This window comes from Cinclus cinclus, chromosome 2 (assembly GCF_963662255.1).
Source record: "Cinclus cinclus chromosome 2, bCinCin1.1, whole genome shotgun sequence".
Taxonomy (NCBI): Eukaryota; Metazoa; Chordata; class Aves; order Passeriformes; family Cinclidae; genus Cinclus; species Cinclus cinclus.
In genome coordinates this window covers 89,618,616-89,690,704 of record NC_085047.1, presented here as the reverse complement: position 1 = coordinate 89,690,704, position 72,089 = coordinate 89,618,616, and the positions used below count along the sequence as shown (strand labels likewise).

The window sequence follows — 72,089 nt, the reverse complement described above, 5'->3', positions numbered from 1 at the left end:
TAAATGCAACCAGTAAAATAATGTTGTGGAAACAGACCCCCATAACCTGTCTTTGCTTTTACCCACCACTTGTCAGACATGATCATAACAATAGCAAATTAACTTTAGGGGAAAAAAGACCTTGACAGGGCAAAGATACTTGGGCAATATTCAAATGAACCACTTAACCTTTTGGAACTAAAAGCTTCCTGCAGTAATGACACATTAGTCATTAACTCAATATGTGCTTTGTTAAATATTAGACAAGAGCTCACATTCAATTTAGCTCTCACATATACTCAGTGACAAAGAGCCATCTGTGTCGACTACAATCTCCAGGATGGGAAATGTGCTGTGAATGGCACTCCAGCCTAGTAAAACTCTGGTGTACAGGGAGAAAATACACAGCAGCCAGTATAGTAGGGGAAAAGGTGACCCAGAAAGGAGAATAATCCTCTTCTTGAGGCTATTCTCCCTCTTCAGCGCTACCGATCCTGCACAAGCACAAAGGAAAACTGAAATAAAGGAGCTGCACGTAGCTCCTGGCAAGCAGGGAAAAAGCTCTGCTCAAAGCAGGGCATTGCCTGTGGTGCCCCCAGGGCTTCACCAACAGGCTACACCATCTCATTCCTTAAACTGCCAGCTGCCATTCACCAGGACACTGGATGGCACAAGCATCATACCAGAGGCAGTGCTTGCATGTGGCCCTGAAGCACTGACCTTCCCTGATGCTGGGGGAAAAACAGGGGAAGAGACTGATGACTTTAAAATATTTGTCCGGTTAAGTATGTGGACACAAAGGCTGAATGAATGGGACTTATATAAAAAGAGTTTTGAGTTCCTCCCCAAGTAAAGGAAAAAAAGAAAGAGTAGCTTCACTGTCTGTCAAAAACTAATTTTTGTCTTCTTGTGTTCAGTGCAGAAAATTGCTGTGTACCCCCTTACCCACCAGCTTTCACTTTCTTAGCCCTTCCTTGGCCCTTCCAAGCCCAACACCTTGACTGACGTGCAGTTGTCACTTAGTAGATAATATCAGCTAGGCTCCATATCTTCTCCTATGTTTGATATGAGGTAAAAAACATCCTGACAGACCTCTGCTGGTCACATAATGTTAGCCCAAAGCATATTAGTAAGTCCTCAAACAAAAGTCCTGCAAATTACCTAGGTCTGAATTTCATTTACTGCATGATAAAAAAATTTTCAGCATGAGCTGCTAAGCTATAAAACACCCAATTTATTTGTTTTAAACATGCATACATATATATGTAATTATTATTGTTATTTATTATTATTTATTACTATTATTACTGGTGTTCAAATAAGAAACATTAGTTTTCTGTTATCACGTGTGTTTCAACTGCCTGAATTTTTCTTCTTGTTCCACAAGAACTCAGGAAGTTCTTTAGACAGCTCCTGACCAAGACACAGTACAAGTGTTATCTTGTTTAGCTTTAATGATCTTGCTTTGGGCAAGGTCAGATATTTCATACTGCTCTGCCAAGAAGAGAAAACATATAAGCAATAAGATCTGAAAGGTTTCAGGTCTCCTGGGAATCATCCCTGTAGAGATCACTACAGCAGAGTCTCAACAGGAACAATGACAAAAATACATAGCAAGAGAAACAAAGTTCTACAGCACAAATTTATATAATCAATTGTTTCTTGAATGAAATTCAAGAAATTCAAATTTCTTTATGACTTTAGAGCCAGAGAAATGTTTTTACAATTCCTACTAATCTGTCTCTAGAAGGCTTCTCAACAGCACTTGAAAATCCAGAGGATTCTTCAACTTTACAAGTTCCTGATTTGTGACAAATGTCCAAAGAAATTCTTATTCAAACAGCTCAGTTAAGTTTCTAGAAGTGAACTAAGTTCACTTAGATTTACAGCTAAATCCCTCTACTCTGAGCCATGATTTCTGTATATTTAGGGTTTCTGTGTGAGTTTGTTGCTCCCATCTTTCCATGGACAGAAATAAGCTCTACTGAATCTTGGAAAGTCTACAAAAACTCTGCAGTTGCAAGCCATAGAAGTTTTCAGCTGGTGTCTTGTCCTTCTGCTGGAAGATGTCAGACAGAAACATGCACATTAAAAACAATTGAAAAACAGCAAGAGATCTGCTACAATTTGTCCTGTATTTGCTACTACAAAGATTTTTCTCAACTACTTCTCTATAATATCCTGCCAGACACAGTGAAGAACTGAGAATACATTGAATACCAAAACATAAAGCTGAACAGTTCTTGTCACAGTACATTATGATATGATGATAGTGCTTTTTCTGAATTGTTCCATTAGAAAAGCTATTCTAAGGGGAAAAAAATCCATGGTTAGCAGTCAAAATATTAGGAAGAATTCTTAGTAAATGACACCTTTAAAAGTCTACTAGAATAGCTATGGAGATTGCACACATATGGAATAAAAAAAAAACAACAAAAAACCCAAACAGTACCTGGGTTTGACTGAAAGATTCAATCTACAGGATTCAATCAAGTACTGTATAGGTGAACAGGAAAAGATAAACTTTTTAGAAATATTTATGGATTTAGACAATAATATAAAGGGATAAACGTAACTAATAGAATGACTCTGGAGCTGAGGATACATACTTATACTGAGAAATATGAGCAGGCTCCAGCCTGATAATGAGAAGCTGTGGAAACATCAATCCATCTTCAGTCATAGCCATAGTGTGGTCTACAAACAGGACCTGAGGCAAATGTTTTATTCTAGGTTACAAATGAGCACAGTGAATTTTAAAAACTCACACCACCTCATGCCCATGAGGGGTTATTTGGGTTATGGTGACTGGTTTTACAGATGCACAAGTCTCTGTTCCCTATTACCAGAGCACCTGGCATTGAATTCTGAATCACAAACACTGAAGTACAGTAGCAAAGCAAAATCAGATCCCAACAAATTTCTCTATTACCTACAGATAACCTCTTCTTTCTGGAGAAAGAAAAGCAAAACTGCAGTGTCAGGGCCAGCACGAGAGATGGTTCTTGCCTGGAGAGGTACTGCAGGGTTGGATACCAGAGAATCTACAGACACCATCCCTCTGTGTCATTAACAACCTTGCAAGCTCTCACTGAGGCTCTGCCAGGCTCAAGGTTAAGATCTGGTGAGGAGGTCTGGGATGTGAAGCACTGAGACTTGGAAACTGAGCATGGTGCTATGATGGCAGAGCACTGTCCCACCACTGTGGGATGTTGGTGGCCAGCCAGTGTGCCTGGTGCCCTGCCAGTGACCCTCTTCATCCAGGCTCTTTCAAGTGAGGGGTGTGAGCTGGAATTCTGGTTATTGCTTAAGGTCCAGATATTTTTCCCATCTAACAAACCAACACCCCGTGTATGTGTGAATTGATTATGGTATAAATGTTACTACCTCAAGTCTATAGTTAAGTCATTGTTATATTTGTAGTGAACCATACTAAATCGCTTTGTAAATGTTGAAGTAGTCAATGATTAATTGCTGCTAACCCCTTTTGAAACCTTATCTTTACATCCATATCCTGGGCACTCTTATCCCTTTTGCGTTCCTAGCTTCCATGTAAACAATTCCAAATTGCTTCTAATCATCCTATGGATGCTTTAACTTGCCTAGTAAGTAATAGAGTGAACCTTGCCATCAGACTCTGTCGTAAGTCATATTTTCACAAATTTGTATTAAACCCTGCTTTTGCCAATATATTTGACAGTGTTTCTTAAAGTGGCCAAATCACTCATTCATGACAAAAATTCACAGCAGTAAACTCAAACCGGCCCAGAGGAAGATTCCAAGCAAGGTTTCCCACAGCTTTGCAATGAATTTGTTGCTCATTTCTGAGCTGCTCTGAGGTGATAACCAGCACCAGCTGCTCCAGTGGGGACCTGCCTCCCTTCCCTGCACTGACACTTTCAGGAAACCTGGCCAGGATCACACCCAGGGAGCGTTGCTGGCCAGCTCCAAGGCCCTGGGGTTTGGTGGGGGACTCCCATAAGAGTTCACTGAAGGAAAGCAAGCTTGTCTATGTACATAACCACAAGTGGCTGGCACGGGACATTTGGAAAGGATTTTCATCTACCTTGGGACATTTCTGCTAGTCCTCAAATCTTAAAAATGTGGGTTTCAACTTTGGCTTAAATATGCACTATGTATTTTATCAATGCATGTACAACACATATATATGATTTTTTATTTGCATATATATGTATATGCACATGCACCTATATGTAAGTATAGAATTGTCATTCTATACAGATTCCTACAGAGAAGCAAACTAGGCATTGAGTGGATGTCTCATATGATTGTACAAAGTTTTTCCAGATTTGGGGAGGGGGAAAAGGGGGAGAGGAGAGGGAAGGAAGAGAGAAACTGCACAAGAACACTTTTGTTTGGGGGGATTGAAGGCATTTAAGGGACCTTTACAAAAATCACGTTTAAGAAACCTCTCGTTCATCTTGCAAATAGTACAAGAGCTCGCAGGAAATGATGATTATCTCTTACTACCACTTGCTGGTACACTATAAAATATTCTTTTAAAATATCTAATGCGTTGAGGTGTGTCAAGTAGCTTTTTCACCACATGATGTGTGATAAACAGGATATCTCTCGTAATCAGAAATCTAAAGCACGCGGGATGTAAAGTTTAAAAGAGCAGTGTTTTTCCTTAAATGAATGTAATCAATGTGCTTATTAGTTTGCTGCGGCAGAAGGAGGGAGTGGGTGGGTGTTTCAGAGTTGGCACATGTCTATTTGGCAACAGTGAATAGCCTGAGTGTTTATAGAGAGAGCTCTGTGGAATCCCTAGATTCTGCAGATTTTCTTACCAATTTTGTCTCAGATAATTAAGGATTTTAAATAATAAAAGCAAAAGTTAAAGAGGAAGTATGAGCTCCAGCTGGATCAAATAAAAAATAATAAAAAAGAAAGAAGGGTGTTTAAATTCTCAATATTGCCTTAAAACTAAAAATCAGCACTAAGGCACAATTTGGCTCTTAAAAGTAACTATGGAAAACTGGCACCTGCTTCCTCAACAGATCTCCTCCTGGGTGTATCCATAGATATATCTTCTTAAACTAGTGATTTTAAAAGGTTTCTACAGCTGTTGGACCTGCAAGACACAACCCACAAATGGGACAGGACTGAGCTAGAGATGTCCTGCTCCACACCTGGCCGAGCTTCATCACTTCACTGACACTGCAACTCCAATGTCTCAAATCCCAGCCTCTCCTACCAGTAAGGATAAAATGTTACAGCAACCCTAAAATGAAAAAACATACTTAAGTTTGCCCAAATGCAGCCGAGTTGCTCTCTGGTCATGCCTGGGAATAACTGTGGCAGACTTCCAGCTGGACAAAGCTTCTCTTTCCTGCCTGATGAGCAGGAGAGCTGAGGCTTAGACACAGCATCACCGGTGGGAGGAAACTTCTCACTGCAGCAAACTGGCCACGGTGTTAGTGCCTCTTTCATGCACACCAGAGCCAGCTCGGGCACCAGTGCTGACATCAAGGAGGAGGGGAAGACACAGGGAAAGGATATAATTCAGTTTTGAGCAATGATAGGCTGCCACCCCAAGCAGTGGTCATTCACAGTGTCTCCAGCATTGCTAATGGCAGCAGAAACAAAAGGTCAGATGTGGCCTCCTGCCCCTTTCCTCCTTTCTTGTAGCTCAACCTCTCATCCTAGAAACACAATTCTCTTTCATCTACAGTTCCAAAAAGCCTTAGGCCAGTTTTGAGCACCAGCTAAAAGCTGTGTAGCCATATAAGGTTCCACAAGTCCCAAAGGCCAGTTGAACTGAGCCCTCGGGGTTCTTGTGGCAGACTTGGAGGAGGCAAGGAGCTGGCACTGCTCTTCTCTGATAGCAGCACCTCTGGGGCCATCAGGCACAAAGTCTTAGCTCCGGACACAGCATGAGGGCTGCAGCAGAAGCTGCAGGCTGCCTGAGAGCAGCCATGAGGATGGACAGACAGGGCCAGGGTGGCTGGCATTAGCATGCTCATATATGGATCCTCTTCTGAAAGCTTGGACACTGCAACGAGAAAATAGCATCTCCTGTGCCATTGCCTCTGCTCAAGTATTGCCTGCAGCTCATGGTCAGGCAGTAAGCAATTTCTCCAGAGTCACATACAAGCTCTGGAAAGGAGCAGGAGCTGAACTATGTGCTCACCCAGCATCGTAACAGCTTCCTCACTGCAACTTTATTCTGAATTGTTCCAGTCCTTACAGCTAAGTCATAACCATAGCACAGTTATAAAATTAGCTCAAGGAACAATTTATTTATTTAAAATAGAAAGAATTATGTATCTTCCCTAGTTCTAATAGATGTGTGTAATACCTGGATTCAAACGTATGTTCGTGTATACGTGCATATAATGCACAGATCAACAATTACTCTATTACTAGGTATTAGCGTTCGGTTGACTATAACCTGTTTCCTGCTTCTACTCTGACTAAAAGAGATTGATACTCTTGGGCAATCTATTCTTTTGCCAGTTATATTGAATTAAAAGCTAAATCATACCCGCAGCATCTCAAAATGGGGAAAAACCTGCATATTGTAAAGATGTTATATCTCATGTTGTCCAGACAGGGACTAAACAAATTAGATTATATCCAATAAAACAAAATACATTTCTTAAAATGCACACCTGCTAAGTGCACTTTGACCTTTTTTCTTTTTAGAATTTAATATTCAAAAGTTACACTGAGCCACTAAACCATGTATCACCAAGGCTGTGTGTAATCTTAATTCACACATCACAGGTCTCTGCCAGCCCCCACCCAGGAGTATCCTTCTCTTGTGAAGGCAGCTCATTCTCAAACACTGGCATCCTCTTCCTTCCCCCTAAAAAGAAAGATCACATATTTTTAGACCCTCTCCAAGGGCCATGTTCATGCACTGGTATCAGACCCAATGTCCAATGTCAGTTTAAAGTAATCTTTGCTTTAAAGCCATTGCACTGAGTCCTCCCTGTCCTAGAGGCATCCTCCCACCCGGGGAAATGCTCTCAGGGATCCAGCAAGGGACCCCAAAAGGCACAGCAAGGCTTGCAGCTCTCTCAAGGCATTCAGTGTTCAATGCCACATTGAAATGGGTGGTCAAGCTTCAGAGGCTTTTCAGAGCCTCACCAGATTTTTCTGATCAACAGCTGCAGAACCTGGAGGAGAGGAGAGGAGCTTCTTGGCTCAAGACATTTCTATCTGGTGGGATGCAGAGGGAGAAGGTACAAAGCTCCACCTCATTCACTCTCCAGTGAACTGGAAAATCTGAAGGAGTGCTGCCCATAAACCACACTGTGCCACAGGCATTTACAGGAGTTTACCAGAGGGATCATAAATCCTTAAAAATGTAAGGACCTGATGTAAGGGTTTCCACTGTCTTCAGATCAGGTCCTGAGTATAGCACAGTGGGATATTATCTTTAGGCAAGTCCACAACACCACTCATCTGGAAGAGTGAGGCTGAGGAAAGAGGTGTTGCTCATCCTGAGCTCTGGGGTACATTCAAAGGCCCACCCCACATCCCTTCTCAGCACACATAGCATCTGGATTGAACATTTAAAACTGTATCCTTCAAAGCACTTTCACAACTATTCAGCTTTGGCAGTGACCATTTTCTCATGAGATTTTGATTACCCCTACCATTTCCATGACCATCTATTACAAATAATGGCCATGCACAGAACTGTGTAGGTGAAGCACATTAATTTTGACACTGCTCTGTGATGGGGGCATGCGAAACTGCTTCTTTGGAAAGATCCCTCCTCCCCTCCTATTTTGATTTTTCTGCTTCTATACTTGATGACTAGCAATAAAAATGGGTAAACAGAGATCCAAGGGAAATGAAACTACATCTGCAGAACATTCAGAGCCAAAATACACAAGGTGGATAATTTGCATGCTGCATGTAAAAAGTAGTTATGCAGCTTTCTTCCTACTCTTTACATCTCCATAAAACATAATAATAGATTTCTAATTATACATCCAAATAATAGGCAAGCTGCAAGATGCTGGGAGAAAATTAGAAAGGGGGAAAGAAACTAACCAAAGGTACAGATGTAACGAGGGTAGTGACATTTTCTATAAAGACGCTTTAATGGTTGTTAAGTAGTCATTTGAAACAGAGATTTTTTAAGTGTCCTAATAGGAGTTTTCATTTTGAAACAATTTGCTGTGCAGTTAAGTGATGTCAGACTACAAGCTGCAATCTACTACAATGACCAAAGAAGAGCTGTTTTCACACCCATCACAATATATAATTGATTCCTAAATTGACTTTCTACAAAAGAAACCAATCAGATTTACGCCAAATTCAGGCAGTGGATGAAGTCTTGACTTTTGATGTTAAACATCTGATAAACCTTATGCTAACATAACATGCTATATTAAATTATAAGTTCCTTAACATAAAAACAAGCTCACAGTGGATCATGAAACAGAGCCAGCGTCCCCTTTTTTATTGGCAAATAAAATCAGCTGCATTGCTGTACAGAAGGGGTACATCCTCTGGCCAGGCACAATGTGAGAGTTCCAGCCAGCAGTTCTTCCTTCCCACAGTGAAACCCTTCCAGATTTTGTCCTGCCATCCTGAGAGCAGCCCAGCTGCCGGGTGGGGGAGATCTGGAACTGCATCCTTCATGAATGAAGGGTGATACCCCAAATAGTTGAAGCACTAGACACCATCACTGCATCAGTCAGCGCCACAGCTTCCACACTGAACAGCAATTCACCACCGGAGATGGATCCTTTCCTAGGGCTTCCCCAGACTTCAGCAGCTGCCAGGGTTGGCCTGGGGCTCTTGGAAGTTCAGTTGCCCCGGATTCTCTGCAGCTGCTCTCAGCTGTTCTGCCTCCTGTCTGGTTTTTTTTCATACTTCAGAGCACCTTTATGGAGCAGCGATTTTGCACCTTCCTGGTCTGAGGCATGACTCTTGCAGAGGGTAATGTGTATGCTTTGCACACTCAGCCCATCAATAGCAGCTCCATCAGCACACCTGGTGCAACCAGCTATCCCTGATGAATTAAGGCGCAGATCACACAGAAACCTGGCTCTTAGAGAAACAAAGAAGCAAGTGTTTTTCTAATGAAATTTTCTAAATATAATTTTCCTTTCTCATTTTGCCTTAGTCAAATAAAATCACTAAGGGATCTTCACAACTTGAATACAAATGAGTCTTTTAGCTTTGGAAGCATGACTTAGAGAAGAAAATAATCTGCCCATTTGGTTAACCTCTGAAATTATACAGAGTTCAGAGGTAATATAGGGGGAGGAATTAGAATAGGTCACAAAGTGACTGTCTCACAGGGAAGGAAACTCTTTGAGGGAAGCTGAATGTTAAACCTGTGTCAGCTCTTGTCACAGAAGCAATAAGCTACCAGAGATATCTCAAATGAAAGAATGCAGGATGCACCCCGTGGCCTTGGCTCAAAAACATCCAAGAGATGGCAGCATGCATGTCAAGGTCTCACTAAAGAACATGCTTTTTAACTCGTAAGAATTTAACTGCAGCTGAGTGAGGAGAAAAGCAGATTCCTCACCACCTCGCAGGTGATGCAATCCGTGGGTGAACTTCTACTCAGTAACCGATCCTAGACCTCTATTACATAAGCTGGGGCTGGCCTTGCTGCAGCATTGCTGGGGTCCCTCCCCACCAGCACACTGCAGCCTCAGTGAGAGCTTTCTGAGCCTCCCTTCCCTCTCACAGCAAACACACCAACAGTGTGCCTGAACAGCAACACACCCTGCAGCAGCTGCCTGGGGCTTTCCTCAGCTGTCCCCAAAGTTTATTATGGAGAGGGTGGTGTTCAGCTCGGGTGACACCTGAGTGACACGTAGCAGAAAGATGTAAGATCCTGACAGCCCAGCTGCCCTATGGTTTTATTTGTGAGCTGAGCAAGGAGGATATTGTGCAACCATGTGCTTGTGATGTCCTTTTGCAATGAAGTTGAAGGAAGCAGATGTTTTGTCTCACACAGCACTGTCACTATTCATGTCACAGCCTTCCTGGGCATTGTTGTTCCTGCCTAAGAGCACTCAGTGAGGATCGTGCTGGCTCACCTCACACTTGCAGACATGGGCATGTCGTGCTCAGACCAAGTGTGAAAAGAATTTTATAAGGCAGAGACACAAAGTCCTTTACAAAGCAATAACCTCTTCTTTCCCTGTTATGCAGTCTGTAATAGGTAACAATATTCTTACCATTTTATTGTTGACCATGGATAGTCTATACTCATTCTTGCTTTGTAAAACATCTTCCTCTAAAACCTCAGTTGATGTTACATGAATACAAGTTTAAACAAACAAAAATATTGTTGATATCTCCACCAGTACAAAAGCATGACAACTATCACTGCCCACGTGCAATCTAGCACTCAAGGAATTAGGTATATATGGCCAAAATTTTGGTGGTGCCACCAATCCAAATCCTGCAGGGCTGCTCTGGAACTTGAAATAAGGACTGTACCAAGACATGTTGTAATTTTCAAAAATAATTTCTGCTCTGGAACTGTTAGTGCAACCACTTTTTTTTTTAGCATTATGTCAGTCACCACAGTTACTAAGGTAAAGTGTTACCAGTCAGCAGGAAAGTGTCAGGACCAGTTCTGGAACCAAGGAGAGTTTGCTTTTGTTGACCTCAGAGGCAAATCAGCACTTCCAGAAAGATTTAACCGTCTTGTATCTCCTGTTAATTATGTCTCAGTCTGAAGTTGCTTCTGTGATGTACTAGTCTGCTCAGGACATGTGGCAAGCACACACTACTCTGCTCGCATTGTTTACTATGTCAGTATCATCAGCACCTGAATGTGACATTTATTGAAATGGTGAAGACATAGCCAGGACACACCTTGAATGCCTCAGAGATTTAGTATGTTGAAATACACTGTGCTGTGAGTGGAGTACACAAGGTTTTCTTCCCTCCTTCCTTGAAAGTGAACAACTCCCCAGCAGAGCACCAGAATATCCATCACAGCTGATGGGGCTGGTACTAGGAGAGAAATGGCAGGTGGGCTGGAACTGCCCACCAGAAAGGCTTTAACATTTGGGTGTTTAATACTGAGCACTAACAGGGAAGGTGATTTCTGACACAGTGGCTGAGGGCAGATCTAAGCACCGCAAAATCTAAACCCATTACTTCCCATTTGTTTGCTTGTTTTGTTCTGCTCCCACACCGTTTATGTGGGCAGGTACATGGACAATGATCTATGCTTACTTGTTTGTCTGAACAATTAGTAAGATACCACAACTTACAGCCATGGCATTAAAAAAAATAAAGCTTCTGATTCCAGCCCATGAAATTTTATCCATATAAAATATCAGAGAATACTGGGAAAATGAATTTCAGTATTTACAAGAATTTTAGGCAACTATACAAATAAAATGTAGGTTCAATAACAGATCTCCCTCCCCTCAGCTAAAACTGACTTTTTGGCATTTTATTAAAATAATTATATTTATTATGTTACGTATGAGATTTCTAAGGGTAGGTTTAGGTTGGACATAAGGCAGGAATTCTTTACAATGAGGGTGGAACAGGAACAGGTTGCTCCAAAAAGCTATGGCTGCCCATTCCTGGAAGTGTTCAAAGCTGGGTTTGATGGGGCTTTGGTCCAGTGGAAGGTGTCCTGTTCATAGCAGGGGCAGTGGAACTAGATGATCTTTGAAGGTCCCTTCAACCTGAACCATTCCATGATTTTTGATGACTGGCACAATGTTGTAGTACCATTTCCAAGCTTCAAAGAGCAGCTAGCATTTCTTAGCATAATGCACTATTAATTCGAAGGTATTACTTACATACTGAAATTAGATTGCTGAAAACTAGCATTAACTGACACTTATTATTTCTCACTAAACCCTTTTGTCATGAGAATAATAATAAAAAAGAAGTCCTGGGAAGACAATTCGCTTATACCCATTGGAAACCCAACACATTTATTCTTATATTAACCCGTGGTTATCGAAGCAGGGCTCATGAAGAAGATTCCTCCTTGCTTTCCCAAGCATCCGCATCCCACTCCTGGCTCTGCATTCTGTTGCGAACTGCGCCACCTGGCGGCAGCGCGGCGGCACTGCCTGCACAGGGGACAGCCCCGGTTTTCCCCGCCGAGAAAGGGAGCGGGACAAGGGACAAGCACCGGAGAGCGCTGGCACAGACATCCTCCATTTGTCTCACAGGCAATTTTGGTATCCTACAGCAAAACCATCCATTTTGTGGAGAGTAACGGAAAAAAAACCAAAAAAACTCAAACAAACCAGTCTGGATGAATCACAACCTACATTGCCCAAAAAGCACAGAGGGCGTATTTCTTTCTGCCTCCATTCAGAAAATATTTTAATGTTCAGGGTATGAGCACCTGTCACAGGACACTAAATTATGAAATGTTGGTGGCAAGGTAAGTTGGTCCACATGGCAAGTGTTCAAAACTGAGACCTAAGAAGCCTGGCTTGAACACAGAAGCCAGGTGTTCAAGGCTGCTTCTCTCAATAACATTGGAAATGCAAACAGAGTAAGAGAAGGAAGTTAAAACAGATTATTCAAACTGATGAACTGATTCTTCTGCTGTGCTGCTGCCACAAATGATTAATAACCTCGACAAATTTCCTTATTGGATTCTCCCAGGATAGCTGTTCTGATGACTGCAAAAATAAGTGAAAAAATTGTATTTTCACCTTTTCAGCAGCTTTAACACTACAGATATAGTAGTCTTTCTTAATACAGCTATTTAAATTCCTGACTTATAAATGTTGACACATATTGCAGATAATTGAGAGGAACATCATACAAATGAAAAATGAAAAAACCCAGACTGTAGAATTATGTTTGTTTTTAGGGTTTTTTTTCCTTTTAAACATGTTTTTCTCTTTTGGCTTTCAGGTTTAGTTGGAAGCCTGAACCAGTAGATATTAAGCAAGTGACCTGGCTGCATAGCACTAACTAGTATTCCTAGTGGCTTTCCCAAAAAGTTGTTGTAAATTTGGAATTTTATCTCATTTTCTTTGCTCAGTTAAAACATCAAAGGCCATGGTCATACTTGTATTGGAAGGCAAAACACTAATATTCCCTTTAAAACGTTATAAAAGACTTTTCATGTCTTAGCTGCTGGTAGGCTGTTGCATTTGTAGCTTCTTGCCTAGTAATGGGGCAAGTAACATGCCCAAAGTGACCAATTCTCATTTGAGAAAATACTAAGATAAAAATTCTACTATTTCATTTTCTCCAGAATCTTCTTCAGCTAGCACTTTCAAGACCATGTAATTATGCCAATTTCAGTATGTGAGCACAACAAAAGGATCCTTAGATACCTGTACCACCATGGATGAACATTTTTATTACAAATCACAACTTCTATTGATACAGAACAGAGTTATTTTGCTACACACAAGCAATTCAGATTTAAATCAAAAGAACTGCTAGTTAAGCCTTTCAATACTTGCCTTAGTGTAGAATTTCTCACGTAAAACCCCCATGTGCTTTTCAAAGGGACAGGTGAACTGCCTCAGGTGTTGAATTGAATTTAACTGGCCACAGAATCTTCTGCATTGGAAGAGACCTCCAAATTCAGACTCTGACCATTTACCCAGTGGTGCCAAGTCCACCACTAAACCATGTCCCCAAGCTCCACATCTACATGTCTTTATTAAAGACCTTCAGAGATGGAAATTCCATCACTTCCCTGGACAGCCTAATCCAGTGCTGGACAATCCTTTAAGTGATGAGAGTTTTCCTAATAACCAATCTAAACCTTCCCTGGCACAACTTTAGGTGGTTTCCTTTCATTCCATCACTTGCTACTTTGGAAAAGAGGCCAACACCCAACTCAGTACAATGTCCTTTCAGGTAATTTTATCCTCATGTATTCTGACTGAGATGCTAACTACCTTAGCAATGAGGAATCTGCCCAACTTCACAGAGTATTCTCATGGAACAAAAGTTAAAAAGAAGCACAGGCTTTGGGGAGAGGAATCACAAACATGTCAGTCAGGTGTGCATACGCAGTTTCTGACTGCTGTTTTGCCCAGCTGATGAGGTCTATTTTTTGTTGCTCTCCTGAATGCTGCTTGGGAAAATAATGACCTGTACACATCACGAACAGTTGCTTATCACCTGTGGTGACCTGCTGGCACCTTTTGTGACCTCTGAGGTGTAGCTTTTGATATCATCTACAGCAAGTAAGAAGCTGACCAGGTACTCTAGGGCTTAAACAAATCTGGCTGGGAGAAAGAATTCCAAGTACCGAAGTGTTCTAAATTAAAAGCAAACTGCAAAGTGCCCTGTTGTTAAAACTACTGAGGTGTATTCTTCTGCTTTTCCTAGTGAGATAAACTTTATCTTTTTTTTTGCTGTAGCCCACTTCTTCCAGGACAGACAAGGATATGTTCTTCCTTGAAAGTATTTGACCTCTGTCCCCGGAAGGAAGTTTGCAATAAACCAAAACCTTAAGCTTTTGGGTGACTGCCGTAACCACTAATCTATTTTGGAAGGCTACAATTATAGACAGGAGGTGGGCAGCACTGTCATCACCTCCTGCTTCTGATTTTAAAACAGAAACGTTATGACTGTATTTGGCAAAGAGACCAATGCTATCTTTGTGCATTAGCCATATTCGGAACACGCCTCCTTGAACAGGCCCCTTGAGATTTAAGGGGTGGAGAAGAGTGTTCTAAAAGACAGCTTAATCAATCCCTCCAGCTCTTTCTGCATTTGGGGGAAGAACAGAAAAACTGACTCCTCCAGAGGATGATTCAGAGAACCTAAATTTAGGTACTTGTTCTGAATCAATCCCTACTTAACCTGGGGAAGCATCCTGGAGGCAACTGATTCCACAGGCAAAGGTTATCCTCTGTGACAGTCCCTCTCTCAACATCCCCTCAGTTGTCAGTACAATTCTCACTGGCTTCTCAACTCCACCACAGTTTAGGTAGGAAGCTGTTGCTTATTCTCAGATACCTGTGAGGCAGAAAGGGAGGCATATTGAAGATATCCAAATACCTGGTTAGGAGCTGCATAATTTCAGAATTTAAACTGCCAAATCATTAAGCAAATAGACTGATTTTTAGAAGTTATAATCCACTGACAGTTTTATAAATTGTTATTGACTTCATTGGCGCTAAGATGCAAAGTTGGCACTTGGGCGACTATTTCAGATTTAGCATTCCATCAAACTGCACCGTGGTTTTCCACAATTTTAAATATATTTAGAGTTGTTTGTTGCTTTTTAAACAGAAGACATAATAATTATAAAGGGGGAAAAAAGTCTTTATTACTAAATATATTCATACAACAGTTTAAAATCATAAATCAGCATGTTTTGAAACTATGGTAGCACTTTGTCACTCTTTAAATACTCAAGATTTATCGCTTTTTCCAGGTGAATTTCCGTCTCGGTCCCTCTTGACCAGGCTTTTTTCGTTCCTTCGCACGTGGGTCAACCGTTAGTAACCCAGCTAGAAAATACAGAAAAGCACCCATTTATTTATTGCTACTAGTTAATATTACAGGTATACTAACTGTGAGAAAATAACTTGGACTTTCACTAGCAGTATGATTTATAGCATCTAGAGAGCTAAAGGTTCAGAACCACAAAACACTGAAAGGAGCATAGTCAGATCCTCTAACATTTTAACTTCTCTTTAGTAACTGAACTTCAAATTTTCCTTTACACACCCCTAAAATAACCACCCATTGTTTTTTACCTACACGTATTGCTTAAGCCCTTAAAGCAGTGGTCCCCAAACTTATTTTGATCATACAGTCCTAACAGTCTTTTGAGCATGTACTCCCAAATATATATATATATATATATTCACTTCTGAATTATATACAGCACATTCTTATTGAATCCAAATGGATCAGTTGCACATTCGCCATTCTGAAGACTACTGTTTTAGTGGTATATTTATATATAAGTACAAATATATTTATATATATAAATATACTTAAAAGTATATTTGGCAATGTCTCAAACATGTTCAGAATTATGCTGATCTCAGTAAAGATACCAAGCTCATTACAGTGTCTATTTACAAGGGTTTTCCTAGCAAGTCATACTTGCCAGTGCTGAAAATGTACAGTCAAAGAAACTTGATGCAAAGCGTGAAGACAGCTTTGGTTTCATGGCTGGCAGTAGAGTGAAAAAAATCACAGCTGTTCTGCCACTAATACAGGCAGGTACTCTTGCTACTAGTCCAGAAAGAGCATAGTTAAAAGCTCACTGCTCAAAACTCTGCATTTGCAGAAACAGCATGGACATCTCATCACCGAGAAGCATCAAATCCTGCAGTTATCTAAACAAATTCTATCTAATCCTAGGTACCTTGTAAACACTGAATTATGCAAGAGAGGAAAGATGCTCCCTCAGTTTGGCTAGTTGCATGCAGTACATTTGTGCTGATTACTCTCTCTTCAGAGCAAACCCTCCAGCATTTATGTTGGAGAAGAAAACTCTTTTAAAATATGTACAAGACGTGACGAGCCAAGTAAAACAAACCACAATCTCGGTACCTTACAGCTCACTAATGTCTGATCCAGATTAATTTAGTAGTGAATACACATTCATGTTTTGTGATTCTATGTTGAGGCAATATAAGCTGGTTAACAGACCTAAAGGAGGTCATGAACAGATGGAAAAACGCTTGAGAAGTCATCCAAAATGTACACAAAGGATGCTAGGAAACAAGTGAAAACAGTCTATAAATAAATGCAGATCCCTTTCATACAATAGACAGGTTTCACTGGGATTATTTACTCAGATCTGATCCTTAATGATCCTTGTATTAATTCTGTTAATTACCAGAAGCACATTAAGAAACATTGAAATAATTTCAATTTCTACCTTGCCTCATGAATTCCACCTCCTTTTCTGTCACAAAACTCCTTAAGGCTTTTGCAGTGGCTAAACGTATTGCCCCGGCCTGTGCAGATCTTCCTCCACCAGAGACTGTGCAAACCATATCATGTTTTCCAATTCTTCCAAGAAACTGGAAAGGGAACAACAACTGTTCCCTAAGGGAACAAAAAATATAATAATAATAATAATAATAATAATAATAATAATAATAATAATAATAATAATATTCATGTGCATAAAGCTCCATGCTATGCACATTTCTTACCTTTGTATATACAAAAACATAGTTAACTTTTGGGCAGAGATCCAGAAAGGCATTCATATCTCGTTCTAATCATTAGGAAATTAGCAGCTAGGAGCATATTCCAACTGGCAATGGTAAGTACTTTAAGTTCAGTTTCACAATTACTTCTATTCCACTACTTCTATAAGGAAGCCAATATCCACCAGCTCTGCATATTGAAACAGAGCAACCTCTCCCTCTATTCTTGGACTTAAAAATCACAATATAAAATAAAAATCACGTTAAGAATAGAAACTTTATGTCAGCCTAATGAGAAGTCATGTCTATATCAGACTGCACACATCCTCCAAAATCTGAAGCTTTACATAAAAATCCTCACCTTTTTTTCTTCCACTATGTTACTGCATACCAGAGCAATTACACATGCATATAATTGGCCAATCTCTTGCGAAACAATTAAAGATAATGTTTAGAATTTATTTTTAAAATACATTTTAAGCCCTAAGGGGACTAAATTTGAACTATTAAAACAGTCCGTGCTCTTGGTTTTTGCATCTGTTCAGAAAAGGAGAGGCAAGAAGCACAGAGCAAGGCTTGCCTATCAGTACACTCCTGAAAATTAGGAGGAAAAGCAAGACATATTTTTATAAAACAGATAGTTACACAAAGACAAGAACAGAGAATCAACACAGTACCAGCATATAACTGTATGGCATTATTTTTGCTGGAATAATTCAAGTACAGTAAAAATACAGCATTTCATAGTGCTCTCACCTGTCCTGCAGCACTGGGAAGTAATGTAAAATGTTTATTCCATTCACTGTAATTTTTCCAGTCCCATTGTCATAAACTACTGCAGTAGCTCGTGCAGTTTTTCTTTTACCTTAAAGGAATTAAACCAAATCTTTTATGAGGATTCAATGTTCTAAAGAACTTCAAGTGCCCAAGTAGTTAAACAAATCTCAACACATTCATACAGTGCCAGCTGTTTGGTTTTACAGGCTGAGGTAACAAAAAAAATACAAACAAAGAACAACTATCTTTCAATATATTTTAATCAATGTCTATTAAGTGGGGGACAAGTGTGTGTAGGGAAACCAATCTCCTTCAGCACAAAGGAAGCAGTCATTCTGATAAAGAAATTATGAAACAAATAAGACATTCTTCTTCATTTTGGGGGTGATGGGGCACAAGCAAGACTGGTTTTGGACTTATTAAACTTGGTGGCTTTTCTTAAATCACACAGGTTGCATGCTCATCAAACTTCATTAACTACTGTTCTGAAGATACTACTGAAAACCAGTACAAATTAAATCACGGTTTGGTGCTCTCACATCTTCGTTGTCATGTAATCTTGAAGACAACTCAGGTAAAGCAGAGCTCTCTAGCCATTTTGCCTCTCAAATTATTATCATCTGCTGCCTGCTGCATAATACCCATAATCTCTAAGATTCCTCTTAAATGTATAGCATAAAGTGTGTGCACACATGCTTTGTGCAGAAAGTCATCAGCCTTTCCTATACATGCTGTTGCCATGTTATTTTTATTATGCAATCACTCATATCCTATATTATATTGTTTTCCAGCGATGTGTGTCTCTCCAATGAAAGCCTAACAGCTTGTGTTTAGAAGATACAGAGACATTCATGGCTTTTCTCTAACAACCCCTCCATCTTGGTATGAATAATCAATATCCCATTATCCATCTCTGCCCCATAATATTTAGACATTTCCTCTTCACATTTTCCTAGGCTGTTTGTAAATAGCCAAATGCCTTTCTATTAATTCTTTGCATCTTCAAAGTTCCCCTTTGTTGGACTGCCTACAAAAGTCATGATAAAGGTTACCCAGTAGTCTAAGCATGCCATTTTTACACTAAGCAACAACACTGTTTATATCCATGGAATTACTCATATGTGTTTGTGCTCCTGCAGTCCTCCAATCTTTATGTTCAGCAGTCAGCTCTGGCAAAAAATTAAAGTCTTTTTGTATCCTACAACCTGTAACACAATGCGTCCTGCTCTACAGAGGTATCACTGTATAGAAATAAATATAAAAAATGGATTATAGGAGTTTGGGTCAAAAACTTGTATTTTCTGACCAGTCCACATCTTAGCTTGGTGTTAACATCACTAACAGTTATACATGCAGTATACACATATATGAGCATATAAAAAATGAAGTAGTGACACTTTCAGCAGTGTTGTACATACCATAAAGAAAGCAGTATGAAGAGAAAAAAAGTCTGTACTGTTACAAATCAACTTAAAATTATTACCTTCCCCGGTGCTGAAGGCCACTCCTCGCTCGTCATACTGCAAGGGCTCAATAACCACCTTCTGCAACTGTGCTGGAACTTCTTTGGAAAACTTCTGTATATACTTCTCCTCGATGTCAGCACATGGCAATGCTGCCAATTTTTTTAAGAGTTGAATAAATCTTGAATACTGTAAGACAACAAGACGTTATTAAAGTATGCAAGTGTAATTGCATTTGCAAAAACTTTCTATTTTTATTTAATGGATCTTTCCTACTTCACTTTTATTGATGATTTCTGACAAGATGACACTTTTGCACCTACATGCTGATTTAAGAACAGCATGCAGTTGCATCATTTTCTGTGTGACTAAAGACATCTAGTTCTTTTCTTTCAGAAAACAGTAAAACTTTACTCCAAAGCATAACCAACCCTTTTTAAGAAAGGATTATTGTATTAGAATGAAATTCATCTCACAAAAAAAAAAAATGGGGGGGATGTCTTAATTATTTTTTATTATTGTTCTACTAAAACAGGAAAAGATTTTCACCTGCTTTTAGTAAATCAGCATATTCACTGATTTGGAAATAATTTTATTTCACTGAACTGAATCTCATCAATAATTATATTTCATAACATATACAAAAAATGCCTATCTTTGGCTGTTCAAGCTGAGTTACTTTAATGTTTATGATTTCCTTTAAAACTGAACAATCAAGGTATTTAAAAATTCAAGAGATGCTTGACTTAAAGGGCAACCTCTTGAAATAAATTATCCTTCACTACTGTGTGGTTCTCCTTCCCCCTTATACCTCCCTCCAAACTTCTTCAACATGTGATTAAAGAGTACACACCAGTGTGTTAACCCATTTGTGTCAAAAGCTGGGATGTCCTGTTACCAAGTGTTACTGGAAGGACCTCCAGACAGCTTGTCACCAGATATAAAGGTATCACACCATCAAAAATGGATTTTTCACATAAATATTAGAACCTGATTTTTGAAGGGTTTTCTTACTTACAAGCAGTTATTGCAAGTATTTATTCTTCTCTCTGTTACCAGAGTCTTCTCTAGCACAAAATTACTACTTTTCTTGCAACTTAATAATAGTCCCTGGAACTTTGACTTCACTTGAAAACTACTTGTACCTAACAATATGACACAGACTTGTGGTAAAGCCTTTGAAGAGCAGAAATATGGAAATACAAAAATATAGAAATTATAGAGACTATAGAAGTAGAAAGCTCCCAACAGTTTTCCCTTGGAGGGTGCAAAAGGGGAAAAAAAACAATAGCTCCGACTTTGTTTAATAATGTAAACACAACTGAAATTTTTGTTACGGTGGCAAAAGGTAAGAATTCGAGCAGGTAAGACTGTCAGCTTATACTGAGACATTTCAAATATATCTAAACCATGTTTTTTACTATAGTCTGAGGTTTTGTGGTCTTACATGGGAGAGGCCAGCATGGAAAAGGGTTTGGTGTGGGTTTTTGGTTGGTAGGGGATTTTTTTAAGTTTATTGTAATGTACTTCTACAGATGTAGAATATACTAAAACAAAGCAGTGAAGAACACCAAACTGTTTGGTTGTACAAGTAGACCTGGCACTTGGAGAGGAAAAATGACCATTCCAAATGCAGGAGCCAGTGAAAATACTGAAGTCTTACTGGCTCCTTCTGCAAGTAAGATAGAGAAAGTCTCCTGGATATTATCAGGATGGAGAATTTACAACTACTTCTAACTTATGCTTAGGGACACAGTCTGCTTGAGACCTTTTTATATCCCCCACAGACAAGAAGGCCACCACATGCCACTGCTCCAGATGACAACTGAGCAAAGGGCATGTTTGCAGGTGTTCCACTGTTTTTGCAAAGCTGTTGTTCACAGGACAGACAAGATTGAGGAACACTGCTTCTAGGTGATAAAACACTTGCAATGTTCACACAGAGTTACATTCTCTGGTACTGTCATATTCAAGCTTCCAAAAGCCGGCCACAGAGACTGAACCTTCTGTTACAAAATACAACACTCTTCAGGAGACTGTAGGGAAAAGCTCTGGGTGAAAAAAAGGGTATGACTATTAGGATGAATAGTCTTATCCCCAGAAATAGATGTAAAGGACAACTCCAAACATACAGAGTGATACAGTTGGCAGACACTGAGGAAACTGCAAAACTCTCCTCTCTCCCACCATAGTCACACACCAAGGAGAATGTAACAGGAGATACCTGTCAAACCACAGAACTATAGAGCTTTGTGACTAGTTTCTGTTATTTGATTTTGTAGTCCATCACTAAGAAAAAAGACTCCTAATTTCTAGTAAGCCCTCTGTGACTTCTATCATTACCGTGTCATCCTCAACATTAAATAAATTAACTCTGCACAGGTTTACTCTTGTACAAATCCATTGCATTTCCCCATGTTGAATATTTACCCTTTCTCTACAATTATTAACAGAGGTTCTAGCCCTGTTTATTTTTCATCTGTAACTACAATAAATGACCATTAATTTCTATAATAAATTCTTACATCCCATTCCTGACTACATAATTAGATAACAAGGAACAAGTGCTCTAAGTCTCACAATGCTGCCAAGAGAAAAATGAAATTATGGTAGTAACAATGGAAAGTTCTTAAGAGTTATGTATTGTGCTAGAAAAAAAATATCACCACAAGTAATTTCAAAACAACATGAATGTGCTGTGAACATTTACAGACTTCATCAGAAGACACCACATTCTGCATAATACCATTCCAGTATCCAAAAGCACACCCAGAGTTCATATTCTTAAGACACAAGCCTCCTTAAGATTGGGAAGATTAATTACTTACATCATCATCTGACACTTTTTCTAACAACATTTCTTCCAATTCAATCTTAGTCAGCCATCTGTTGCCAGCCAGGTTTCTGTTTAAAATATCACATATATTCTTCCTTTAATTAACCATGCAATTAGAGTTACATCACAAAAGACCACACATACAGTCAGCCTTCGTTCAGAAATACATTTTGCATTACAAATGTATGCAGGTCACACTCCTATAGTAAACATGAGAAAGCCTATGTTGATTTTAACAGATCTGCCTTTTGAAAGGCATGGTGACTTCATGTATTGAATTAACCACATGACCATTATGAGTATCAGCTATGCATTATTCATATTATTGAAGTCTGAGATGGAATTAGAGTAATACTGTAATAGGAAGTGATCTTCCCCCCAACCTATGACTTACTTTAAAAGCCTGCTGCCAGGAAAAATTTGGTTTACTAGCAGCAAAGAGCAAAATCAAAGGCAGAATGTTAAAATCAAATTCTTTTGCCACTGGTCTTTACTTTTCTGATCAATATAGAGAACAGCACTCACAGTAAGCATAGTCAAAGTACTAATGTAGCAATGACACCCTGTATTCTATCTACTGTGCAATCTTGAGCTGCTCAGCATAGGGAATGCACTGAAGACAGCAAAAGCAGAAATTTCCAAGAAAACAGCCTCATAAAGAGTTGCTAACACAAAGAAAAAACAGTGCTTGAAGTAAATCTTTGAAATATGTATGATATGAAGTGACCAACTAAACAGCCATCAATATACATACCAACATTATCAGCTAAATTTAATGCAAAGGTGTAACTAGCTTCTTAATTCCTCAGGTTTTTTAGAAACAGCATTTTCAGCTGCATCAAGGAAGCTGTGATTCAGTAAAACACTCCTTCTGAAAGTGTTTTTAAGGAGTACTACTTTTCAAGCATGCATTTTAATGCTTTTCAGAGTTAGGACATGAGAAAGGATTATTCAGAAACAATGCAGATTTTAACAATGATTTTAAAAAGTCTCCATTCTTGACAGACCCGAGTATATACTTACATTTACATATTGTTACTTGCTACTTCCACTGAAGCTGGAAAAATTTCTTGTATGTATGTGAAAAGCTATAAACTTGAAGTAGTTCAGATCAGGTCCTAACCCTACAGTTAATATTACAGAATGTATTCAAAATAGATTATTTTCTGGGAAAAAATCCTCAAACCAAACCCCAACAAACTCCATGCTTCTCAAAAAAAAAAAAAATTGCCTTCCCCACCAACCCTCTACCTACACTTAGGAAATAAATTATCCTATCTAGACTAATCTCAGAGGAAGTACCATAGCCAGTGTGAGAAGTAAGTCTCAAAAATCCTTTAAGTTCTCTGAGCTTTACAAACCTAACAGGGAAAAAACCTTTCATCTCTGACTAGCTTTAGGTCGTTTTTCACATCAGTAAATCCACTGGCTGAGCTCTGTAAGGAGCCAGGCTATTTTTCAGCAGCATGCAGCAAGAAACTAAATTCACTTGTTCTCTTGTCTGCTCAGAACCTAACACGAATCTATAATAAAACATTCTGTGGGTCACAGAATGCTGTTTAAATCATGAAGAAACATGAACTTCTGTTATTTAAGAAATTGAAATAATCTCAGCAAATTAATCCTTTCTATTCCTAACATAAGTAACAAATGGCTGAAATGAAGAAGTGACAAACCAACATGATGTGCTCCTGGAGCAATGCATAAATCTGGCTAGAAAACACATTGCAAGAACAAAGATAAAAACAACTTGGGACTGGGGAAAAAGCAACTATATAGAAAAGCAGTAAATGCCTAAACCAAAACTCCTTAGCTGTATCCATTTGTTTTAAACACTTGCATAACTTAATTTTCTAATATAAAATACCTGCAAGACCTCTCAAAATAAAAAAAATAAAAACAAAAAGACAACAGTCTAAGAGGAGCAAACAGCACTTCAACTTATCTTCACTGGATACACTTAGAAATCAACAACTGTAGATTTCCCACAGTTTCTGGCTGACATGGATTTTTCTGTCCAGTGGCTAACTGGACAGAGAAGATGAATAGCTTGCTGTGCATACCAGAGAAGTTAAACAGAATAAAAAGAGACACTAAGTTTAATTACTAATAGTCCTGGTGATAATTAAAGAAATCCAGCCAAATTAGCTTTTTTAAAATTACTAGGTTTTGATGATTTCTGTTCAAGGCCATTAGAAGAAAAATAGTGAAATTAAGTATTTTGAGACTCTTAAATTTAAATATTGGTAAGTTAAAATATTCAAGAACTGCAATTAAAGACTATTAAAGAGCTCAGCCTTAGGTCTTGAGATTTTTAAACCAGGAACAATGTAGTTAAGTTTTTTAAAAGCCTTTGTTTTCTTACAAAAAAATTACCGCCTTTTTTCAAAATGCTTTAATAAAAGATAACTTTAAAAACTCATACAGAATATACGTTTTATACATATATAAAACATTCATATATGAATATACATATCTTTCATACAGAAACACAGAATACTGGATATTTTCTGTTTTATTTTCAAATCACACTTCAGAACTCTTATAAAGCAAAGAATATTGAAAAGAGCAGAGAGAGATAAAAGAGTAAGAGAAATAGATGGGGTTACCCTACTCTAGCAATGGGACGTGAGTGCTCCATACATATCTGGCAAAACTTTTCAACATGAAATTATCATAAAAATATTACACAAGGAATAGAGCAAAAGCCTGAAAATATGTTTGTGGAATAGAAGGGAGGTAGGGTGAGGAACTACCAGAAGTGCCAAAACAGAATATGAAAGCACATTAAGATAACTACTACCAGTGTTCATTCTAATTGGAAGCTTACCTTTTTTCCTTCTGAAGAGGAAGGTCTTGAGCTGTCAGTTGGTCTTGATGTTTCTGAACATTCAGCAATTTTTCATATATTTCCTTAAATATTTATGGAAGAAGTATTTAAATAGATTTTTTTCATTTAATATTTAAATTTTGCTAGTTTGTGGTTTTTTTAAATTTTGCTAGTTTGCATGTTTGTGGTTTTACTCTTCAAGTACTTAAAACACAGAGGTCAGAAAACAAGCAGAGCTCTGGTAAAAAAAAAATCACACAGAGTTCAAATTAATTGATTTTGAATTCTGCAATAGGTTTTTTTTGCCTTCTTACATACGCTTGGAAAAAATATTCTCAGTTGTATACAGAAAGACAACTACATTTGTATAATGAATGCAACTCCAAAACATACTGCACAATAATTTCATCAGTGCATTTACATTTTGGTTTGACTTCCTCAAAATACTGACAAGGTTTAAGACTTATTTAATTTCATTTAGTTAGGATTTCTGCACATGTAGAAGTGTCAGATTTCCTGGTGGTCTGTATCAGTCACAACTTCTTACCTTGGCATGTCTACATGGACACAAAGTTGCACCTTTACCATAGTAAGAACTTCGGTTCTTTCAATCGTGTAAATGTTCTTTGAATTTTCAGTATTTTTAAATATTTTCTCAAAATTCTTAGCTACATTATTATTCTCAAACAATGGTGTGACAGTGATTTAGTACTTCAGGGAAAAAAAGGAAAAAAAAACAAAAGGAGAAAATAATCAAAAAAGTCACAGTAAAAATATTACAGAAGAAACACATTTTAAATAAAGTATTTTTAGGGTTTTTTTTTCAGTTCAGAGACTTATGAAGACTACTTGCTCTAAAATATAACAACGAATACTCTGAATCACAACAGTGATGCAAATTCAAAGGTAAATAGGAACATTTGGATAAATAATTATAATTGATACTGAAACAACAGGACAGTTGTATTACAACCAAGTACTTCTATGCCAAATAATTTACTTTCATTTACAAGTGAAATAGAAAGCTTACAGTCACTTTCCTATACCATACTAATATGAGTTTTAGCAAACACTAGAGGGAAACAACAGTGTAGGAATTAGTGGGGTCAAGAAACAATGGTCGGTTGTTGTTTTTTTTTTTTATTTGTATTACTTACAAAAACAGTAAAGGAAGAAACATGAGACAGCTCTGTCCTGTCAGATACTAACTAATGAAATATTAGTTCTTAACATAAAACTGTGATTTATAATAGTATGTAGTGAAATTTCTGCAACAGCTTAAAAATAACCCAAAATAGAAGCCCCTTGCCTAGTTATAAACACCTACTGTTCAAGCTGATTTTTTTACTAATATAAAATACACCTGCACATACACTAAAAATATTTGCACTTCAAATGTATGAACAAAGAACAGATTGTTATCTGAGCTGCACTCAAAGCATTTAAATAGAGACAACTCACTGAAGTCTCTGATGCAGGTCACTGATGAGATTTTTAATGGCATAGTGAAACAAAGTATTTTTAAAACAAATTCCACAGTTAAAAATCTTGAAGTACAAAAAAAAAATCACTTTTGTGACAGCATGAGAAACAATACATTATAGCAGTAAGCCTTTCAGAAATCCTTTATTTTTCATGAGATAATTGTATCAGACAGGAACTAGGAAAAAATTTTCAACTTAAAACTTATTTATCCTCAAACACGGACAACATTACATAAAAGAGCAGAAATCCTATTTTCAAGTATTTCCAAACCTCACAAATATAACACTAGTCCTCTAATAAAACAAGATATGGTATTACCACTGTGGGCAAGATTTATGCCACATCACTACAGTAATCTTAGCAACTCCATTCAGAGCTGACCATTAGGCTTCCAAAACTATTGCCTGTACATTAAAAGCACAGTCAGTTTGGGTTAGAGAGCGTGAGGTGTGCCTGCACCAAGCAATTTTGAGGTATCTCTAGCTAAGACATGGGAAAGAATGAGTATGGAAACTTCTGCTTGGGATCACAGAGTGAGGGAAGAGAAGGGGAAGGAGGGTTGCGTCTGTCCCTCAGCAAGCTGGGGAGAGCTCAGCTGGAACAGTTTTAGAGATTGAATCTGACGAGCTCCATGAGTTTCTGCATTTGAAGAAGCCAAACCAGGCACGAAGATGTTATTTTGGTGTCAGATGCTTAGAAGAGGTACTGGGTTGTTAGGTCTTATAAATGCGTAAGGAGGTTTTTCATCTCACTGCTACTCTTGACTTACCTCTTGCCTTCAAAGGCAAAGGGTGTTACCACTCCACCTGCAAAAGCAGTTTCCTATCTGCCTCCTCACAAACACCCATCCTCCTCCAATACATCCTGGCATACATTTTTATTTATTGGTATGGTCAGCAAAAATACACTAACAGGAGTTCAACATAGATACAACACAGTTCCTTTAAAAAGGACACAGGGTGGTAATCACAGTTGTGACCTTAAGACAGACTGACTACAGTCAGAATTGCTTCTATACAGCAACTCAAGTATTTTCAGGTAACATGACAAGCTAGAAGACTACTTAAGGATTTTGTCATATTTGGAAACTATTAATAAACACGGGCAAATAAAATGAGATATGGTTATGACCTATCACTTTTTAGCCTCAGAAATTGCCAGTTACACTGACAAAAGCTTTAGAACAGCTGCAACAATACAATTTTCCTGAAGACCCTCCCTAAGTAATCCCAAAGAACACCAACACTCCACAGCCCATTTAAGTTCTAAGAATGTGCACTTTTAAGAATTAAAATGATCTCTTTAAACTGTTCTAGTTAAATTACAGCAATCATGTCTATTCAGACAAAGAACCCTTTACACAGGAGATGAAGTCAAGCAACATTGAAAAGTAGCATTTTAAAGTAATTCCAAGTGTAAGAGAAATGTTAAATATAATTTCCTACATATACATATTTCTGGCAATGAAAGTGGACTTGCAACTCTTATAAAATTTTGGTCTGAAGTACTAAAAAAAAAAAAAAAAAAAAAGATGCATGTATCTAATCTCTCTATAGAGATAAAGCCAACAGACTGAAAGAACCACTCACGTGTGAAATAAAGTATGTGGATGAGCCTTTGCAAAATCAGGAATCACATCTAATGCCCAATAATTTATCTGACAAATCTTCACTCCCCAACGGCTGAAGAAAGCTTCTGAAGACACACTTGCTTTTTCAAAGCTGGCAGGTGAAGATTTTACTAATCACTTGAGGATTCAATAGTCCAATTCATGACTGTACACATCTGTGTGTCTTGTAAACTCAGCTATTACACAGTCAAAATAGCTGATTTTACAAGATTGACTATGTACTGAAACACTTCCATTTCTAATAGGGAGATCAAATTTCAGATCCCTACAAGGACACTTAAAATAATAAATTATTTTACTCTGCATTTAAAAAATAGTGAAGAAATCACCAAATGAAACCCTAAAAGAGATTTTTATGGGGAAAAATTCTATTAAAATAGTTAGGATATTCTGCAGAGCCCACATTTTACCTCAGTTCGCACTTCACTTTGTTACTAGTGTTTTGAGTTCAGCATACACTTTGAAGGGTTTTAAGTTTTGGAATATTTTTGAGAGTTAAAATGCTCAATTGTTAGAACATTTACCTCAATCCACAAGCCCTGATGTTTCTAAAAAACACACAAGAAGTATGATTACATGGAATTACTATTTTCCTGTACACAATGGTATGAAGATAACATTTTGTCTTGCTCTGCGCATTACAAAAATGCTATTATTCTAAAAAACTTTTAAGTGATGATCAAATGTACTATCAAATATTTGTGAAATGGTGTTTCGTGCAATAAACATTCGTTTGTGTACCAGAAGAAAAATTAATTGTCCTTCTCCCTACAGCTAAACTTTATTCAACAAGCAGAACAAAAACAGTAACGCATGTAACAAATATCTGGTATGATAGTTAATTTCATATTGAAAGCCAAACATGTATACTGGCCATTATAACACATACAAAGATAATTTATTTTCTAAGTAAGTTGACAATATTATTTATTAGCCCTAACTAAACAATAATGACATGCCCAGTTATATAACTAACAAGTAATAGAATTCAAGTTCCACATGAGCCTATGTAGTAACTAATGGCATACAAGTTTAAACTAAATAGTACATTTATCCTGTTCATTAGATTTAATGTAGCAGTTTAAGAGACATCCTCAAATCGGACTGATTACTTACACTAGGCTGTATAAACATACAACTCTTTTCTGAATGAATTAATTACCTTCGAGACTTAAGAATACATTTTGTTAAATACGTTGCATTAAGGTTAACCACTTATTAGTTTAATAAGTGGTTAAAACAATGTTGGGAATCATGCAGATTTTGGCTTTCATTTGGTGGACTTAAAAAAAAACCAACCCTGGTAAATCTCACTTAATGGATTTACATTTATAGAAGCCTATTTAATGGAAATATTCAGAAACAGTTGAAGAACACTCAAGTACCCTATATTAATGAAAAATGCATTTGTCAGGGCCATTTGTTTGAAGGTGGTTGTCACGCTCTTAGAAACAAAACGCGCACTATACGTTCAGAGATTTCCAAGGCAAGCTTGCCTATTCTAACTGCTAGGAAGAGCTAAAAATAAACTTGTGCTCCTTGTAAAATTTGTAATTTCTTCATTATGATGGAATGCAACAAAACATCTTGCCCTTGGGTTGCTCTGTTTCAGCCAAAACAAATGCAAATGGCTTGTCAGATGACAGCTGTTTGATAAGGCTCCTCTACAAGACCTGCATGCTTTACTTTTTTCCGTGAAACTTGGGATGAAAGGCAGAAGGCAGGAAGAGAATTAATGTAGCATACAGTCTAAAGGCAATGCTACAACCGTGATTAAGTAGAAAAGTTAAAAGGCACAGATTTTCCACAGCCTTGCTGCGTGCAACCCATCCGTGTAACAAGTTGACAGGCCTAGCGCGTCAGCTCCATCATCCTCTCCGACAGCTAAAACGCAGCACTGCATCCCTTTTCAGAGAAAATTTGCGTCTGCACCATGAAGCGTTGTACATTATTTCTTAGCACTGCAGGGGGCTCAAGTCCATATGGAACCTTCACAAATATTACCACAGATCAAACCAGCGGCGTTTCGAGGCAGATTTGACATACCTATTTAAATGAACAGCAGGGGTCCTCGGGCTGCCTCGGGCTGTGCAGGAGAAAACCTCTGTGGAAAGCCTACGCTGCAGCTCCATTACTCAGCAAAGACACTTTCTACATTTATCATTCATTTCATTTCTGCCAGGGCAAGAAGCTCATTTGCCCAAGGTCAAAAAAAAAAAAAAAAAAAAAAAAAAAAAAAAAAAGTGGGGGTGTTTTTTATTCTCCCAAAGAAATAAATGTACCTGACAAGAGGGGATTTTGTCCTTTGGGTACACAGAAGGCAAATAAATATCAGATCATTCTAATAAAAACACTATACTCAGTAAAGCTGTGCACTGAATTTGTGACCATAAAGTTTGTTTTTCTGACAACTGACTAACCACAGAACTAACTTCTTAAAACTATCTAATGAGAAAACAAAATCTGACATGAATATCCAATTAAGTATTTCTGCATTATTACCTTATACATTATTAATGCTTTTGTCTTCCTTAAGTACATGTAAGAAACACGAATGTCTTTCCATAGACTCTTCTAAAGATGCAGATAATGTTTGTGCTACTGATGATCGCAGATATGAAAGGTCTGTTCATACCCCATGCCAAGACTCAGGGTCTAGTGGTGTTCTATTAGATACAGCTTTTTTACTGTGACAGATATCTTTACAGATAAAGCTAAAAGATGCAGATCCTTTACTCCTGGAACCATATTAATCAGAAAAAGTCTTAAGTTTGCATGAATGGAACCATCTTAGAAAAATCAATTAAGCAGTTTAAATGCAAATTTTCTTCACACTAAATGTCAGCACAAATAACATTTCCTATAGCTTTGCCCTTCACAGAGAAAAAAAAAGAACTATTTTTTATTCTACAGTGAACTTTGCTAGAACTAGCCATTTTTGTTGTATGTGCATTCTCCAGTACTGATCTGCTAGCCACTAGATACAGCTCACAGGAAAGTGCTCAGATTATTCAAAACCAGTCCATAGCCAAAACTGCAAAATGAACCAAAAACTAAAGGAAGAACTATTACACAGTGCGTTCTCCTAAATGTGACATAAAAATGCTCATAATAATGAATATTGTGACACAAAAATATACATTGCATTTAGCTTCAGTGCTGCTGACATTATGGCCTGCTGTGAAAACATAACTAAACTCAGGAGCTCCTGAGCGGCACCTCTAGAATAACATGCACTTGACTGGGAGCTGACATTATTTATTACAAATAACATACTTACATGCATTAATGAATAATATGACTGCTTGCCAGTATAAAAGAGGAAGTGAAACGGTCGGCCATCTTCTCCCCACTGGATTTCTAACAGAAGGCAAGATTAGACAAGAAAGCAATATACAACCACTAAAATCACTAAAAAACATCCCTTGTATTTAACTGCAGTTATAAAGTTCTTTCATAATACTGGATGCCCTTCTAAATATCAGAGAACAAAGACATTTTACAGGTGCTTAATATGTCTGGAAATCTACTACTTTAGACAATCTTTTTTAAAATCTAATCTCCCTCTGCAACTGTAATAAAATATTTAACATTATAGCTGTAAATAACATTTTACATAAGGAAATCCCTCACATACCACTCTAAAGACTGTATAGGTGGCATTACAAACAGAAGTATACATTTTAGAGTAAGAAGAAGTACAAAGTAAGAGACAGCTGAAATCTACATTGGAAAGTGAAAGATAAGCAGCTCTGGAAAAACAGCGCTAAAACAAAGAAGGTTTTTATTAGCATAATACATCTAAGAAACTAAGTATATTTACAGTTTTCTTTTGTGGGCAGAAACAAATCAGAACTTGTGTGATTTTAGAACACTTTTGTGTTATTACATTTGGGATATTTAAATACAAAGACCTATTCTATAGTTTACATAATCAGTTCAGCAAGAAAACAAATGTTCTATATTAATTCAGCATACCCAGTGCATTTTATTAATTACAAAAAGTTATTTAAAGATAGATAAATACACTTCAGCTTCGGAGGAAAAAAGGGCAAACTTAGATAACATAATGAAGATCTCTTTCAAATCAAGAAAAACTGTAAAAATAAAAACCTGAGAGCTTTTTACAAACTGGACTGTAGAGGAAGTCCAGGCATTTTATCCAGTGATACTAATTAAAGCTATCTATAAACTAAAGGCAAAAATAATACTCCAAAAACCTGTCTGATAAGCACAACATATATTGCATTGGAACATCAAAATATATAATACAGCAGAAGTTGAATGCAAAGATGCAAAACTTAATAGAAAAGAAAGAATGTAGGGAAATTTTACCCACATATACTACTAGTGGACTGTGTGATTTTCCATGTATGCAGTTGTGAGAACATATTTTGTTGAAAAAACTGATCTGGAAACTTTCCAAAGTATAAATTTAAGTTTTTGTACTTCAAAGTTATCCAAGACGCAATACATAGACAAGACAAAGCTGCCTTAAGAGACACTTATTGAAAGTGTTATTTTTAGATGTAAATACAAAACTACACACTTATACTAATTTATTCCTGCAGTCCTCAGGATATAACGAGCATTTTAAAGAATTCTTTAGTCCTGAAAGCATATAGAATAGTAGCCTAGCTCTTCCATAAAACAGCCCTTGGATTTTGAAACTACTTAATGACTAACTCTCTCCTACCCTTTCACTTTCTCTATGTTTTTACTTCACAATACAGGAAAGTTAACAAGTAAGGCATGATACAATTTGAAAGCTGAAATTCCAAAGTGTCAGATAGCTTAGACAGCTTTCCAAGGACACAAAGGCCCCCCCAAAAACAAGTATCAATTATTCCAGCAGCAGGAAAAAGGAAGGAAAATGGTAACATTTTAATGATAATAAGAATGTTTATCTGGGACTTGATAGCTCAGAGAATATAGAATTTTACAGCCATGCTACTAGTTCATACAAAATACTAGTCAAAACCAGACAGGTCTGACCTTATGTTTTAAATGTTCTGTGTAAAATGAAATTGTTGATTTCAGTGAACTGACCAACATACTAGCATATCACTGGACATCTGGGACTTTATATGGTATCTCAGGAGCAAGACCAAAGACAGTATGGAGAGACATGCAGAGTTAGGACTTTAAGGTCAAAGAACTGATTAGGAGAGGTTCCAATCTGCTAATTATTTTTTAAAAAAATCAAAACTCTAATTTCTAATCTTCTAGAGCAATAAAGTTACAAAGAAAATTGTTGGTTTAAAATAGTATTAGCAAATATTTTATGGAGGCAATAGACAGCTCTGACAAAAAGCTACTGAATTTAACAAAAGGTTTTCCCATAACTTCAAGAGAGTCTCCACATCATTCTATTTATTTCTTATTTTTAAACAATGAAAAACATTTATCTTAGTCAGTTAATGTAACTCCTGAGAGGATCAGTGGTAGTCCAGAACAGACCGCTAATTTTTATCCTAAAACACAGAATATCAGAATAGACTTTTACTGCTCATGCCCTAGCAGTCATCAGGGACATAGGGAAAAGAGCCAATCCATAAAAAAAAGAAATTCTGCATATGCAACAATTCTAATACTTAGAAATAATAAAACAAGCATCTAAGAACACTTACTTCTCTGCTCTGGAAAAACTTCATTTGGATGCTGTAAATAAATAAAAAATATCAGTGAAAGGAAAGAGGTACTCAAAGTATCATGCTACAGTTATTCAGAAATGTAACATGAAAACCTACCTTCATCACAGGTCTGGCTTGCTCGTCAAATAAACCAGAAGGAAAGAGATAGGCAATAGCTCTCTGAAAAAAAAAAGAAGAACTTGTGTGTGACTTTTCCCCCTACAAAAGCATCATCAAAACATTTCTTGCATACTTTCTTATGCAAAAAAAAGTGTAACATTTGTACAGTAGGCAACCAAATCAGTAAGAAAATATGACACATGTGGTGTGTTAAAAAGAAAAGCAGACAATTTCCCCTGGAATCCTCAGAAGTAAAACCTCATTCTGAAGGCTGTACTCTGCTGCAGCAGTATGAGTGAACTTCCCTCTGCCAAATTTAGTTTTTATAAAATGCATTTATCATAACTCATCAGAACTACTCAAGTGCAAAGACCACCTTTATACATGGTGATTTTCCACTAAAATTTCAAGTGCTGTGACTTGCAGAGGAAATCACAACATTTACCTATTTATCTTTCTGAAAATATCAGTGCTTGTTAACAGTGCCTTCTGACAGACCAAGCATAGAGATTTTATTTAAGGCAAGAGGAAAAAGCCAAATTTTAAACATCAGAATCTCACTTTCTACAATTTCCGGACACAGTTTCCTCGAGCCTAAAAAGCCATGTTTGTTGTGGCAGTAATAGCTATTTTACATAGCTGAAATAAGCTTTTCATTGATCATTGCATTTGGAAACAACTGTGAATCACTAAAATCTTTGCTGAACTTGAACGAACTGCCCAGAGAAGAAAGACTTAAGTGACATCTTTTTTTTGTCCCTGAGATACCTGAAGGATTGCTAAAACACTTTAGAAAATTATATGACATCTCATTACACACTCCTTGTTTACTGTTTTCACTATGTCCAAGGCACATACTTTAGTTTTACTTAATCAGTATTTACCAGTATTTATGTGATATGTAAAATTAGCATTATTTGCCTACCAAAAAAATTGCAGTTAGTGCATCAATATTCCAAACCATTCTGGCCAAAATGTAAGGCAATGCACCTTACAAAGCCCTATGACATACATTTCTGTTCAACATCATCTCACTTTCCCTCTTCAATATAACTAAACCATAATTTAATAATGCAAAACCATGCATTTGTCAGAGCTGTTTATTTTTATTTGCTTTTAAAAACAAACCAGAAAAAGCTAGCCACCAAAAGCTCCCAGATGAAAGAGTCTGGCAAACGTAGCCAACTTCAGAGAGTGGGTAGTAGATCTTCAGACAAATACTGTGCTTGAACAGTAAAATGGACCAACCAAATAAACCCTTCTGGCAGTGTTCTCATTTATATTTCCATTAGACAGTACAGAAAAGCAGAATTACAATAAAATCTGAGTTTAAAATCTTCTCTCAAGAAGAATGGTTCTTTGTTAGTTAGGCTACCTTAGGGCTATTACTCACTGATAATTTTTTTCCATAGACTTGGAATGGTTTGCCAGTGCTTCAACAGATTTAATATGCATGGAGTGTAAAAAGACCTAACCTATTACTTTCATTAATCCCCTACTGGCATTCAGAACAGAAATTTTCAGAATTCTGAAGCAAACAAAAGGCTTAACTTCATTTTATAAAATGGCAATTTTGTTTCTCTTAGTGACTACTGTATTCCCATTTGTTAGTCAATGGGCATTTTATGCATACACACAGTAGGTGAACACCTATTTATGAACAAATGGGGATTAATTATAATGACAAGCGAGAAATCTACTGTGAGCCAAATGATGTTAAACCAACACCTCATATAATATATTAAAAGAAATTACTACAGGGTCCTGAGACTGACTGTGTGTGTACTTAAGACATAATCTTTATACAAGCATTTCCAGAATCTCAGCCAAAACAGTAACTGTAACTATGACCCCTTAATAAGTGCCAAATATAATGATTTAATATTTACAATGAACAAGTAGCTGCCATCAGTCTACTTCTTGTAAAGTTTATTTTATTGTTAAGTGTCACCAAGTGCACTCATGTCTTTCACATTACAGCATGAACACATCCTGTATTAAGAAGTCCTAATATCTACTGTCAGGTCTACACACAACAACTAACCAAAGAAGAATGGCTCAGTTTATAAGCGTATTTTTTTGCTGTTACAAAATGGAAAGAAATAGTCTTCCTGACTTCTCTCTTTTTATGGAAAAGTAATCAAGGATTAGCTATTCTGGAATGCAATATATTCCAGTTCAGCTTTACTCAGAAGTTTCCTCTTAATTTTTCAAAGCTAGGTCCTCAGGCTGTACTTTACCAGCTACATAGAAAGTCAGACTGCCTCTTGGGAACTTCATCTACAGAAGCTGATTTTGTCTATGCCAATGTTTCATTTTTGTAGAAAAGAAATCTTATTTAAAAAGCCCTGTACTAGCTATATAAAACGATGGTGGATCAATCTGAGGAATTACATCAGAATTAGTCTCTCCAAACTGAAAATGAAGCACATAATCACGAAATTATTTTCCTGAAATCTTTTTAAAACTTCTTCAGATATGGAACATAGGTTTCCTTTCAGGAATCTCCAGGTCTCAAACCAAAATTCCATAGAGAATTAATTGCATGCATTGCATATTCCTGAACAGAAAAAGCAGGTGAATGTCCCTCTTAGAACTTTATAATCAAAGTGTAAATGCTAGCAGTAAAGATGCCAAGAAACCTTTTACATTTAACTGCAGTTTCCCATTCCAGAAGTGGTTTTCACCCCAGGGGTCCTGGCCAATACCCTTTTTTTACTGCTTATTTGGACTTGAACTCCACATTAAAGAAGCTGTTGTACTGAATAAGAAGAACTACTTTTTCAAGGTCATCATGTCAGCTATAGACCCCACAGGTTATGGGACTGCTATTTCAGATTCTGTTTGTCAAACCACACTGTTGCCATTGTCATTGGAAAAAAAACCCCAACTTTCTAAAAATGAATAATTAAACATCCATAATTATTTTTAGCAGAATCACAATTAAAAACCCTGGTACCTAATAACAAAACAGTGTTTCCAAAAATAATTACATAAATTATTTTCAAAAGGTGGAATGGGGTACAGTCTGCTTCTGCTGAGTTACTAAAAGAAATTGAGTCACCTCTTTCAATGATTTGAAAATCTTTGGTTTTGAATTTCAATGTTGATCCATACAGAGAGAAAGAAAATACTCAGTTGTCACACTTTTAAAAATAGCAGATCATAATGAACATGTCCATAACAAGGTAGTTGACATCTGACATTTCTTAAAGTTCACAGTTGGTAACCTTAGCTTTCCTGTACCAAACTAAAAGAAATCCTGCTAATCCCAAGTAATCCATCATTTGCTGAGGGACCAGAGGAGTCAATATACTGCCCCTATGACCAAAATATCTTTCACTTGCAGCTTTAAGTTTGAATTCAAGCCAGTTGGAATAACAAATACAACCTTCCATCTCTATTAAGAAAAAACAGAGAAGCAAAAAATTTGGCAGTCCTTCAAACATGCAAACCAATTAATTAAATAATGTGTCTAGCAAAGCACGGCTGTGTTGTGCAAATTCAGTGTACCTGCCACACCCTCACCTTTCCTCTTCCCTGTGGATGTTGCACATCCTGATGTCTGATCCTCCTTCCCTTCCTACCACCTCCCTACAAGCCAAGGAGTTTTATTTGCTCACTTTCTCACACATCAGAGACTAACTGAATCAAATAAGCTCAGATGGGTCAGTAGGAGTAAGTACTTTTTATTTTGCCTTTTTTTCCCCCCAATATCTCAAGAAACTAGGAATTCAATACTTTAATTCAAATAGAGTTGATTAAGTCATATTGGAATAGGAGACTTCAACAGTTCAGTTCTTCAATTGATCTTGCCCATTTTTATTGAAGCTCTAACACAACATTCCACTAATTCCCATTGCTCAAAATATTTGCAAAGATTGTTATCTAAGTAACATCCAAGAAAGAAAGGTACTTCAGGGAAAAGGAAAGAAGAAAAAAAAGTAAAACCCAAAACAAACACCACCTCTACCCTGGGGGCTCCTTTGCAGCAGCACCCTTTTTGGCAGCAGGCTCAAGAATCCAGCTCATTCCTTTTTAAATATACAAGAAATTTTAATCATCAAAACACTGAAGTGAGAAGTGACACTTTATGCCATAACATTTTAATGAAACACCTGAGCAAAAGCTGTTTCAGCTTCTACTCCTCAACTTGATCACACGAGAGCCACTTCGCTTCTTAAACTGTGCCTCTTGAATCACATCATTTAGTCACTGTACTTCATCACTTCTCAGACCGAGATGTTTTCTGGAACAGCTGTTTTCCTTCTAACCACACTAGCAGTATTCCTTCAGCATCCAAAATCCAGAGTTTCTGGGATAAACCCAGGAATGAATGAAACAAAAATGGGACAAAATGTTAACTCTGAAACAGTTCTTTTTTATTTGACAAGACAGAAAAGGTTAAGTACAAAACAGACCACAACCCAGCCCCCAAAAGAGTGACACAACTAAGTTTATATTCCAAAGCAAACCCCTCCTCTAGCAACTAACTACTAAAATTTATTGAAACCACCCCATCACTGCTTATCTAAAGCTGAATTCTAGCTTGTACAGAAAGAAGTTTCAAGTCCAAAGTGACACACCGTTTTAACTCTATCACTTAAAAAACCAAAACAAGCAGAACAACCCACTGTTATCATTAAAAACTCCACCCTCTTTTAATATTACATTATTTTTATATGAAGTAATCACTTCCAAAATGAAAATTAATGTCTTGTCGTGAGCTTGCAGAACAAAACAAAACCCAAAAAACGTGTTGAAAGAAACAGTCCTTATTTGTATCTTCATTTCATTTTTTCAAAATATGGAACAGAATAGAAAGGTTAAAAAAAATACAGCAGTCATCAGCTCAGATGGATGCAGAAGTAAAAAAAATACTGATCCAGAGTTTGCTTCCACTGGGAAAAAAATTAAAAAGAGTTGAAAAAAAGCATTCTAGCTTCAACTATTCAAAGAAATACAAAATCCATTATTTCTTGTGAGGACAATGCTGGACAAGACACTCTTGCAGAAAACAGACAGTTCAGAAACACATTTTGTTCTGAATAACATTTCTGACATTTCACATTTGCCAATTTTCATTCATTTCTAAAACTCTGTGTTGCTAAAATTTGAACATTATTTAGAAACGAGATGTGCCAAGCCACCTTTAAAAGCAACTGAATACAAGCAATTTTACATGAAAGAAGCCTTAATTTTTTGAAAGAAACCTTATGAGGAATTAAGATTTTCAACATCTAACATTTTCACAGTTAACTATCTTACTGGTACTTTTCCAACAGTATAAATGCTAGTAGAGGAAAACATATTTTATGTTCAAATTATTCCATCTGCTTGACAACAATCTATTAGGTCATAAGACAGACAACAAGCAGAAATGAACACAGATCTTTAGCTTTTGAGTTTTACTAGCTCTTACGGGGAAAGAGTATTGCTTTATGATGAGCTCATATCTGAGAGAGCCTTTAGTGACTGCATAAAAATGAATAATAAAAATACTGGCATATAAATAGGTCATGAAGCCTAAGACACTCTTCTTGTATTAATCTTACTTAGATTTCTGGGCTTTAAAGTGCAATATCACAGAACTGACAGTGGAAAATGACTGTGGGCTGTTTACTACAAGTGTAAGTTAAAAGTTAAATCACAAAATAAAAGGATTACAGATTCAAATGGGGAAAAGCAGTAGGTCAGGACTGCAATCTCTATTAATTAGGTATCCCAGCTGGGCAGTGGGCATGCAGCTGTTAACTTGATCAATGACTTACCTAAATGTCATCTCTACTGATTCGCTTATAAATTACCAGCAAGTGAGACTAATGTACAGGTGCTAATTTATTTAAACTGTTCTCTGCAGTTCTACATAGCTTTATAAACTGCATCTGGCACCTAATGTTAGCTGTCAGTTGTACTTAGACATGGCTGTCCTAACGACTCTGTTCATTAGAAATGAGCACAAATTATGAAATATTATGAAAAATGATACATCAAATGGAATGGGCAAAGCAAATCAATTAGAAAAATTTCATAGCACATATTCACACATAGGAGAATAAAACATCCTAGCTTCAGAGTGAGGTCTATAATACCAATTAAAAAGCAATTGGTAGACTTGTGCAGTTATATATCAATTTGCTGGATTTTTTTTCTCCTCCAGAAATACTGTTGTAATGCACAGCTTAACTTTTCATTCCTAAATAAAAGCACCAATAAGAGGCAATTCTGCTTCTGTAACACCCAAGGATTAGCAAGTAAGTCAACTTATTTTCCTGTTTTAAAACTTCACAAGGTTTAGCTTTTATTAAACTCTACCTAAAACTCCAGTGAAGGACAGAATCCTAGGATGGCTGCTTTTGAAATACACTGCAAAGACTGATTAACAGCAGAAGACATGGAGGTATATAAGTACTCATCAGAAAGAATTATTGCTGTTCAAAATGTAAAGCTTAGTAATTCTCCTGCCAGTGCTTAAGGAGCTTTTATACTTTTGTAACAGAAATTTAATTATGCATAGCAGACACTATTACACACTCTAATTATTTCCCAACACCTGATGGAATATGAAGAAATCAAACTACAGATACTTGGTATCACCAAACAAAACACTACTCTTTTGGCTCCACTTCATCATTTCAGAAACAGTCTGCAAAGCAATCCCATACTTGTCACCTGCACTGCATTTGTAAAAGTTAATTTCCAGAATTAATCTGCTTTTACTAATGGTGGAGCTTAGTTAATGTTGCGCAAATGATCGTATTGCTGTGGATTTATAAAGAAGAAACCACTACACAGATTCAGTCATTTTGCATTTCTTGCAGTCTTGCTTTCTAGAAGCCCTCCCCCTAGACCCTGTCAAGGAAGGAAGGTAGCCAGACTACAGATTAATGCATTCTCCTACCATTAACCTTTCAGGCAAACTGAATTATCAGCATCATCACTGTACTGTATTAACAGGGGAGGTATTCTGGTGGTAGATCAGTGCATGTTTGGTTTACAAGAAAGTAACTCAAAATAAGAAAGCTTATTTAAGAAAAGGGAAAAAAAACCTGAAAAAATACATGGTAAGGAAAAATTTTATAGTTTGCAGAGAAATAAAATAGCCAATGTAAAGAAACAGCCTGGTATTAGTGCTGGCCTCAGTGAATACCTTTACTGTCAACCTTGCCCATTTACACTGAGACTGGCAGGGTCTCTGCACTAGCACTTGTTTGCAGTGCAGTGTGATTCCTACATCTCTGCATGGAAGTAGATGCAGTATCAGTGCACTCACAAAGCTTGATTTCCTATGGATTTGTGACCTGAACTCAAGCTGCCTTTATGGATTTTCTGATACCTGATAAAAGCCAAGTCTCATTTCAGCCTTTTTCTGAACAGGCCATTACTCTGGATCACTTAACCTTGCTGCCTATTTTTAGAACTTAGTTTTGAAGCCTGTCAAAGATGTTTGAAACGAGCCTGTATCACAACCTACAGATTATTTCTTGGTATAACCAGACTGCCAAGACCTCTCAAATACACACAACCATGCAAACAGAATTTTGCCACAGAGAGGCAACAAACAAATCTCCTTGCCCCCAAAAAAACTAAACTATGGGCACCGCTTGCTTTGCACTTACTACACTACTACCTCTATCCTAAGGGCCCTGCTGGCACACTGGGCTGCCTTGGCTACAAGCAGTAGTGCTACTGCTGTGCAAAGGAAACTTCAGCCTTGAGACTTCATGCAGCTTCACCTAATAGTGAATGTCACCAAATGACATCTCTCCTTCCTACCTCTGGTATACGATAAAATAAGACAGATATGACAGAAGGGAAGGCCAGGTGAAACATTAAAAAAAAAAAAAGAAAAAAAAAAGAAAAAAGAAAAATCTATGCAATAAAACATTTTTCTGAGTGAAAGGGAGCTTATCTTTACGTGAGCCTAAATGACAGAGAGAAAGAGGAGGCCACTCATCTGCCAGTCATGAGAGGGAATGACAATAAAAACAGTATGTTTGTAGATACTGATATGAGCTTAAATTCATATCTACATTAAAATCCTCAAGCTAAACCAATGCATTGGTTAGAAAATATCTTATAAAATTTAATATACCTTACCAGCAACCATGGTATCATGCAAGAAAACCCTAAATATACACAGCAGGCCAAATTGTAAGTAAACGTTTTGAAATGCTACATAAACCTTTACAGTGCCTCTTATAACCTCAGATCAAGGGGATTATCCATTAGCACTTTTTAAAAGAACCTACTGTGCTTTAACAAGATATAGCATACAGCTCTATGCTGGTGTGTCTGACCTCACATGGTAGCAGAAGTAGAATGTCTATTCACAGTCACAGTTGCAATGTTTGCAATGTATAGTAGAATTCTTGCTTATTCTGACAGTTTGATTAAAATTCACAGAGAGCTGAAGGGCTCATGCTGAAGTAAAGTGCTTTCAATATCTGAAACTCTAGAGTAAATTACTTCTCCAACAGAGCAACTGTACTCACATCAATATCCTCTTGCGTAAAAGTTTCTGGATCTTCTCCCATCATGTTGGCTAAATGTCTCTTTCCTAGGTTGAACTCTTCAATCTGTTTTTTAATAAATGCTTCCGTGTACTTTTCAGGTCCTGAGGCTCCTACATTTTTTCTCTGCATTGCTGTAGTGGTACAGATCAGGCTTAATGTCTAACAAAACAAAACAAAACAAAAAAAAAGTGAGATTTATTTTGCATTTCTGGCATAGTGAGCTGTAAATAAAATGAATACATGAATACTACAGCAAGCTATTAATACCTATAACAAGATTCAACACATCACAGAAATAAGTTATGAAAAGCATTATTACTCATTAAACCATTTTCTTCCAATGGTTTAATGGTTCCAATAAACACATTCTAAAACCTACATTTTCACACATTACAATTAATTTAGAAGATTTTTTTGATGGAAAGAAACACAGTATATCCTAAGTCAAGAGCATCCTACAAAAGCAAGAAACAGCACTGATCAACAGATCTTATCATAAAAGAAAGCAAAAAATCCATCAGCATATAAGCAGGTTTTGCCTTCACCTAAAGGCATCCCACAACAAAGTATGGTAAGAATATGCAGGGCAGCTCCCTAGTGGCTTTTCAGAAGCCACCAACCAAAAACTACTAAGGGCTCTGGAAAGGCCAAAGTGTGCTTCTTCCTTGTTTGTGGTGCCAGAAGGGTTCTTAAGCTACTTCACTGTCTCAAGACTGATTAGAAAACTAGTAGGGTAGTCCAGCAGCCAATACTAGTGAGCATTGTACCAGCACAGGTCATAACTCAGAGGGCAGTTACCTTCTGATGCTTTTGGCACACAGGTTTGGTCGTACTTCTATCATGACAATCAGCTGTTAAGAAAACTGATTTCACTGATGCTCTCTGCCAGACCAACAGGAGCTACACTGACAGAGCTGTAATGTCTCAATTCTGGCCTAGTGTCAATATTATGCACTATTTTGGCTCTCCAACATTAGTACTAAAGTTCTCTGCAGCTTAATTATTCTACAAACTGAATGAGAACTGATTATTTGTGTGGTCGTCTGTGGGTGGGGGAGGGAGGGAATCACAAGAAAACAAGCAATGTGAGACAGAAAAGCAAAACCAGAAAAAGAATCACTTCTGATTCAGAAAAATGCCAGGTTTTGTTCATCATACAGTACCCTGAAAGACTTCACCCCATCCCTCCAACATGCCACGGCTAGGCTTTGTGAGGGGACAGTGCAGCCTCACAAGGCAGAGCGCCCATCTCACAGCTTACCCCTGCCAGCATTTTTCCTCCACTCCCTTTACTTGCCCTGTGCCAGCTCTGGCACAGGACTCCTCTGCAAGCCAACTCAGCTGCCTGCATGTGGCAGAACATTAACTTCTGCTTCATCCCAACAAGCAGGCAATTCTCAGCCAAGCTGGTAAGTCTTGTGCAGTTCAGAGATCACTTTTAGAATTGCCAAAGCTGAAAAAGAAGGTGGCTGAAACACTCAACAGGGAGGAAGAAAGTAGAGGGGGAGTCCTTTCTTTACCTTCATTTCCTTGAGCAAACTATGAAATTGCCCCTGCTGCTCTGGGAGCTGCAGCTTCACTCTACCTTTAGCAAAACATTAAAAACCAAACACACGCAACAATGTGAACTAGTTAGGATTCTGATTACAAGGAACAGAACAAAGGTAGTATTCAAAATTATTCAATGTTCTCCAAGTCTTGAGAATTGTCTTCTTCAGAGCACAATTTAGACATGCCAAGTATTTTGATGGATTTCGCCCTTCTGAGTTCAGCTATTATAAATAAAATAAAATGGTTGCTACCTTCCAGTAACTAACACAAATACAACAATAATCTCAAAACCCAATCATATCCACAACAAAACAAACACGTCTCATCAAAATAAGGTTACATAAATGTATTTTCAAGGCAAACAGAAAGCAGATCAAACGTGTACCTTCTGTTAGCAATATCAGTTAGCTCACACAAACTTCTGTGACAAGAAACCTTTGGTGTTCTGCATCACATGGCTAATCGTACATTAACAGGAAATGAAACACAGCTTTTCTTTGTACTTTCAGAGAGCCCAGTTGGTATTTTGGGCATCTGGCAGTCCAGGATCCAACTCAACTAATTTGCTGCACATATGTAAAGCTATTCATGAACAATTTACCAATCCATGTCTGTGTCAGTGTTCAATATAAAAAATTAACAACTCTACTTGAAATTTCAATTTGAAATGAAGACTACAATATGCGCCTTAACCTGTATACAGCCCATGTCTGGGATGAAATACAGGTCCTATGAATTCAATCAGGTTTGATATAGAAGGCAAAGTAATCTTCCAATAAGATCACATGAGTCAGAAAGGACTGACCCTGTATAGTTTTACCTGACAAAGATTTTCCCCTCAGGGTGTGAACCTCAGCAAAGTAACATATACCTCTGCTCAAAATGATTTTAAAACAGGTCTAAGGTAGAATTTGGTGCTGAAGAGCCTGTTGCTGCTTCATACTCTCCACAGCTTATATATGTTGCATGCAGCTCTAATCTGGTTTGTCTCTTCCTTTTTAATTTCTTTTTAATATTCATGCTTCCTGTGAGGAAACATTGACATACACAGAATTAAAAGAAAACTAATCAAAATTTTAAATGCACACATTTTCCACAGGCAAAGCTCTGGTGATTTCTTTATAAAGTAGCAAGGAAAGCAAAGGTATTCCCTATTCTTCTCTCCAAGTCACTCCTCAGGAAAGAATTCAATTCATCTTCTGTCTAACCTGTCTTAATAGTAACTAATTATTTGTAATTCTTGTTAATGAACATATGATTCCTTATTACTTGGCCCAAAATAGCTTTCTGTCTGATATGCTTTACACAGAATACTTTAAAACAGATTGCTTTCATCTTATTCCTGTCAATTTCTATTGTAATTTTCTCATTTTTGTCCTTCTTCCCTTAAGCTATTCATATTCTTCTCTAGTTTCAATTCGTCACTAATCAAAAGTCCCTGGACACACAAACTGTTCATAATTAGAAAACAGCCTCTTATGTAAATTAATATCTATTGTATTGGGTTCCTCTTCTGGGATAAGAGCACTATTTCATGGGTGGCACAGGCAGAAACTGCAAAGCACAGCTAAATGCTTCTGGCATTTCAGTCAAACAAGAAAGCATGCTCCTCTACTTTGTGGAGGAAACCACAGAGGTTTGCATTCACTTCTCACGCATTTCATAAAGCATTACTGAAGACAGCAGCCTCACCATTTTTTAAATAACAGTAATGCTTATTAACATTATTAACAATGCTCAGGAAATAATATGCTCTTCCACCAGAACATGGGAGAAGGGAACGCCTTTACTTCTGAACACAACTCATTGTGACTAACCCTTCCTTCCCAACTCCTTTCTAAGCAACCTAGAATTAAAACTTTTTGGCAAATCCTGATTTTAGAAGGAGACCATAACCTTACAGAAAAATCAGCTTATGTTAAATTTGCCTTAGGAAAAAATTAGCATTTTCAGACAACTTCAACTTCTCTGGCCTATTTTCTTCCAAGAAGAGAAGTAACTAGGACTGTCTTCTTCCTCATCCTGCTCATTTTGCTTCACTGGAGTTACACAGATATAAACCAACCCAACTAAGAGAGAACTCAAGTTTCCTGTACTGTTGGAATGGGAGGAAAAGTGGACTGGAGTCAGGAGATTTAAATTCAAGTCCAAAAGTTGTTTGTTTTACAACAAGACACATTTGCAGAGACAGAAGATACACAAATGACATGGCACACGTACTGTGGCACCCTTTTCATGATTCTTCCATGCTCTAAGCTGGCAGGCTTCAACCGCCTCCTTTACAAAAACCACGCTATGAACAAATTCGTACCAAGAAGTTATCTCTGGGATAGGACTTCACTAAGAGATGTGGAACTGGAGCTGTACAACCACATCAGTACGCAGCACTAAAGCTGCCCAGTGTCCAACACTCCAGCAACTGGCACAGTTGCTGCTACTGAACCCAGCAGACATGCAAGATGGTCCTATGCTTGCCTGTTGCACAAGAACAAAAATTTTTACATAGCAATTATACAGAATATAAGTGCTCAGAGCCATCCCAATTTCTTAAGAATTGCTTTTTCCTCAATAAGTGAATTTTGGATTTCTAGAGTGCCGGTACCACAAAAGTGCGTTTTGATTTATTTAAAACAACATTGATATAATCTTGGATTTCAGTTGACCTACAAACTAATTAGCTGAACCAGTATCAGGTTTATGTCTCAGAAGCATTTTACAAAATACATTGGAAAGCATCACAAGATGTCAGCAAATATGTATAAGTGATTTGATGCTATTTTTTATACCTGATGTCACAAAGTATTTCATCAGAAGAAACTTTTTTTTCCAAAATTAAAATTTTCCAAAATTTTTCCCTTGGCAGGCAACCATAGAACTGCATCTCACCTGCTCAGAAAACCTACTAATCTACAAATCTACATATTAGTTTTTTCTGTACACTGGGGAAGAAAAAATAGCTCTAAATTTATCAGTGCATGGCAAAAGTCAGATATGCATAACAAGGAACAGAATTCAGATCTGGTTGTTTTTAGGCTCAAGCTTTCAGGTACTAATTAAGAGACTTTTCAATCGTATCTTCATTAACAACTGCAAAAACAGGCTTTTCTTACATCTCAAGTATGTAGTTCTGAAAGTCCATCACCACAGTATCTTTCTGATATTGGTACATATAACATCTACAGTGATTAAGATAAGGTACTCAACCCAATCAAATTAAATAGGAACTCTGAACTCTTCTGCTGAGAACAGCTATACCACACCAGAGTGAATGATAGAGAGTAACTAAGCTAGACCCCTTTTTCTTTATAAACAGCACTACATCTCTGCCATTTGCTAACTGGAAGAATAGGAAACTATATCTGTTGCTCAGGGAACTGGAATTACAAAGTTCCTCTTCCATTTTGCCTCTCAATGCAAGAAACTTTAAAGTTAAGAAGTTAAACATTTTCCCCCACTAAGACAGACAAGAAGAAATGAACTAAACAACAGCAAGGGATTTTTAGGACAAGCATAATAAAAATATTTCCAAACAGTCAGGACAGGTAAGTGTTTGATGCAAGAAATTGTTATAGTAGGTCAGAACATAGATACATCAACTTATACCCTGTTCTTAAACAAAGCCTGTATCAGAGGCACAAGGACAGGAGAAACAGGTAGTGATAATTTTCCCAGGGCACTTGCCTGGTTTCCAGCAATCTGCAGTTCAGGTATGCTGGTATGTCCTTTCTAATGGCGCTCAGTGGAATTTTCTTCCAAGTTTCTCAACTTGCTTTTTGTATTCACAGAAATGTTTACCATCCTGAGCACTCTCAGCAAACAGTCCCACAGGTTAACTACACCTAATGGAAAGAAGTCTCTAAGGTTTCTGGGCCCTGTTTCCCACTAGGTCTCCTCACACCCTTTGGTTCACAGACAGCTAGAAAATTTGTCTATAGCCACAGGCTTAGGTACTGATCCCCTCTCTGGGGGCAAGCGAAATAGATAAATGATCCCTCAAGGCCCCTTCCAGTCCTACCTTCCTCTGTGACTCCTCCTTTGAGAACATTTTCTCATTTACAATACAAATCATTTTCAGCTAAAACTCAAGGATGTGCCTCGCCAGGAAAACCAAGTTACTGTCATGATTATACTTTTGATACAAGATAACCAAAACAACACAAACTATTCCAACTGAGAACAAAACCAAGTATTAGAATATTTTAAGCTTTATTCTCTTTGTCATTCCTTGCACACCTTAAGAGCATGTATTCCTGACTGCTACATAAAGAACTACCCATATGGGCACCAGGTCTTTAGACCTAATGGGTAAAGTTAATCTAGATGCAACCAATATAAATAGCTCAAATTTCATTTCCTTACTGCATCATTCTTCTGTTACTCCAAGGTTTAATCTAGTTCAGTCAACAACAGTTCTTTCACCCATATTATCCTAAATTACTCTGTAACTCAAAAGGGTTACCAGAAGGCCTTTTTATCCACTTGCTAGTCACAAGTTAAATATACATACATATATATATATATATATATATATCAAATACCATAGCACAAATACTGACAGCATCTAAGCTTTTTAATTAAATGGCACTCTGCTGAACACCCCTACCCCCAAAACAAAATGATCCTGTTTAATTAGAAGTTACCTTACTTGTGGAGCACATTTCTCTCTCCACTGCAGGTATTCAGAGACCTGCCCTGTGCAACCTGGTCTAGCGGGACCTGTCCCTGCCATGGCAGGGGGCCTGGAACCAGATGGTCTTTAAGGTCCTTTCCAACCCAAATAGTTCTGTGATTCCATGCTTCATGATCTACTCACCTGCTGACCAAACACCATTCACAGAATCACAGCATTGTCAGGGCTGGAAGAAACCTCTGGAGATCATCCAGCCCAACCCGCCTGCCAAGGCAAGGGTACCTGAAGCAGGTAACACAGGAATGCTTCCAGGTGGGTTTGGAATGTCCCACAGAGGGAGACTCCAGGCCTTGCCAACACCAATATAAAGAAGTTCCTCGTCACGTTGAAGTGAAGCTTCCTGCGTTATAAGTTTATCATTCAGAATTACCAACCCAAAATCTGCCATCTCTTACGCAGGCTTTGCTCTATATACTGCCCCGACAATTCTAGGCTTAACCAAGCTGCTTCTGCTTCACATCAAAGGAAACAAACGCAGCTCAAGGAAAGGACGACTTGAACACGTCGCCAGCCCTCGACACTCCCCACGCAGCTCCGCGGGCCCAAGACCGGGGGCAGAACCACACCGAGGCCTCCCAGGCAATGTGCCCCGGCGGGGCCATTCCCGGCCCCTCACCGCCCGCCCGGCTCTCACCTGCGCGCGCGGCCCCGCGCCCCAGCGGCGGCACAGCCGCAGCACGCGCCCCACCGCCGCCGCCATAACCGCCGCGCTCCGCCCACCCACTGGGGGCGGGGCCGGGGGCGGGACCGCGCATGCGCGCTGCTCCGCCGGCCGAGCTTACGGGGGATGGCGCGCGTTCCCTCAGCGGCGTTCCTGAAATCCGGCCCCGTGTGGGGGGTGGTGGGTTATACCTGGCGTTGCGTTCCGGGTGGTCACCAGGTTAGCACTAGGATACCCCCGGCGCAGCCTCCTGTCTCGGAAGGACAGCGATGGAAGCGGGACTCCTGTTTGAGTACGCAGCGCTGGTCTGGGGCGACAGCGCTGCTGTAGAGATTTGTAGAAGAAAAACAGATTCCACCTTAGCACTGGTTTGTTTGTATTTATCCCATGGAAAAAAAAATATCAAGGAATGGCAGAATCAATTAGGTTGGAAAAGACCTCTGAGATCATCGACTCCAACCCGTGGCAATCACCACCATGTCAGCTACACCAGCGCACTGAGTGCCGCGTCAGCCTTTCCTTAAACACCTCCAAGGACAGTGGCTCGGACAGCCCATTCTAGTGTCTAATCTTTCTGTGAAGAAATTCTTCCTAAAGTCCAAGCTAAACCTCCCCTGGTGCAGCTTAAGTCCGTGTCCTGTCGCTGGTTGCTTGGGAGAAGAGGCCGATCCCCACCCGGCGACAGCCTCCCTTCAGGTGGTTGTGGAGAGTGAGAAGGGCCCCCCTGAGCAGCCTCTTCTGCAGGCTAAACAACCCCAGCTCCCTCAGGTGCCTCTCAGTGAACCTGTGCTCCAGCCCCTTCACCAGCTCCATTGCCTTTTTCTGGATGATGTATTTTAGAGACACAGCAGTCATCTATTGCTGAGGGGAGGCTGGTGCCAATCGCGCCATCTCCCAAGATGATGACAATGTCTCTGGATGCTGAACCTTGAGAGCTTGAGAGTGTTCCTAGTTTCTCTGAATTATGTAGGATATACCCTTATGGGTGACTGGATTTTGTCAGTAGTTTTTTCTACCATGGCAGAAGTGGAAATTAATTAAAAACTGAATTTAAGAAACTTTTCTTTAGACTTACTGAGACCTTATTTTTAAGAGGAGTTACTATTTGACAGGAAACTCCAGAAAGGACTCTCTGCTTTTCCAGGTTTATTTTTCTGTTAAGTTTTTCACCGGTGGCCCTTGCGTCCCCCCATGCAGATGTAATAAAAAGGCTTATAAAAGAGGTTATAAGAAAACTGGCCGTGGGCAAAGGAAGTCATCCATGTGGGGAGGTCAAGGAGAAGCTGCCTGGAAAGGTACATCCATTCTTGCAGTTGTCAGTTGTGAAAGTGAAAACATCAGCAGCTTTAGTGACGTGGATATGTGCAAATGATTGCCATGAACACTGCACTGAAGCAGAACAGTGAAGTGTCTCTCCTGTGCACACCTGGCCAAGCACTGGGAACTGCAGCCACGCTTTCAGTCACGGGGTATGTTGGGATGGCATTTAGTTACTAGCTGTTTCTCCACAAGAGAAAAAGGGGGTTGGCTTAGGGTCACAGTCCCACTGACCCACCTTCTGGAGCAGCCAGCAGAGCTGAAGGGGTGGGGAATGCCAGCAATGAGTATGGCCTCTTCACGGCCTATGGTGAATCTCATCTGCCATCTGTCGCCCCGCAGCTTGGCTTTGTTCAGCAGCAGAGGAGCTCTGCAGCCCTCACTGTGCTGAGCAATTGTTACTTCTCACCCCTGTCAGTTCTACAGAAACAAAGCGCTGCTGGAATGAATGGTTTTTATTCCCCACATATAATTAATCATCAATTAAGCTTGAGGAACAGGCCACCTATAAAATATCGCCCACTTACTCTTGGCAACTAGTTGATATAAATACAACTTCCTTTATGCCCTACATTTTTCTACTCCTATGCTCACTGTGAAAAAATCCTAAATGCATTTGCAATCTGAAGCATGATTTCAAAGACATCGGGGTTCATACAGCCCATGGTTTCAGTTGGATGTTACAGAACTGCTCTTCCATATTGCTGAATAGACTGTGGTGTATGTGAAGTCCAGCAATTAAGGGCTATGTTGTTTTTTCTTGGATCATTAGAGCAGTCGGCCCTTAGAAACTGATGGCTGCCCTTTCAAGGTGGAAGATTTTTACACAAATTTCAGGTATATTTCCCCAATCATCGTGCTTCTGCCAGGGAGTTCACCTGTGCTTGCTTGCTCCTAGGAGACACTTGTACAGAGATCCCTGAGTGACCATTTTCTAGACTGATCAGGAGTGCATGTAGTTACTACTTGAGATGTTTTGAAGGAGCTGTACTCCTGTGGTAGGCATAGTTAGCATATTCCAGAAAGATTCCTTCTAGTGGAAAGTTTGCCACTTGTGTTTGGGTGGCAGGTTTGCCAGTTCAACATTAGGTTTTAGCACAAACGAAGGTAGGATTAAAATGAGCAGCGATTATTTACATGCTCAACCACCTGCTCCCCATCCCTCTGTCAAAATTTGTTAAGACAGGGGTGGAGGCAAATGCAAGAAAACCATGTTTAATCTACTTATCCCAAGATTAACTCCAAAGGACTTCTCTTTCTGTCTCTGTGTTTAGTTGACAGACTGTAGATGCTTACCTAATCCATGCAAACTAACCCAATGCTTCACTAAGCCCTCTGAGGAACTTTAGTCACTTGTGTGTCAGGGATGTCCTTTTTGAGCCCAGCTGGGCAATGCTCTACTCTGGGGACCTGTTTCGATTGTGAGCCTGATTACCCATGTATCCTCATGTAACCTGCTGTTCATGCTCTGTGCAGTCACAGAACTGGGGACTGTTGCCTGCAGCACATTACCTGCTTTTGTCTTTAGACTTAGATAATAAGTAAGCATATCATTTGGGACGATTCAAAGCTTTGGAGTGCTGTCTTTGAGGATGGCCTGACATAAGCAAAAGGGTGCCTCTCTGTGGGGCTTGAGGTTTCTGAAGGGAAAAATCACTGCAAGCAGAATAAGGAAACCAGGCTGAGCATGTCACATGCATGGGTTGGGGACAGCTGGAGGGGCACATCTGTAGTATATGGAAATTCTTAAGCACAAACCTAAGGATGAGCTCCTGTCTGAAACTGCTGATTGCTTATGCTACCAGCCTACTTACAGACAACCCTGAAGTGAGATTTGGGGTGTTCTTTTGTAATCAGAGATGGGATTTGTAGATAACATGAGTTCAGGTTATGGGTAGTGTGAAAACTGGTTGCTTGAGGAACAGTGCTGGAGGTGTATGGCTCTCCAGCTCACTGCCTCATAGAAGCAGTCCAAAAATTGGCAAGGGTCTGGGGCAGCCTAAAGGTCCATTGAGCCTGGTGGCTTCAATCTACCAGTGGTAGGTGCTTACAGAAATACAGAATATGTTGAGTTGGAAGGGACTCATCAGGATCATCAAGTCCAATTTCCTGGTCATCCACAGGACCATCCCGGAGAGTCACACCATGTGCCTGAGAGCATTGTCCAAAGGCTTTTTCAACTCTGTTAGGCTTGGTGCTGTTACCACTTCCCTGGGGAGCCTGTTCCAGTTCCCAGCCGCCCTAAGGGGGAAGAATCTTTTCCTGATAGCTAACCTAACCCTCCCCTGGCACAGCTTGAGGCTGTTCCCTCCAATCTTGTCACTGGTCACCTGAGAGAAGAGATCCATGCCTGCCCCTCCTCATCCCCTCACAAGGAAGTTGTAGACTGTGATGAGGTATAAAGACAGGGCAGATATAGAGAGGAAAAGTCTCCTCATCGGTAATGAGCTGAAGAGCGTGTCTTGGGCTCGATGTAGCAAGGAATAAGGGATGTAGCAAGATTTGCTGTCTTGCAACAGAAAAAGCTAACCTGCAGCAGAGATGGGGGACTCCATCTATCAGAAGACAAAGCAAATAGTAGGAACGTTAAAACTTCGCAGGATACACTAATCCAAATCCATATCTGAAGAGATGCCTTAATTTTTGCATTTTCTCTAAACAGAAATAAAAGAGTAGATTTCTTTTGGAATTCTGAACTAAAGTTATTCTTCTTATAAAGCATTTTCTGTTGTCTTGCCCCTATGCCTTTCTTCCTTAAGCTGTAAGTACTTTGGCTGAAGTTCTGGGGCACATGTGCCAAAAGGGACAGCAATCAACAGAGGCTGACTGGGTGACACAGTCTCAGGATGTTATCTCAGTATCCTCATGCCAAGAGTGTTTCTCAGAGCCTAACCAGGAGCACTTTCTGGATTGTCTTTGGGCCCAGGGATGTTTAGGAACACCCAGGTCCAGCACTGAACAAAAGATTGGAGTTTTTGTCTAGGGACAGCACTGGAGAAGAGTGGCTTGACAGAAAGCTTTGTGTTTCAGAAGTTGATCAGGATGTGTTTGAAAAAAAAACAAAATGAATGTTAAAAATGCAGACAATTCAGCAGTATTTTAACTCTGTTCCAGTTAAGTAATTTCCAGATATTTTATGACGTGTGTGCTTTTTGACACAGAAATTGTTATGCATTGATCTTCCTCATCACTATTGAAAGGCTTGAGGCTGATATATTCAGAAGTCATTCTCTCTTTAATGCAAACACATAAATTCTATTTTAAAAGGCTAATAATAACAACAGCTATTTCATTGCACCTACTTTTCTTCAAATGTGGAACGAGCACACTTCATTTCATAGACTCCATACACCAGCTACCTAAAGGTTGTCAATTATGTTACGCTATAAAAAGCACAGCACTTAGGGGGCTGTCAGTCAAGTCTGTAGTGAGAGAGATTTCAGAAATCTTTATTCCAACACTATCAAACATAAAAATAAAGCGAATTTACCTGACACCACCAAATACAGATGCATCCTATTTCATTTTATAGTGGAAGTGGTATGGTCTGAGCGTAGAATTAGGAAAAAGGAGTCAAGAGTAGCCAGAGACCTTTGCTTGTGAAGCAATGCCCCCTGTTTTGTTCCTTACCACAACTTTCCTTCTCCATGAAAGAAAGTGTTACCCAGATTTGCACTGCACTTTGGATCACAGCCCTGCATCTGTTTCATCTTTTCTTCACGGTCTGAGGATAGCTGGTTGGGGTTTTTTCCCCCACAGTTTATGGGTATCATTGAGCACTGCAAGGCATTTTGGGGAACTTTAATTTCTGCAGTATGATGTTCCAGTTCTGCCATAATTTATGTGCTTGGGTAGACCCCACTGAATTTACAAACAGTTCCCAGAAAGAAAGAGAACTTACATGGATGTAATTTGGAGGCATCTGAAGATAGTTTTATCCCACATGAATGCCAGAGTCAGCCCAAAGAGATATAAATGCAGTGTCTATGCCTATTTTTAGTTGGCAAGTGCTTTTAGACTATGTAATGTGTCTTTGTCATTCGTCTACCATACACTTCGCCTCCATATGTTTATCACTGTTGCTGTTGCTGATTCAGTATTTCAATAATAGAATCATTTGGAGCTGTTCTTTAGGGTTTGCATCAGACTTTTTTGTCTCAGTATGATTAGACTAATGCCATTGCTGATCCTAGCAGCGTCTTTTGAGTCAGAGCTGACATTATATCCAGAAGCTGTGCCTATGCTTCTAAGTAAAAAAGGCCTAAGGACTGGTCTAGAGACAAAGTGACCTCAATCAAGTCACATCAGCATTGATTAGGGCCACCTTCCCTGTGTAGCACAGTTTCTTGGAAGACCCCAAGACAGAACCAGAAATAGAAATAATCTCCCTCATCTAGACACAGAGCAGTATCAGTTTTATCCCTTCACTACACAGAGGAAATATATTGCCATTCCCATATAAACCTGTTCAGATTTATAAACCGTTCTTTATTGATTCTTTTAAGGGCCAGTGCAAACATATATTCTGAATAAATAGGTGAAAACAGTAGTTTTTCAGATTGTGTGTGCTTCCCAAGATTCATTTCTAGGCAGGGAGTAGACACTGTAAGTCCTGTCTGCCTCACCAGATAACCAGAAAATGCATCTTAGAGCACGCCCTCCTGGGACATCATGAGGGATCGGCCATTCTACAATTTATGGATGCTGCTGGAAGTTGAGTCCATCTGTATCTTTGTCAGACTGCAAGCTCTCTTTGGTTTTGAAGGTTGGCATGTGTCTTCCTGTGGCCTCACATCTTTCCTGCTGGATTAAAATTCATGCAGGTGCATGAGGTTCGATGACCAAGCACTGTCCCATGGAGTGCTGTGGTTCCAGACACTAAGTTGATCCTGCTAAGCAGACCAGTTTGTGGAAGCTGTGGTCACCTTGGCCACAAACTAGTCTAACAGAAGACTGCCCTCACCTTCTGAGAACTGTATGGGAGCTGAAAAGTTAGAGAATAGAAGTGGTCCTCTCAGTGTCTCTGGAGTTCAGAAAGTGGCAGATCCAGCGCCTTGCACTTTTCTATCTTCTTGGAGATGTTATTCAGAACTAAATTTATTCTCCCCTTAAAATGAAACTAATGACCAAAATACCATCCAATTCAGAACTGAAAAGGAAGCTTTAACTTTACATTAATAGACTTTGAACCAGTCTCTGAAATAATGATGTACAAGAAATTATGACTTAAATGATTTCAGGTTTTAAAACAGCTGTAGCAGCAGAAGCTTCTGAGTCATCAGGATTTCCACAGAAAAATCTAAAAAAATAAATGCAACGCATCTTTACCAGAAATAACAAGAAAAGAGGATAAAAAAAAGGGGGGGGGGGGGGGGGGGGGGGGAAGAACTCACATATCACTGTACTTACTTTCTGACCATTATATTCAAATAACAAAGAAAATACTTTGCAGTACTTACTCTGCTGTAAAGCTCTTTACAGAAACAAGCAAATCATGTGCCTGTGTTGAATCTATGTCAAGACCATAAAGTGTCCAGCAAAACCACCTGTCGGATCTCCCCTAAATGTGCATTACAACAACCACCTATCTAACATATTGCAGATATCTATCCCAGATGTTCTGAGTAAAGAACTGATCATTTTTGGCTGCTCTCTTACTGCAACAACAAGGCACTACCTACAGTCAACCCTGTGGGTGCCAGTACTGAAAACCCAGTCCATGTGACACCTGGAAGTTGTTCTGCTGCACAAGTAAAGATCTTAATCCACAATAATCTTGTGTGGGTATGGTTGGAGAGGGAAGTAAGCATGGGAAGCTTCTTTAGCATTCGCACATTAGTGCAAGAGGTAACCTGAATGCAGAAATAGTACTCTGCTGTTGGAGAGCTAAGCTGGCACCAGGAAACTAATTTTGCCAACAGGTGTTTTATGCCTTCCTGGAGAGCCTGTCAGACCGCATCCACTTTGAGCCAAGTTCCAACTGTGGGAAATAATCCTGAGGAGAAGAGTAGGAAGCACTAATGAATACTTTCTCTTTTCAACCTGACCTGCAGGTAGAAAGGCAGTTCCTGTTTTGGCATATCTTGCTCTCCTATCTTTAGTCATCAAAGAAAGCACTTAAGAGGGTAAATGATACAGTCTGGGGCTCACTCATGAAATAGCACATGTAATTGAGATTATTATAAGTCTCAGTAGAAAGTGTCTGAATCATCACCTCCTTACATGTGAGAATCTAATATTGCATGTCAGCCTAAATCCGAACATCTGCAGCAAGCAACTGTATTTCTCACATTATGATAACTCTGTTTTTAAATGGGAGGTGAAACAGAAGAGAAAGTTTGAAGATTTTGATGGAGGAAAGAGAAGGAAACTCCAACTTCTGTGATCATAGTCACAAGCTGATTGGTTTACGTATTTATTGATGACATAAGCCATGTGTCATTTATAATGTGCTGCCGCAATCCAGGCGGACATGGTTGGCTGGCAGCAAATTATCTTGGACCTTGTGGAGGTAAGTAGGCTCCAGCATATTTTAAAGATGCCAGACATTTTGTCTCTTTGGCCAACCCTTCTCAGTCATTTATAAAGTTACATGGAAAGGTCAAGCTGTACTTACAGATACAATATAATTTAACCAGATTACATTATTTCCATTTACTTGAAAAAGAAATAATTTTTTTAAAGCACAGCAAAATGTATAAACTTGTTAAGTATCTCTTGGGAAAGGACTTCACTGTCCCCTGGGACATGACTGCTAGTTTTCCACTCTTCTGAATATATTAAAAAAACTTCATCGGACTAGAATTTCAGTAAGAGTTTTTGTTGGAATATAGAGGTTCTGAGCAAATATATTTTTTTAAATGAAAGAAGCATTCAGAAGAAAGTATATTTCTGAGTGAAATTGTCAGGTGAAATGTGATACTATTTATTCAAAATAACTACAATTTAAAACATTAAAAATAAAAGGGGAAATAAGTCAACTATATGTAATTATTCTGTTGCATGAGATTAAATTATATGAGGAATTATTCAGAATTATTTGGAATTATTTGGAATTAGAGCTGCACCAAGGCCAGGATTCTGCTGCCATATGACTTTAAACTTCTTACCTGGTGAGCAAAACTTAATGGCACACTATTCAATGCCATGCACCACAAGAAGGAGTTTCAAAACCAGGTCCTAAGAATTTCCATGATCAATTAATGGAATTTTTTCAAGCCAGGTGCTTTCCATTTGAGGTAGCAGATGGCAGCTCTGCTACACTGAGGGACCATCCCCAGGAGCCCTGGAGATTGGTCTTTTCCCCTGCATCTAATTCCTGCCTTGCCAGCAGAAAGTCATCAGGTGCTTTGTCAGGATGGCAAGCACACTAGTGATTAAGTGTTAAATCTACCTACCTTTTGTGAGTGCTGGCCAATACATAGTTGTGTTACAATATGAAGTTATGTACATGCAGCTTGAAGCGTTTTTAAACTCTGCCAAAGATGTCTGAACAAGGTGACCCAAAAGAGGAGCTGTAAAATGGAAATATCTTCTTTTTACTTAAAAATATTCTCCTTAAACCAAAATATATAGTGTTTGTTTATGCTAAAACAAGATCATCAAAGGAAATAATATAATGAGTAATTAATATTCATTCTTTTGTACCTATTCTCTGTTTGCTTTATAATTTGTAGCAGATGGAAACCAAATGTTTTTAAAGAATCAAAACTAATTTTATAACGAGCTGGTTCATCTTTTCAAAATAACTTCTCCTTGAAATGCCAGTTATCCTTTTTATTTTAATCTATAAAAATACTACAGTTGGAATATGATAGTATTTTTAATAACTCCAAGTGAATTTACATTCTTGAACTTTCTTCCATACACCGTGTCTGAAGATTCATCCTTTTCACACCACTATTTCATTGTTTTACTTGTCTTTGGAAAAATCTAGAAACCTTTGTGCCCCAGAAATATTCTCACTGTCTACTAGCAAGCTGTTATGGTTCTATTTGTGGTAGATTTTCTTGATTTAGAACAAAATCTGTTTTTTAAAATTTATTTTATTGCATGGGCATATATAGTACATTATGAGTAATTCTAACACAAATGAATAAAGAAGTCTGTCTTTTTTCTTAGTTAAGATTTAAGGAATTTCTAAGTAAATATTTAAAGAAATGTAAGTGAAGATATGGAAATGCAATAAACAGAAATGAGTAAAGCAGAACAGAGAAGGAGTTTGACAAAATATGCTTTCTCTTGAGTGACAATTCTAAATGTGCATTAAGGAGTAAAAATAAGTGGATGATGGTGGTGGGACAGAAGCCTGTGGCAGAAAGGAAGATGTGGTATGTGTCCAAAGTACCTAAATAAACAAGACTGAGAATAAAAGTTCTTATTTTTAAATGCACAGGGAAAATTTCTTAAATACATCCCTGCATTGCTTAACTGAGGATTCAAAGCATCTAATATAAAAAGTACCAAATGCAGATGAATTGTTTTTAATTTAAAAATGCAACTCAACATTTCAAGTAGCAAGATTATCTTAAAATTTCCACCTGTGACCTGCCCTGATCTTTCTTCATGTAAATATCTAGAAAAACTTTTGAAGAAACCCCAGAAGAATAAGTATATTCACATAGTGAATTTTTGGGATAACTTATCAGGTAGGTAAGCTACCACTGGAGAGAAATCATTCTTTCTTGGAAAGCATTTAATACATCACTGTTGCTGCGAGTAGCCCTGGTATGTCAGTGCCATTGTAGCAGAGACAGCTCCTACCTCTTAAAGATAAGTGAGGAAAAAGTCAGGCAAGTTGAACAAATGTCTCTGTAGATAGGAGACTTGTTTGAGAAATTTTTAGACACGTGATCTCCAAAAGAAAAGTTTACAAACTAGCCTGTTATGATGATTTCAGAAATTTCTCCAGGAATTTTTCTAAAAATTGAATATACAGTTTTTGGATGGTTGTTATAATGGAGGAAAGGTTTATAACGAGTAGTTTTGAAGCAAGTAAATGGTTTCTCTTACTTTTGCAACAGAGAAGAACGACTAATATTAATGTAATTCCATGTCAAAAGTGCAAAAAGTGTACAGATCTAGGAAGTTGGTGATGCTACTCTTAAGCTGTGAAGGAAGGCACATCATGTGTATTTTGCACTTCACATTTTATGATGCCAGAAGTTAAATGCATAATATAAAATTTGCAGGAGCTGAACTATATGATAATTATGATAATTGGGGACATTTCTCTCCAGGGAGTGAGCTCTAATAGTTAAGGAGTGACTTGATGTTAAAATAAAAATCTCACTATGCATTGATTAATTAAATAAAAGATATCCAGAAGGTTTATTGCATACTGGTAAGGAACATGATTTGTACTTTCTATGGGCCACAGTATGCATTTATTAAAAACCATATCTCTGTTTACTGGAAGTTCAGACTGCAACAGGGCATACTCTTTCATCTGAAAATTACAGCTGTGGAAATTAACACCTAGGTGGGAAGATGTATAACCTTATTCATTTTTATATTGCTTATAACAGCAGCAAACCTGTGCTTTGTGGTGCTTCCATTTCCATTTGTGATAACCATGGAAAGCAATACTTGTCTCACTTCCATCCACAGATGTATCTCAGGCTAAGAGCAGCACACATGGACGAGGTATTGCTCTCCAGAGGTGTATCTGCCTGTGCCCTGGAGTTCTGAGGGTGACTGAATGGTCCAATTCATCATCCACTCTCTCAGTGTCTCCAAACCTTTGGAGAATGCCTCACATCTGAGGCATTCTGAATTTGAATGGGGGCAAGTATGAATTTGTCCTGAATTTGTGAAGAGGACAAGTATGTCTTCACCTGGCAAGTGCTTAAACTGCGTTTGGTGTTCTGCAAAGCATCCTGGGACCCTCTTCTGGCACTAAGGCCGGCTGTCACAGAGTGGCTTGCAACTGCACTTATAAAGTCTTATCCTTCAGCAAAGGGCATCCATATCCACACCACCTGCTTGAAGTGGTGCCAGGGCTGTACTAATTCTTGGGCTACAGCTGTGCTTGCAACTATTCCAATTATTCCAAATTTCTACAATATTCTAACTGTAATTTTACAGTATAGCTGATGGACTTCCCCTACCCAAGAACTTTGCCTGACACTGTTTAATTTAGCAATAATTTAATTTAGCAATCCAGTCTAGAGACTGGATCAGTAAGAGAGGACCAAGAAAGCACATAGACATAATCCAAGAAGTCTGATTTCTAGGCCCTGACTTCAGGACATTTAGAAGAAAACCTCTACGGATTTTAAGACTCATGATGACACTGAGGTCCCTGTGCACAGTTATTGCCTCTGCTTGGAGATATTGTCCCCATGCTTCAGGCTGTGTGGATTGGGCTTAGAAGGGGATGACAGTCTCCCTTGAAGGGCTGAGGTGGTTAAGACTAAATAAGGTGACATTTGCCGTGAGCTGTGGAGAGTTCTGTGACAACACACACTTCCAAAGCTCACCCTATTTGATGAGATCCAAGCTAATTTCTCAGTATACAGCTTCTAGACCCTTTTGATCTTGGGCTCAATCTTTTCATCTGTATATGTAAGCAGAATACTATAGACTTAAAATTAGGTCAATTAAACTGTTTCTCCTCAGGAACCTATGTTTTTTGATCAGTGCTGAGTCACCTTAGGTAGCAAATCAGAGTGTTTTCCTCATGAGTTTTGGGCTGAGAATATTGCTCTAGCTTTTAGATTCTGCATGTACTAGGTGATGTTTCAAGTTAAAAAGGGGCTTTTTCAGAGCCTTGTTGTCAGGTCTAGTAGAACAAATAGCTTCTGAAATCTGTAAGGACAGACTCAAATGAAAATAGCCTAGATAAACCAGTTGGTATAGGGAATGGTTTCCAAAATGAGGGTAACTCCTCTGAAATTCACTCCCTTCGAGACTTCTCCTTTTTAAAGAGGAGACTTGTAGCACAAGTCCCTCTGATTGTTTTGGCTGATGCAGTGTGGCACGAGGCAAACAGTTTAATTGCCAATGCAGTGGATCCGATGTGCACATTGAAAAACAAAACCCAAGTGGTTGTATTCTGAAATCATTAACTGACTCATCAAAGATATTTTTGTTTTGTTCAGTTAGAGGAATATGACGACGACACATAGTGATGAAGCCTTATTCTCCTACTCATGATACTTGTTTGTTGTCTTTGTAAGTACATTCTATTAATGGCATATATTTTTAATATGTAGATGATGCAATGTTAGAAGCTGCTTTCCACACAGTTTAATCTGAGATTGTATGCCATAACATTGCTTACATAGATGTGAATGCTACTTGAGCTTACAGTGTCAGAGATATCTATCTCAATAGGATAGTAAAACAGCTGATTACTTCCTGAAGCACCTCTTTAAATCAGTAATCCTCACAATAAAATGCTTTTAAGGATCCTTTTAGTATTGGAGCATTCAATAGTTAATTACCTTCAAAAATGGTAAGCTACCATGATAAAAGGAGGAAAATGTCCTTCCTCTTTCCACAGGTACTTCATCCTTGTTTGAAATTTAAATGCAGCTTTGGTTTATTATTTTTAAATGTCTTCATTTAATAATCAATTAAAAAACTTTTTTGTCTGCAAAGTTAAGTAGAAAATAAGAATGCTGAAAGCCTCCTCTCAGTCTAGACTGCTATTTATTGTGTACAGAGGCAAAATGTTTGATGTCATTCCTGAATAATGTTCAGCAATTTTTTATCCATCAGTTATCCAAATACAAGCAAAGGGCAACTCCATATTTCAGTGACCTGACTAGTCCCTTTGTTGAATGGCCAGCTCCACATGATATAAAAGTATAAGACATCACAAAAAGAGGTGCTGTAAGCTGTGGAATCTATTGTTGCAGTCTGTGCTCATATTTTCTATTGCACAGGATCTTATCCTCAGTAGAGAAGTTCCAAAAGTTTACATCAATTAACTTTTTTTTTGATCTATGTAAACGAGAAGAAAATCTGTGAAGCTGACACTTTGAATCCAGTTCAAACTTGTTTAGATTAACTTCTCTTAATAAGCCACCTAAGTGAAAACAAAGCAAGGGTAAAATAACTTCCTATGCACCACTGATGGATGTGTCTTCAGTGAAGAGTTAACATGAATTATCCGTGCTTGAATTACTCTGTTTGTATAAGCTCTGTTTGCATGAAAGCAACCACACTGTGAAATAACACTAGAGTTTGTTTTGTCCACACTATGCTTGTATGTAAAACTAACAGTTGTGGATGGGCATCCTATGGATTTCTTTACTGGAGCAAGCTGCAAAACAAAACAAAACAAAACATCCCCTGTTAATTGTTCATAAGAAAAGGCCAACCTCTTTAGATGAGCAGAAGGCACTGAAGGACTGTATACCCTTGAAGTTTTCCCATGGAGCAAACATATGTCCCTGCTACGGGGAGATCAATTGTTAGACTGTATCCATTAATGGGCCAGCAGTTAGAGCCACAGGCTTCACCACGCTCAACTTGGGGTCCTGGTTAAACTTGGGCAACATTTAGGCCAAAGTTAGCATTGTAGAGGTGTTCTTGCATTTGGGATTTATGCTCCTGCATAGTAAGATGCAGATCCATATAGCAAGATTTCCTTATATTGCTCAGATCTTCTTAGTGGCAATAATGTGTCAGATTTAGGATGAGCTTGCCTGGGTGCACTGTGTCTGCTGCCTTTGAGGTCAGATGCCTGCTCAGAGTAATAATCTGCAGCCTTTTTCTGTGATATACAGTGTTCTATCTATCCTCTGACATATGTATAAAACTTAGTCATAATACTAAGGATGTATCTTCTCTACTCCAAAGTTTGAAAATAAGAAAGAAGGTAAAGGTTTTCAGGACAGGTTACTGAAAATGGCAGTTCACTGTTGAGGGAAATTGAAAACAATGGCCAGCTAGTCCAAATTTAAAAATCTATTTGAGAATCTAAATACATATTTGCTCACTTAAATGAATGGTCTGACTTTTGGAGGTGCTAAGTTGATCCAAATTCAGAATGTTTTCCATCCTCAAAAATCTGGCCAATTGCTTTCATGTCTCTCTGTGGAATGTAGTCACCCAAGTTTGACAGTTTTGGCTCTAAGGTTTAACTTGACTGAAAACAAACTGGCTTCAAAACTGTAGGGGAGGTTAGCAGCAGCTGCTCAAACCTATGTATCCAAGAAAGAAAATCTTAAAATGTCAAATGTATTTCTTCTCATGAAGTCAACCAGCAATAAACAGGAACAGAAACATACCTGGAAGGGTAAAACCTCAGTCTGCTACTTCTTGCTCACATGATGTTTCTGAGCAACCCTGCCTGGGGTCAGGGGCTCAGGTGGGCTGTTGTACAGGAACCTGAGGCTTGTCATTTTCATAACAACATCTATAATTTAGATACTGCTCTCTTCAGTTCTCAGTGGAGGAGCTGTGAGCTGGCACAATTATAACCGCCATACCATTCGTCTTCAAAATAAATGAATAATCTTGCGGGAAACAAGAGCTGCCCAGGCTGTGGCAGACTGGTAGAGAATGCTGTAAGATATTTGCAATGCTTTGTGCATCTGTGGTTTAAATGAAGTTCAAGATAGACAGAAAAGGTAGTTAGGAAATTTTCCGTTTGAATTTGAAACTCAAACTGAGACTCGAAAACTGAGACCAGAATTAGTGAACCTTTTGGTTTTAAGTATTTGAAATTCCAGCATAAAATTATCTTTCAGTAATGGAAAAAATAGAAATTAATATTGAAATAATTCTGCATTCAAGGAGTGAAAATCTGTCTTCAAGTTCACTTAGTAAAGTGACATTTAAATTACTATGAAGAATTGTGTGTGCTATATATTATTTGCAATTTCATAAAATGTTGGGATGAGATTGTCCTGGGATCAGCATATGATTAAACTGATTATATACCTTTATATACATGGTATGCTTCTTTTTCAGTCACAATCAAAATACAACCTTCTTTTATTAATATAATAATTTAGATGTCATAACTGAAATATCAGTTAAATATTTTTTTAATTTATATTCACAGCCTTTTATTCTCTATTAACACACTTATTCCTCTCACCTAAAAAAAATATTCTACTTTTCCCATCACCACGATAGCTGACATCTGCTAGGATAACCCCCTGCCCCTTGCAGCAAAGCACTGCTATGTAGAAATGGACGACAGACAGATGCTCTTCTCCTCATTCTAAAGAACTTTAAAAATATAGATGGGTGCAGAAGAGGGCACCAAATACTAACTGTCAAAACCGACACGGTTTTTCTCTCCTTAACACCCATGCTGAGTATTTTTCTTTTCCTCACCCCCAACCCCCATATATGCATATGTGTCTTAATACTCAAAATAAGTCTTACTATTTTATTTTGAGTCTAGGAACGTTTTCATCCAATTTCCTTCAGGCCTGTTGATCTTCCTTTTCTGCTGTGAAAACAAGGGTGTGAGTAGCAGAAAACTAAAGAATATGCTACTGTAACCCACGCTGGCACTGTGTGTCTCTTCTGACTGCCATCTTTAAGCTCAGACAGCAGAGGTTAAAGTCACTAATCTCAGAAACCCACGTTTCAGTTCCTGTTACCCTTGCTGTGCCACCCTAGGTGTTATACAAAGAGGACTCTTAATGTAAAGTGAAGACTGCATAGTTAAAATTACCTCAGGAAATTCCAAAATTAAGATTTCAAGTGTGATATGTTAATGGGACTGTATTACACAGATAGCACCTTCTGCATTTTTATTGATTTTATAGTTAAGGCTTGATTTTATAGTTAAGGCTTATTATCTGTCATACATGCATTCTGACCCAGTTCTTCAAAATCTATTGAAGTCAAAATCGTCAAGATTTTATCACTGCAATCCAGGGGTAATTGAAGAATTACATGCTGTTGATAAGGTGCAGGGACAGGGCAAAAGGCAGAAATTATGACTTTACCTAGTTTTGGTATTCCTGTTGTCCCAGGACCATGGAATCAAACTGTTCCATCATTGTTCTCTTCTCCTGTAGATGTAATTTGCACATTTTTCCTCATTGTGGTTGAATATCTGTAGCCTAGTCCATACATAGTCCATACATGGAAAACAGGAGTTTCAAATTAAAATATTGTTGGAGTTGGGCAAGAGTAGATTTCTTCAGGATTAGTAGAGCACTGAATTATGTGGGGAACTAGATGGCCAGCTAGTGATGTATGAGAGCAAAGCTCTTGAGCATGTACTGAAGAATGCTTTGTTTTGGTGTCTAGGAAACTTTGTGGCTGAAAGCAAAGGCGGTGGTAGATATTGGACATATGAGAGGCAGTTCTGCTGTGCTTGTTCAGAGACTCGAGAAACAACCAGAGGTTGGTGTGAAAGAACTGAAAAAAATTATGAATCAGTGAATAAAAAAAAGATATAGAATTATTACTTTACTGGCAGTAGAATATTCTGGACACACAACGTGCAGAATGATTTTTTTTAACTATTTGTCTTTCAGACAATCTGCTAATAATACATGAGCCCAAAGAGACATGGAAAAATTTATCCACACATTTCCACACATGGGATAGGAATCTGTACAATACCTTTTCATCAGAACTGCATATCACTATGCACACTCATAACTCAAGCTTCCCAAAAGCTTGAACAACATGGGTGCTAGTAGCTCAAAGTCAGGGTCTCTAAAAATCTAGAAAATATGTAACACAGAAACTACTCTATAGACTGATGGTGATGCTCGAACCACCTATGCTGAAAACCTCAATAAGAAGTAGCTGTCTGTATGTGTTAATTTCAGGTACTCCTCTATCAGGTCACTGAGGGATTTCTTAGGGTCTATTCCAGGTTTGAGAAGGGAAAGGAGCCTTGGAAAACAGCTATAAGCATCATAGCCAAGTCATGGAAAGCTGAGTGCCACAAAATCATATTTTGACTTCTACTGAAAAAAAAAATTCTAGACAGCATATTGACTTAATGTTTTTGCTTCCCTCTTCTGGTTTCCATCTTGGTTCCTGATACAAACTGCTTGTTTCCAGGTTCTTGGATCTTAACTGCCTAGTATTGTTTTGAAACTTGCATCCTTGTCCCATGAAACCACAGTTATTACCCACTTATTGCACTTCCAAATAAGTACTTTCACCCCTTTGCTCATCTTTCTCTCAGGAAGTATTCCCAGAAGATGTCTTCAAACTTACCTCATTCCCTGCTTTAAAAGCATCTCAAAGCCTGCAACACATAGAGCATCAGTCAGGCTGCTGGCCATGATGCTGAACAATGTCAGCTCTCTCATTCTTTGCGTTTCCCTCTAAGTGCCCTTGTTCCCAATGCTGTCTCCAGTTTCATTCTTAGACTTTCTCCTCTTTCAGGCACAAGGATCTTTTGTGAGTTGCTGGTGCAGCATTTTTTTTTGCAGTAAACTGTGGGCTCCAGGTGAGAGTATGAATCAGCACACTGGGGCTGATTTTTTTAGGCAATCACTGTATTCCCCTGTGCAGATTGTCTTCTGCTGGATCTTCACGATACTGGTGGAGGAGGAGAGGGATAGTTCAGGTGGTCCATCTGACCCAAACTGCTGCATGAAGGATTCTCTGGAGCAGATGGAAGTGAAGGCTGAGTCAGGTCAGGTCCCACATTCTCACTGTTACAATGGCCCTTTGGTCTGCAGGGAAAGTTAAAACTGCCTTCCACAGCTTTTATTTGGAAGCCGCTGCCTGGCAATCTGCCCCATCTGCTTCATCCAGGCAATGAATCAAGACTGTTGTGCTTAAACCATTGACCCCTACTCTGAGAAATACCAGAGAAGAATAGACTTTAACTAAATCTTTCAGTAGCACTCTCTCCCCTTATTTTTTCCCCTTCCTTCCCATTGTTTTGAAGCCACGTCACTTTTTGTTTGCTGGAGGAAGATTAAACAAAGGAAGCCACCAGTGGCGCTGGGTTTTTTTGCCACACGTGTTGTCTGTATCACTCGGGCAGCCTTCCAGCAGGTATACCCATACAGCTGCAGAGCCATTCACGGCTGAGCCATAAAACTGCTGGCAGGTCTCACCATCTGTGAGGAAGACTGTGTGAGAACTTCGTGCTATTCCTGGGTGGCTTTCAAGACAAATGCCAGTGCTGACCCCATTAAGATAGCCAACATTTTAGAAATGGCATGATGTATTGCAAGGCTGTTCTCTTTCTCTGTCCTGGTAGGGTGAGTCATGACGTTTTGTAGATATTATCACAGGAAAAAATACTTGAATGGTTATTATTTTAACACCATGAAACACTGAGCAATTGTGAAACTCTTCCCATTGAGTGTTTGACCATATAGCAAAGATTAGGGTGGGAAATTGTGGAATTTTAAGGTATGCTGGAGGTATTACAGGAAAGAAAATGGCAGAGAGAAGAAAAGCAAAATCAACCCAAGAGCTAGCACTCAGAACTTTTGTATCCTGACACAGTCTATGGGAAAAAACAACTGCGGCTCTGTATCTAGCCCGTCATCCACACATTTCGGTCCTGCTGTTCACAAAAAAAAATACTTCTTTCCTTAAAGCAAACAACACTCCTGTCTGACAGTGTATTAATTTAATTTCTAGCTGATTATGAAGGATATTGAAATAAAAGTAATGTGAAATGGTACCTGACTGTTTCAATACAAGTACCTGTAGCTAAACCCAGGGCCTCACTACAAGTTATTGTTTCAGGTACCTCATAATCATGTAGATCAAAAAGATATATCTCTTCTCTACCTGATCCGTATTCAGATTACAGCCACTGATACCCAAACATCTTGCTTTTATGTGAAAAAGTACATTTGTGCTTGAAAGGCCAGGTCATGTCATACAAAGAAACAAGTTGGAAAACAACCTTAACTAGTAAAAGTGTCATCTGCAGCCATAATCAACATGGACAAGGAGAAAACCACTAGGCTCCTACTTCTACAAAAATCAGTGAGACATCTTCCTATGCCTTCAGTGGATCTTGGATCATATCCCAAAAGATGACCTCTGACTTGACAAAGTTACTAGCCTTTTGTTCAGCTCAGTTATGCTTAATGAACATGACTAAGGCATGTTTGAGCAGTCCTAGAATTGCGTGAGCAGTAGCATGATTTAAAGAGGCAAAAGTTATCTGGCATTTTTTAAAGATTAGCTCACACCCTTCAAACTTTTTAATCCAGATGCAGCTAACTGTTACAGTTGTGTTAGCCATCTGGTACTATAGTCTTTGGCTGCAAACAGAAGCAATATGTATCACCACTGCTTTTTGTTTCCAGGAAAAAGGAACGCTGTTTTTATGATCATCCATTCATTTGGTATCAAGCACATTTCACACATGAGTTAACTGGAGACCTGCAGTTGATATATTCTGTGGTAAGAAGAAGGGCTTTTTATGGCTGATGGTAGAAACAGAGATGCAGAGGGAAAGGTTGCAGTTTCAGAGTAACTGAATATAATATCATTGGGGTTTTTAGCTTTCCCTTCATAAAAAGATTCTTTATTTAGTGACACATCTCAAATGACAAAAGGGTTTGTGCTTTCTGGTTTTGCAGTTCAAAGCAAATAATATCTTTAGCTATATTTTGCTAAGCATAAAACCATTTGTAATTGCCTTCCACTAACCTTCCCAGCAAACTACAAGTAACTTGATTTTATATACTTACTCACTTGAAAACATTTTATTTTGTTCAAATAACAGATGCATGCAAAAAAATTACAAACAATACAGAGCAGAAAGGAAACTGTGAAGGCAAAGTCATGGTGGCTGCTTTAAAATGTTATTCTTGGTACACAGCAGTACTAAGTTATATCACCCAAGGGAACCTCCTGGCTTCTCATTGCAGGGGATTGAACTAGATAACCTTTTAAGGTCCTTTGCAACCAAACCCTGCTATGATTCTGTGATTCTCTCCAAGGAGACACAAAGTCTTTTTGAGAATAACGGGAATGCTGCTGTCACACCATGCAGTAAAGGACACCAAGGACTATTGTGTCGTCTATATCCTGGAGATAGGAGTAGAGTTGGAACAAGTCTGTTACCTCAGGTTCCTCTATGTCTGCTAGAACAAATAATTAACACTCAAAAGGATAGAATAAAATAACAATAATCATAAAATAACATAATAACATAATCAGTGACTTTGCTTGACCAGTGCACAAAGTCAGGAAGTAATATGGCCCAACAAGCCCACTCAGCTATTGCCTATCTGGCAGCAGTTGCAAGTGCTTTTTGAAGAATACAGTATAGCTTCCTGACAGGTTGCCATTAATAATGCCCCCACAATTTCAATGAAACAAACCCTTATTTCTGCCAGGTTGAGATGTGGATCCCTTCTTTCCTCTCAGTTACACCCAAGCTGACCTGTGCTGCTCTCAGTAGAGAGGCTCACTACTATGACTTGGCTCCCAATAAGCTGGCTAGCAAGGAGATTTTCCTTATGCCATGCCTTCTGTATCTGCACAATAAATTTTGCATATCTAAGCATGTAACAAGATACCTGTCAGCATTTACTCTCTGAAAATTTTACTCTAGGGCTGTTGGTGACCAGGAGATACCTGGCAGGGCCACGTGGCCTTTTCCTGAGCTGTCCTTCAGCTAAGGATGATCCTGCATCCTACAGTGTTCAAACACCGGTCTTTACCTTATGCATGTCATCCAGCTATTGCATATTTTAGGTACCTGTCATCTCAGTATCTAAATCCAAAAAGAACAACTTAAGCAACTGAGGGGGAGCTGCAACTGGAGGCAGATTTCAGTGGAAGCTACTCATCTAACCTACTGAGATGTCTGAGATGCTTTCACCAAGATATATATATATATAAGTACTTGAACAGCTTAAAGGATTCAGGCTTAAGTGCTGATGCGGCTGTTGAAAATGGCTCCTACGTCATATATGCTTTATTGAAAAAAAATAAGTGTTAAATACAGAGAAACTTCAGAAATGCTGCAAATGTGTGTGTATATATATATATATATATATATATGTATAGAGAGAGACAGAGATGCACAATCTTCTCTGAGCAACAGCAGGTTATACCAACTACTACAGCCACTCACATGTCTACAAGAATAAACAGGTCAGAAGGCTCAGATTTCTTTGCCCAGTAACCCAGATTCCTAAAAACCCACTGGAAAAATATTTTAAGCGATAGGAGCTAACATGAAAAACAATGGGCATTTACTCTTGGGATTACAAGGGTCCACCACATTGCAGGCAGATTAGCAGGCAACTGGATTCACCCTGTCTGTTAAGATCTAGTAAGACATTTTGTTTCTTAGTAGGTCTAGCTTTATAAATCTGATCTTCAACATGGTCATGGGAAGCATTCTGTATGGGCAGGCTCTGCTAAGGCTGAAACCAGGGCTATGCCTGTGCTTCTCAGAAACAGTGAGCTGCAGCACAGAGGGTAAGTGCTACTCTTTGCCATTTGCCTACTGCCCACTCCCAGTCCAGCTGACTGCCATGCAGACAGGCTCTCTGGCATGTCTGAACATCCCCAGGAATATGGCTTTCCATATGATCCGAAACACCATGCGGCAGCCGTGCCTGCAATCCTGCAGTTGGCGCAGCAGCCAGGGCTGATCTTGAGGGCAGACTTTGGCAGGCAGGAGACACATCCCCTGGAGGAAACCTCCATGTGTTTCATTGGGAAGGGAGCTGGCAAGCATGGCTTTTACACAGTCTTGCTACTGCCATTTACAGTTGGTAAGCAGTAAGGGTCAGGCTGCGTGCTTGTGGTGTACCTGCAGTTGTAAAACATCATATTTTCTTTGCTATTTTTCTGTCTATCTCTACATTTTTGTTGTGTGAGTCCACTGTTCCCGCCTGAAGAACAGTGCTTGCGGTATCAGGATTGAAAGGAATCCCCAGCCTGTCCTCTGGCAGACAGAGCTGGAAACCTCCTCTCACAACTGCCTGTGTTTTGCACTTAAGCAAAGCAGCAGCTAAATCTTGTGCCTCATCCTCTAAGTGCCCATCAGTTTTTCTGTCTCTGGAAACGGCAACACTGACAATTTAAAGAGGAGGAAAGGGAGGAAGAAAAGAATGAGTGAAGAAATGAGCAATGTCTAAAGCAAATAAGAAAAGTAATGGCATAAGGGGAGGCAGCGGGTGAGCTCCTCTGCCCTGCTCTACTCAGGGCCTCATCCATCCTCCCACCACCATAGATTGGCATAGGAATGTAACGGGGAGACAGACACATTCTGAGGCTAATATACATCCTCCATCCTCCCCATCACAGCTGCATCTGGCCCGGCAGTGGGTTATCCTCTCTCTCCAAATGTTCAAGTCATTATCAGTTTGACAAATCCAATATATATAGAAAGATCTCCAGGCAAAATCTGTATTTCCAGAAAACGAGATTCCTATACCATCTGCAGCTAATTGTTTCATACCATATTCGTCTCAGGCCTGCTGAGCCCACTCTAGGCCTGCTGAGCCCATCACTTACCCTGGTTTTACACAGGAGGAGCTCCACTGTCTTCAGTGGATTAATGTGATTAACACTTTTGTGTGTAAGAGCAGAATGCAGGGATGAAGGAGCATCCACCACTGCCTCA

The 72,089-nt window shown here is 38.6% G+C and overlaps 1 protein-coding gene across 1 annotated transcript; it reads right to left on the bottom strand.

Moving 5' to 3' along the window:
* Nucleotides 1-15,211: 15,211 nt before the first annotated feature.
* Nucleotides 15,212-49,321, bottom strand: MRPS9 (mitochondrial ribosomal protein S9). The gene is made up of 11 exons (XM_062515051.1): nucleotides 49,238-49,321; nucleotides 42,342-42,521; nucleotides 33,844-33,906; nucleotides 33,724-33,754; nucleotides 31,374-31,453; nucleotides 24,979-25,061; nucleotides 22,141-22,216; nucleotides 19,333-19,501; nucleotides 17,829-17,937; nucleotides 16,796-16,965; nucleotides 15,212-15,407 (listed from the first exon to the last, which is right to left on the bottom strand). Exons 1-11 carry the CDS (start codon nucleotides 49,301-49,303, stop codon nucleotides 15,316-15,318), a joined length of 1,119 nt encoding a protein of 372 aa, XP_062371035.1. The 5' UTR covers nucleotides 49,304-49,321; the 3' UTR covers nucleotides 15,212-15,315.
* Between the last annotated feature and the right edge of the window lie 22,768 nt (nucleotides 49,322-72,089).

Excerpts from the sequence above, each read along its gene's own strand:
- MRPS9 (XM_062515051.1), bottom strand. The coding sequence starts at position 49,303 with ATGGCGGCGGCGGTGGGGCGCGTGCTGCGGCTGTGCCGCCGCTGGGGC. Across the intron at positions 33,907-42,341 it reads TTACGCAAGAGGATATTGAT|AGAGCTATTGCCTATCTCTT; the intron begins GTGAGTACAGTT and ends TTTTTTTTTCAG. Across the intron at positions 33,755-33,843 it reads AAGCCAGACCTGTGATGAAG|CATCCAAATGAAGTTTTTCC; the intron begins GTAGGTTTTCAT and ends ATTTATTTACAG.